The sequence below is a fragment of the Phascolarctos cinereus genome, unplaced genomic scaffold (genome assembly GCF_003287225.1).
Source record: "Phascolarctos cinereus isolate Bilbo 61053 unplaced genomic scaffold, phaCin_HiC Scaffold_4;HRSCAF=312, whole genome shotgun sequence".
Classification (NCBI taxonomy): domain Eukaryota; kingdom Metazoa; phylum Chordata; class Mammalia; order Diprotodontia; family Phascolarctidae; genus Phascolarctos; species Phascolarctos cinereus.
The window spans coordinates 276,087,657-276,159,745 of NW_027555847.1; the positions used below are offsets into that span (position 1 = coordinate 276,087,657).

A 72,089-nucleotide genomic window follows, 5' to 3' on the forward strand; every position below is an offset into this window, starting at 1 on the left:
TAGCACTGTCATATTTTAATATTATTTATTAAATTTATTTTTTCATCATGCCTATATATTTTTCAAAGAACTCTTATTTTTCCATGTCAACCTTCAGGAGTGACCTATATTCAGTTTATTATTATATAAAGAGAACAGCATTGTGGTGTAGGGGATATGTAATTGGATATGGTTCAAGGTCTACCTTGGAAACAAAGTAGCTGGAAACATAATGGCCTTGGGCAAGATATGTAAGTTGATAGCATCCCCAGATAACTCTCTAAAATTCTAAATTCTGGAGGAATTGCATATCTTCATTGGTAAAGGAATTACCTCACTGAGAGCTCCCTATATGGATAAAGCCATGGGTATAGAGAAAAAATACAAAAATAATATTTTTAAGAGAAGGTTTCATAAGGCAAATTAATCCTTTGGTAAATTGGTTGTGGCCAAATTGATCATTAAGCAAACTGGTTTTAGACAAACTGATTTAGAATCTAGTGTACTTTTTGTGCTGTAAATACCAGTAATCCTCAGTCCTTCACAAAAGACACCCAGGAATTTTAAATTTCTGATCCCCTCAGCATCCCTATATGTTCTGGTGCATTCTCTGAAATATTCCTTGGAGCTACTATGGTAATGAATTGAATGGTCACCCTAGTATCCTAAAAGAGTCCTTTTAGACTTCTGGTTAAGTTGATGATGTGAAAAGTTGAGAAGGAGCCTGGCCCTTCACATAACCATAGCAGAAATCTAAAATGGTTACCAAATAGAATAATGATCATGAAATAAAAAAGAGAAACAATAATAAGTATCTTAATTCAAACCATAACAGCAACTACATTAACAACAATAAGAATAAGAATAAAGAATAAGTGTTAGCATTAATATAATGCTTTAAGGTTTGTGAAGTGCTTTAAAATATTATTTCTTTTGATATTCACAAGAACACTGAAAGGTAGGTGTTGTTACCACTACTTTAAAGATAAGTACAGTGAAGCTGATAGAGGTTAAGTGATTTATCCATGGATAACAGTTAGTGTTTGAGACTTAATCTGAATTCAGATCTTCCTAATTCCAGGTCCAGCACTTTATCCACTGTACCACTTAGCTACACACACACACACACACACACACGATACACACAGAGAGAGAGAGAGAGAGAGAGAGAGAGAGAGAGAGAGAGAGAGAGAGAGAGAGAGAGAGAGAGAGAGAGAGAGAGAAAGAGACTTTGTGACTACAGATGTGTCCCACCAATGAAACTGGTGTGAGTTTACTTCTGACTACAACCTCCTTCAATTGCCCTCCCTTCTATGAGTCATCCTTCCTTTTCTTTCTTCTCCTTCTACCTCCCTATGAAGTAAGATAGATTTCTATAACCAACTGAATGTGTATGTCATTCCTTCTTTAATCCACATCCATTGAGAGTAAGGTCAAAATAATGCTTGCCTCCCTCCCTTCTTTCAATCTACTGTTATGGGTCTTTGTGCTTCTTCATGTGCTGTAATTTAACCTTTTCTGCCTCCTCCTGTCCTCTTCTCCCAGTAAAATCTTTTTTCACACCTTAATTATTTTTTTGTCATCACATCAAAGTCAACTTATACCCATGTGCTATGTCTATATCCCTTCTAAATGTCATAATAAAGATACAGTTCTCAAGAGTTACAGGAATCATCTTCCTGTGTTGGGATGTAAATAGTTTAACCATATTGAATAACATGCTTGTTTGGTTTTGCTTTACTATTCACCTTTTTATGCTTGTCTTGAGTCTTGCATTTGAAAATCATTTTTTTTTTGTTGAGCTCTAGTCTTTTCATTGGAAATGATCAAAAGTCCCCTATTTCATTGAATGCCCATCTTTTTCCCTAAAAAATTATCCTCAATTTTGCTGGGTTGTTATTCATGGTTATAATCAAAGTTATTTTGCCTTCTAGAATATCATATTCCAAGCCTTCTGATCCTTTAATGCAGAAGCTGCTAAGTCCTGCATAATCCTGACTGTGGTTCCACAATATTTAAATCATTTCTTTCTGGCTGCTTGCAGTATTTTCTCCTTGACCTAATCATTCTGGAATTTTGTTATAATATTCCTTGGAGTTTTCATTTTGGTATCTCATTCAGGAGATGATTGATGGATTTTCTCCATGTCTATTTTTCCCTCTGGTTCTAGGATATCAGGATTGTTTTTTCTATACAATTTTTTGAAAGATACTGTCCAGGCTCTTTTTTTTTTTTATCTCATCTTTCAAGTAGAAGACCAATAACTCTTCTTAATTCATCTCTCTTGGAGCTATTTTCCATATCAGATTTTTTTTTCCAATGAGATATTTTTTCATTTTCTTCTATTTTTTTCATTCTTTTGATTTTGTTTGACTGATTCTTAATGTGTCATACAGCCATTAGCTTCCACTTGCCTAATTCTAATTTTTTTAGCTTTCCTTTTAAATTTTATTTATTTTACTTTTGATCAATGAAATAAAATAAACATTTAAATAACATAGTAGAATAATAAAAAGATGATTGCACATGAAACTGCAAGACTATTTTGTACAACTTGTTATTCCTTTTAAATATACATTAAATTTATCATGTAAATTTCTTTTTTTTCTTCCCTGCCCCCTCTACAGATGGCTACTATTAGACACAAATATGTATATATGTTTGGATAGATAGATAGATAGATAGATAGATAGATAGATAGACATGTGTATGTGTGTATACACACACACGCACACACACATATACTTCTATAGGTAAAATCATTCTATACATAGTTGTATTTATTAATTCTTTCTCTGGATGTAGATGGTGTCTTCATTCACATGTACTTCAAATCAGCAATACCACTACTATGTATATTTCTTTTAAAATATTTATATTTAGTTTTCAACATTCACTTCCATAAGATTTTGAGTTCCAAATTTTCTCCACATTTCATAACCCACCCAAGCTGGCATGTATTCTGAATACCCTTTCCCCCAATTTGCCCTCCCTTCTATCCACCCCACCTTCTGTTATCCACTTCTCCTTCTATTTTCATGTAGGACAGGATAGATTTCAATACCCCATTATTTCCCAGTTGCATGTGAAAACAATTTTTGGCATTTGTTTTTAAAACTTTGGGTTCCAAATTTTCTCCCTTCTTCCCTCCTTACCCACCCTCATTGAGAAGGCAAGCAACTCGATACAGGTTATACATGTGTAGTCATGCAAAACACTTCCATAGTAGTCATGATGTGAAAAACTAACTATATTTCTTTCATCTTATCCCTTTCCCTGTTTACTCTATTCTCTCTTTTGACCCTGTCCCTCATCTGAAGTGTTTGTTTCTGATTACCCCCTCCCACCATCTGCCCTCTATTGTCCTCCCGCTGTCTTATGCCCTTCCCCCCTATTTTCCTGTAGAGTAGATAGATACATTTACACACCCAATTTAGTGTGTATGTTAGTTCCTCCTTAAGTCACATCTGATGAGAATAAGATTCACTCATTCCCTATTACCTTCTCCTGCTTCCCCTCCATTGCTAAAGCTTTGTCTGCTCTGTTTTATGTGAGATAATTTACCCCTTCTACCTCTCCCTTTCTCCTTCTCCTAGTATAATCCTCTCTCACCCATTAATTTTATTCTCCAGATATTCCCCCTTTATCTTCAGTCACCTTGTGTCATTGATCTATCTAATTTTTTTTTGTTCCAACTACCTTAATATTGACAAAGGTCTCATGAGTTATAAATATCATCTTCTGATGTAGAAATGTAAACAGTTCAACCTTAATAAGTCCCTTATGATTTCTCTTTCCTCTTTACCTCTTCATGCTTCTCTTGAGTCTTGTATTTGACAGTCAAATTTCTATTCGGCTTTGGTTTTTTCACCAAGGATGCTTGAAAGTCCTCTATTTCACTAATGTCATTTTTCCCCCTTAAAGATTACACTCATCTTTGCTGGGTAGGTGATTCTTGGCTGTAATACTACTTCCTTTTAACTCTGGAATATCATATTCAAAACCCTCTGGCCCCTTAATGTAGAAGCTGCTAAATCTTGTGTTATCCTGATTGTGTTTCCACAATACTTGAATTCTTTCTTTCTGGCTGTTTGCAATATTTTCTCCTTGACTTGGAAACTGTGGAATTTGGCTACAATATTCCTAGGAGCTTTCCTTTGGGGATCTCTTTTAGCAGGTGGTTGGTGGATTCTTTCAATTTCTATTTTACTTTCAGTTTCTAGAATATGAGGGCAGTTATCCTTGATAATTTCTTGAAAGATGATGTCTAAGCGCTTTTTTGATCATGACTTTCAGGTAGTCCAATAATTTTTAAATTCTCTCCCCTGAATCTATTTTCCAGGTCAGTTGTTTTTCCAATGAGATATTTCACATTGTCTTCTTTTTTTTATTCTTTTGGTTTTCTTTTACAATGCCATGATTTCTCATAAAGTCACTAGCTTTCATTTGTTCCATTTTAATTTTTAACAACTTATTTTCTTCAATGAGCCTTTGGACTTCTTTTTACATTTGGCCAATTCTGATTTTTAAGGCATTCTTCTCCTCACTGGATTTTTAGACTTCTTTTGTCATTTGAGTTAGGCTATTTTTAAGGTGTTATTTTCATCAGTATTTTTTGGGGGGTCTCCTTTAGCAAAGTATTGATTTGTTTTTCATGATTTTCTTGTATCACTCTCATTTCTTTTCCCAGTTTTTCCTCTACTTCTCTTACTTGCCTCTCAAAATCCTTTTTGAGCTCTTCCATGGCTGAATAGAAAATTTGACTTTCAGATACAAGACTCAAGTGAAACATGAAGAGATAAACAGGAAAGAGACATCATAAGAGACTTATTAAGGTTGAACTGTTTACGTTCTGCAAGGAAAGATGATATTTGTAAGTCATTAGTCCTTGGTTAATATTAGAGTAGTTGGAGGGAAAAATTATATGTATGTATGTATGTATATACATATCCATATATGTGTATATGTATACATATGTGTGTGTATTTTTATACATATACATATACACATAGATAGTAGATAGAGGGATAGAGAGATAGATAGATAGATAGATAGATAGATAGATAGATAGATAGATAGGAGTGGAAGGGAAATGGGAGAGATGAGAGGCAATGAGTGAGTCTTATCCTCATTGGATTTGGCTTAAGGAATACCATACACACTCAATTAAGTATGGAAATCTATTTTACCCTACAGGAAAATAGGGGGAGAAGGGGATAAGAGGGCAGAAGGATGATACAGGGGAGGGCATATTAGTGGAGGGGATAATCTGAAGCAAACACTTCTAAGAGGGACAGGATAATAAGACACAATAGAACAAATGTGGCACAGGATAGGATTAAGTGAAATATACTTAGCTTTTCACAACATGACCACTATGGAAGTGTTTTGCATGACTACAAATGTATAACCTGTGTCAAATTGCTTGCCTTTTCAATAAGGGTTGATGGGGAGGGAGGAAGAGAGAAAATTTGCAACCCCAAGTTTTAAAAACAAATGTTGAAAAATTTGTTTTCACATGCATCTGGGAAATAAGATATACAGGAAAAGGGATACAGAAGTCTATCCTGCCCTACATGAAAATTGAAGGAGAAGGGGATAAGAGAAGTGGGGAGAGAGATAGAAGGGAAGGCAGATTAGGGGAAGGGATATTCATGATGCATGCCATCTTGGGGTGGGGGAGAAAAGAGAAGTGAAGAAAATTTGGAACTTAAAATCTTGTGGAAGTGAATGTTGAAAACTAAAAATAAATTAATTAATTACAAAAATTAAAAAAAATAAAATTTGAGCTCTTCTGCTGGATCACACAAGGCAGTTTCACTAGCTTTTCTTGCTAGAGGTCAGGTGTTTAGTCACTGGCTTTGAATGCTGGGACCTCATGTACTGGCAGCTGGAGGCTCTAAGGGTTTGGAAGCTTACTTAATTCTAATGTAAGTTCCTATGGGTGATGTCTGGTGTGCACGGAGGCTAGGTTGGGATTTTCTGTGCTTCTCTGGGGATATACTGAAGCATGTGGAGGTCTCGCCCCTAGAGGATGCCTGTTTGTCCTGGGCTGCACTGAACCACATGGAGGTCTAGCTACTGAAAGATGCCTGTCCACCCTACGCTGAAATACATGGTGGTTCTCCAACCTGGAGCACTCCAGTTCCCCTGCCTATGCAAAGGCACGTGGGAGGTCTTGTTTTTGGTGTTTGCCTGCTCCACCACATTGGGGCTCAGTATCTCCCACTGGTTTGCTGAAGTGCTTGTTCCTGGCTTGCTGGAACACTTCCTATCCTAGAATATGCTCTCCTTTTACCAGAGTGAGACTGACCTTTCTTGCCAATCCTTCAAGATTCCCAGGCTAAAATTCTACTTCACTGTATCTTTTCACTGGCTCTGCTATTCCAGGATTTGTTCTAGGGTACTGTATTATGGTTGTTCAGAGGTAAATATAGGAGAGAGATAGTGACTTACTGCTTATTCCATTTTGGCTCTGGAAGATTTGGCATGAGTTTAGGGAAATAAGAATAAAGTTTAAGCAGAGATAATTCAAATGAGGAAAGTCAGAATTAAGGACCATGTGCAAAATCAGGCTTTCCACACCAAATTCATCAATCAATCCATAAGCATTTATTAACAACTACTACACCCCAGGCTCTGGGCCAGGGACTCAGTATTTAAAGCCAAAAGGCAAAGAGTGATTGCCATCAGGAGCATATATTCAAAGGGTACACAACACACACAAACACACCAACACACACACACATGCATAAACATACCCATACACAGCAGCAATACAAATTAGATACAAAATATCTTAAGTGGAAGGCATTAGAGCTAAAGGGAGTAGGAAATGGAAATCCTTCCTGGGAAGGTAGCATTTCTTGTAAGAAATACACAGAGATTCCAACATGTGGAGAAGAGGAAAGTGAGCTTTCCAAGCATGGCAGACAGTCAATTAAAAGGCATAAAGATGGGAGATGAAGTAAAATGAGTAAGGAAAAAGAGGTAGACTGATTTGGATGAGTCATAAAGTCCAGGCAGAAGAGCATTTATAAGATTAGGAAAGAAGGCAGAGGCTAGGTTGCAAAGAGCTTTAAATGACAAGCATAGGCATTTATATTGGATGCTAGAGGTAACAAAAGGCTATTAGTGTTTATTAAGTAAGGAACATATGGCACAGATACACTTGAACTTTCCCAAGTCATGATGAGAAGGACATTCTACATTGTAATATCTTAAGTTTACAAGATTGGAAAAATACAGGAAAAAATATGATTAATAGCATTAATTTGAATTGTGTACTAGAATAACAATTAACAAATTTATCAGTTATAAATTGCTAGTTTTAAAAGTTTTAATGGTCACTACTTAAATCACTTTGGGGTTTTTTTTGTAACATAATGGGAAAATGTAGATAGATGGTAAGGAAAAGGGATGGCAGAAGGGAGGCAGCATGTATTATAATGATGGTGAAAGATATCTCAGTTTTAACTAATCTAAAAGTTATAATTCTTATCTTAAGAAAGAGATAATTGTGTGGGTTACTTATGACTGAAGTGTATGCTGCTGATAAAAAGTTATCACTTTTAGACTTATCAGATCAACGTAGTCCAACTAGGAAGAACATTTCAAATAGAATCAAATTTGGGGACTATGCAGTAACATTTACATATAGGGACTTACTTTCTAATTTAATGAAAAAACTTTACATTATTAAAATTTGAAAACATAATATTGTGGAATAATTAATCCTCACATGATGAGATTTTCATATAAATATTGTTTCTCTCCTCCTTACAGCCATAAACAAAATGATAGAAGCTTGGATAAAACTTGTTTCAGGAATTTATCAGGTAATTAAAACTATTGGCTGGAAAATATTTATTATTGATATTCAAAATATTATATGTATATGTATGTATATACTCTTTACCAAATCAAGATAACATTTATTACATTTGCTATTCCAGAAAGTTAAATGATAGCTCTCCTGAAATAAAGAACATAGGGTAATTTATGTGAATTGAAAACTTGAAAATGTGAGACAATTTAATTTCCCTTAATTAAGAATAAGTCTGTTAAAAGCATCAGGTCTAATTTTCTAGTTAGGCTGGATAAGTGAATGGTCTCTTTGGAAAAGATCATTTGCTCAAATAAAGGAACATTTTACCTGCAAGGAGCAATACATTCTGCTCACATGTTCCACTGGAGGATTGAGGCCACTGTGATTTATGGGGGATTTTTATTATTTAAATTATTATTCATACTCCCTCAGTTTATGTTACCTTAAAGATCAGACAGTGATGGTTTATATTTGTATTAGTGATAGCCTTTTAAAATTAATTAGTCATTTTGGATTCTAGTACTACAGCTAGTTTTTTTTTCCCCCTTGACTACAGAATTAGCGTATTTATTAATATTGATCCACTTAGCTTAACCAAGGATATTTTGTATTGCTATTTATTAGAGTCACAGATCAAATCTGAAATTCCTAAGATTTGAAGATGTGTAAAGGTTTCATCAAGACACATATCTGATGTTATTTTTTTTGTTTTGCTTAAAATATCTAAATAAATAAAATGGCATAACAACTCCTTTACTGAGAAAAAGTTATGAGGTTTTTTCAACAGCAGCATTAATCTTGTACTGTGTCAGGTTCATGTAAAAATTTCTTTGTGTAGTTTTAGAAAAATATTAGAGTCACCGATAAGTTAAGTAAGTATAAATGCACATAAAGTACATTCTCATGTACTTTTCTAAAGCCATCTTTCTAAAAAGCTATTTTTCTGAAGCTATTTTTACACAGAACCATGTACTCAAATACTTTGGCTAAAAACATTTTTTTAAAATATTTTTAATCAGGAGTGGATCTTGCCATATTGGAGGTATATTTTGTGCTTCCGAAACTCTAGTTAGGTATCTGGGAGTACTGAAGCTTTAGCAACATATTACGTAGCCAGAAACCTCCTAAATGAAAGGACCATCTATTAGCCTTGTAATTAGTCCTATCTTCTATGGGCTGAATCAAAAATTAGAGGCCATCAGATTGTGAAGTGAGTGGAAGGAAGAGGTAGATAGGAAGTCAAAAGGCAAACTTATTTGACTATGACAATATGACTGAATCTTCTTTTTCTTGAGAAAAATTTTTTGGCATTTTTCCTCCACCTCTATAAACCTTACTCCTTTTCAATATGCATAGAATCTTGATTAAAAACAATTCAGAAAAGTGACATCTCAGAAAGTACTCTAACCTGGTTACTTTCTGATTCCTTCTTCTTCTGCAGTTTCAAGAAGTGAGGGAAGACCTCTCCAGAGATTTGATACAGCTGACACAAATATGCAGAGGCATGAATATGAGAGAAGTCTGAAAGAATAGCTAAGAGTTAGATTTTGTAGAACTTTGAGTGTTAGGTTAAGGGGTTGGTATTGGGGACTAGAGGCAATGGACAAACTAATATTTGTTTTGGTTTTTGACTTTTTGTTCATTTGTTTTAGTTAGTGTGATGTTATCAGATGTTTCCAGTAACAAATTAACTTTTGTAACAGTGTAAAGGATTAGATAGTGGGAAAAACCAAAAGAAAGCAGTCTAATTTAAGACTATTACCATAGTCCGGGTGAGAAAAAATGAGGATCTGGGCTTAAATAATAAGAGTATGAGTAAGAAGAGTGAAGGAATATCACAAATTTTGTATATGAAGAACTTGGTGATCGATTGGGCATAGAAAATAAGGGTCAGTGTTGAGTTTAAGAATGTTTTAAGGTTTCAAGCAAGGGTGACATATAGGAAAGTGGTGCTAAACTCACTTAACCCCAATTGCCTAAAGAACAAAAAAATAAGATCCAAAGAGAGAGCCTTGGAAAAAGTGAGAGGAACCAGCTAAGGACATTGAGAAATAACATTGAAAATGAAGAGAAGAAAAGGAAGAGACCAAAATCATGAAAATCAAGAAGTTAGGAATTCTAAGAAAGAAAGGTGAGAACAACAATTTCAGACCCTGACAAATGTTAAAGAAAATGAAAACTAAGAAAGGAATTTGGATTTTGCAGCTTCGAGACCATTGATGACATGACCCTGGAAAGAGTAGTTAGCAATTGGGAGTTTTGAACTCTGGAGAATTTTGCATCACAACGGGTGGGGATTTCTAAGTTGATGTGGTCACAATTCCATTCATTATTGTATTAGGGAATAAAAAGGATACACACACAATCTCACAGTTTGAAGGAAAACCTAGATAAGTGAAATAGCATACATACATATATACGAAGCATTATTGTGTGAGCATATATGTACAACACAATAAAAAAATAAACATTTGACTTAGTAGAATAAAATGACACTTGAAAATATCTCCTTCAACAAGCACATACATATGTGGCAGATGAAATATTAAATTACTAAGGAAATACAGGTATGAGCTTCTGAGCACTATCTATTTTTTAAGCAATGCATACCCATTCACAACAAATTGGGACCAGGACCCCTTAGCTTTGGCACTAGACACCAAATACAGGGAGAGACAAATTTTTATACATTAAAGGCAATCAAAGACCAATTAATTAACATAACAACCAAGATACAAAATTATGTAATCAAACTTCTATTTGGAGGAAAGTTTAGGGACTTTACAAGTTGAGAGGGGAAGAATAAACAGGTGCAACTTCATGAAATTAGAAAAAAAAACTTTCTCACAACCCCCAGCTGCCTGTATTCAATCCAAGTATCATGGAAACAATAACTCCTTGATCAGTATGGGGCCAGTTTTCAAATAAGACATGTGGATTGCTTGAGATGTATAACTATCAGGGAACTCCTTGCATAAATCTTCAGATATCACTGGGTTTCTGGTCAGCATAATCTGACTTTAGATAAGGTTTTCTAAGCAGCAGGTAGAAGTTGTTCAGCTTCCCATATAAAGGCTAGGTTCAAACAATGCAAAAAAGTTTTCTCACAATTCCCACAATTGAATAAAGTTTTCTCACAAGATAGAAGTTGAACTAGGCCTATAATTGAATAGAAAGGGAACAGAGCTGGCTCTAGATTTAAGTCACAATATGGAGTCAGTGTGGTCACTCAATTTCCACTAACACTTGATGTTTTAATTCTCTCCTATATGCATGTAGTATATGTATGTATATAAAGGTATGTATATGTATATAACATTATGTATTTGTATATATACTTAAATGCAGTTGTGTTCACTCATAAAACATATGCACATGTATGTATATGTATGCATATACATGTATACATACACACATATACATATATGTGTATATATACATACATATATATATATATACTTCTTGCTAGAAGAGATCTTTTTAAAATAGCATTTTTCATGTTCTGTTTCATTTATAAGAACAACTGGTTACTTCCTCAGGTGCTCTTAACATTATGAGGATACCAATGGAGTCCATGTACTCACCATTGGTTATCCCTTTCTAATTATAAAACCAGCTACCTTCCTTGTTGACATGCTTTTTGCTGATTGTCTTTTATAAGTCACTTTAAAAAACTGCCAATCACCAAAACATAGTTGGCTCTTTTATTTCTTATACCTTTTTGTCATTTGTGTAATGAAAAAGACGTGATATACTTTCGAATATAGTTTACAGAATCCTTCCTTTTCTCATCACTTTATTGAGGACACACTATATAATACATACTTTTAAATTATTCTAATAAAAATTTTCCAGGTATGTGAAATTGAGGAATATGGCTCAGTAGTTAATGATATTCTCTTGTGACTCTCTTTGAGGGATAAACAGTAAGCTACAAATTTGTTTACATACCTTTAGTATTTTCTTCTTCAACTCACTTTAGAACTGATTCCTCAAAGCCTTCAAAATTGAGTCAATGCCAGCAGGGACCTCTTTTATATGTACTTATTTACATCTATATTCTTTTCCTATCTTGATTTTCCTTAATGTCATTTCTATTCCCCCAAGAAGCAAGTCTGGACTGTGAGTAAGTCTAACAGTTGAAATTTGTTTGTCTTTGAGGGTGAAAACGGGTTGTTAAAACAATCTTAACTGAATATTTTCCATAGTCTATGTTTCTCCTCTCATTTCATTTTCACACTCAAGTAACCATGAGGTCTGTCCCTTTTTTACTTCTTTGACTCTCTTTTTCTCTCTCTCTCTCTCTTTCTCTCTTCAATTGTATTTACAATGCTTTTTTCTACCAATAATTGTTGCTTCCTGAGTTTTCCTGCTTATGATTTTCCATTATTCTGCTCAGTAAGGCATACCAAGGCAGTTTACATTTTACACTAGTGTTGACCTTCATTGTGCTTTCAATAAAGATAAAAATGAAAACTTCAAAACACAAGCTTATGTTAAAATTTTAAAATATGAGTAGCCAAAACTTTTTTTTCCCACTTCACATTTTAAAATTTTGCTCATCCATGGCAACCTAATGAAAAATTATATTTAATTTTTCTTCATACTTCCATGTTCATTTGTTAATTTCTGAATATTTGCCTGAACATTTGATGAATCAGCACAAATTCAATATGCATAGCATAGCTGTACAGCCAGAGTTTTATTCCATGGTGGATTTTCTGTGGCTTCCAGGAAGACATTTTTTTTTTTAGTTTGCACCAACACAGCATATTATTTTAATTATTTTTTCTAGACAGCTAATAATCAATAGAAAAATGATGAAAATTCCCTCAGCTTTCCTGTTTTAACTTGTGATAGGATTTCCAAAGTAAAATCCACATCCAATACTGTAACACATAATATATTTTAAAGAAATCTTTGACACTTTTTCAACTGAAAGAACTATTTAATTTAACTACAAAGATACCTGTTTAAATTCACTCTTATTGACCCCAAATATTTCCAGTTAATGAAGTAGGCCTACCTCTATATTTAAAAGGCAAAAGAAACACACACACACACACACACACACACACACACACACTCCCCTTTTGAACCATACCAGATGAAGTTAGATAAGAGTGTTTAAAAAAGAAAGTCTTATTTTTAACCCTGCTCTTCCTGGTCTAATCTACTGAGCCAAGACATGCAATTTATTGTGGCTCATGAAACACAGCTGATGAATCTGGTGAGTTGAGAAGTAGGAGTGGTGCTTGCAGATAAAGGAGATACATGCATACATACATATGTGTGTGTGTGTGTATATATATATATATATATGTGGGTGTGTGCATATACACACATATACACACACTCACATATGTGTGTATGTATATATGTGGATTAAAGTAAATCTACATAACATGAACTTTATAAAACTGCTGACAGAGAGGGAGTAGGAATTTGACATGGTCTTACAAATGTCTTGCAAAATATTCATACTTCTAGTTTCAGACCCTACACATAGAGTGATAGATGTATAACTGGAAGAATATTTAAAAATCACAGGACTGTAGACCTAGAACTGGAAGTGACCTCAGATAACATAATATAATTCTATCATTTAATGATGAAAAAAACAAGACCCAGAGAATGTGATTTGCCCAAAATCACATATGTACTAAATTCCAGAGCTATTATTTGAAACTGAGTTCTCTGATTACAAACCCATTTCACTACATTATGCTGTGTGGTGCTTCCATATATCTAAAGGAATTCTGTGAGACTTTTTTCTTTTCTTAATTTTGAAGCTATTTTTAAAAATTCTTCACCAATAGAAATATACCTTCATAGAAATACAAATATCTAAAACTGTGCACCTGAAACAACTGTTTAACAAGGATACTTTCTTATTTTCATGTTACTATCAGTTCAGGATATTATTTACCCAATCCACATTTGTGAATGATATCCATGCCTATCGACAGGCAATGTATAAAATGTATTTCTCCAGTAGATACCATTTCTCACTGAAAATATAATTTTAAATCATAGAAAAGGCAAGTAATGCCTATCTGAATTTATTTTTAATGGAGATCAGATTTTTCAAGTTCTTGTAAGTTAAGTGACATGAAGGTAGAAAATCATGGTAGAAAGAGCATAAGGACGAGTATCTAGAGCCAAAAGAAATATTAGACACCACCTAGTCCAACCTATTCATTTTACCAGTGACAAAATTGAGGACAAGAAGTGCTGAGTTACTTGCCCCAATTCCCATAGATGGTAAACATCAGATGTAGGATTGAAATCTTTGTCTTCCAGCTCTTCAACCAGTGCTATTCCCACTGTACTACATTGCACAAAGCTAGGAGACTTGGGTTTTGCTGCATTTCCAGCTTAAATAAACTGTGTGACTTTATTCAAGCCACTTAACACCTTTAGGCTTAATTTCTCAATGTACAAAGTGACAGGGATGAACTAAGTCAATTTTTCTTAAACTAAACTATTCTTTGAACCAACTGAGTAGATGAATTGTTACCTTGGATAGCTCCAGATACTGTATCCTTGAACTCACCATTATCTGGGACTGAAAGATTAGGACAGGGGTGGGGAAACCGCAATCTCTAGGCCACATGTGGCCTTCGAGATACTTGGATGTTGTCTTTTGACTGAGTCCAAGTATTACAGAGCAAATCCTTTCATTAAGGGAATTTATTCTGTGAAGTTTGGATTCAGTCAAAGGGCCATACTTGAGACCTAGAAGGCCACACGTGGCCTTGAGACTGCAGGTTTCTCCATCCCTGGATTAGAAACTTCTATCTGCTAAGGAGACTGATGAGAATTAGAAGAAGAAAATGTATTAGAAAAGATGAAGACTCAGTCAAACTTTTTTTTATAACTTTGGTAGTAAACATTTCTTTGAGCTGTAAAAACTTGCATCAGATCACTTGTTGGAAAACACTAGACTTGATCTCTAAGGATATATTAGCCTTGAAAATTATTTGAATTATATTTATAGGTTAAACTGAAAATGATCTAGTTAGACTTTCCAGTTCTAGAAAATTTGTGTGAAGGCAACACATTGTTACTAATTATTGTTAATCTACATTTCTGTTGACTTAAATTGTCTAAATGTTACACACACATATACATGTATGCATGTATATGTATGTGTATGTGTGTATACATATATGCATACATACATACATACACATACTATTCTTTAGCACTATGGTGATGCTAGATATAAAATGCAACAACATAAGCCATAATAATATGAGGGAGGCATTGCCCTAAAAATGAGATTCAGAATTGTGAGGTGGCCTGTTGAGGGAACATGGTTCTTTCTCATTGAGTTTTCACCTAATGACACTGCCTCTTTAAACATCAACATGGCATTAATCACAGTGTGGAATACAGATTCTGGTAAAAGTCTGCCAGTTCCTCTCCTGTGAATTCGCATAAAGGATGTTCCTCTCAACCAAGCAATTCCAAAGGTGACAAATATTACAGATGCTGAATTTATGGGAGTACTTGCTCCGTGTTTATTAACTCATCCATCTTGTGAGAAATAAAAGGACCAAACAGGGAGACAAGTGGGCTTTTCTTATCCTGTCAGCTCAATGATGTCTTAAAGTAATCAATATCTATAATTACTAAATCTTTCCAGGGCAATTTAACCCTTCACTGACTTATTTGTGGGTATTCACTTCTAAATAGGGCATCAGGAGTAAATCTAATGTTAATTAGAAAGAATGAAGCTTTAATTAAGACTTTACTTCATTGCATCACCTTATTTTTAAACTTTATTATAAATCACTTCATTTACATTGACAGAAGAGAAGGGTATCTGAGATGGAAAATATTTGAGAAACCAATTATGTAGGGAGGAAATGGAGATGGAGGATGTTCCTAATAAAACTTCCTATATAGTAAAAAGCATTCTGGAAAAAAAAATCTTGACAGCCTTTTAATTTTACTCTGACCATACTGTAATTCAGATTTTTCACAGCTGCCTTTGAATCTATATACACAGGATCACCTCATTTTATTCATTTACAACATCTTATTAAGGATATTTTCTTAATTACTAAGTTACATGAATATAAATGCAAACTTATTCTCAGAGCAAAATAGGAAAAAAATTACAAATAAAACTTCTCTTAAGCAATTATGTATAGCACTCATGTATTTGTTATGGAGGAAATCATTTCCGGAACTGCATTGGAATAAGTAATTATAAAAAGCAGCTCTACAACTCAGTATCCAACTCAAAAAAAATTCAACACACATTTATTAAATGCCTACTGCATTCAAACACTTTACAGGGAATTTGAAGGACTGTGGCATATGTTTGTGAAATATTTAATATCTGAGCATTAAGATTTAAGAAGTGTACATACCCAATTCTATTTCATACAAATTTTGACTAGGTGAGGAATTCTTTAAAAGTATAAATCACGATCATCTGCTGTCATCTAACACAAAATATCTGTTTGATTTACCTTACAGTATCTAATGAATTTTTATTTCTGTGGAGTAGGTTTAATCTTGCTCAGCCTATGTATGTAACTTAATTTGAAGATTAGAATGCAATAAGACACTTGTAGTATGTCTATAAGTTAATAGAAGGGAATTTACTTAATCTTGGCAGGAAAGTGACATTCAGGAACCAGGAGGATATTCATCAAGTATGTAGAATTGATTCAGTTGACTATCTCTTCCCATTGTTGGTCCTACTGCCAATCTGAAGCCTTAGGCCACAGTTTCTGACTTAGGCATCCAAGAGACTATATCAGTGAATGGTGTGAAACTTTCCCTTCATGACCAGTCTAGTTTCAAGGAAAGTTTATATGCCTTTCAATGAAGAAGAAAACAAAACAAAACAAAACACCTAGCCTAAGTTTCCTGTGATAGAACTTTAGGAAAAGTGAGTCTAGCCTAGGCTCCAGAAAATATTGTTACTATAATATTACGGATCCCTATAAAATTTCTACCCCCCCCTAGCTCATCTTAATTGTATTTGTACTTTGTATATTGTACTTTAATCACATGCCATCTCAGCATATCCTTAAAATAGCCAAGGAAAGTAGATAAGTAAACTGTCCTGACTTACCATCTGCTTCAAAAGGTAGGCAAACCCTTACAGATGACATTTAATATATTCTTATTTGATTCTCAAAAAAAAAAAACCTCACAAAACATTTATCATATAAGTACTGAAGGTACCATTATCCCCATTTTACAGACAATGAAACATATTACGTTTTTTAACTTAGTTCTCTCCCAACCCCATGTCTATCACTCTGTCCTGTATAGCATCTCCAGATGACCTTTTCACAAAATTAAGTTACTAAGTTAAAGATTTTTTCAGCAGTATCTAGTTTATTTTATGCCTGCGAAAGGTAGATGTCACAGCATGCACCACTCATGAGCACAGTGCCTGCCATTTGTCCAAGGGTCCCCATCTGGGGATGTACTTAACCCCACAGCCATCAGGAATGAGATGCTTCTCAGCTATCATATCCTCAAACTCATCAGTATTGAACTTGGTGAAACCCCATTTCTTGGAGATGTGGCTCTTCTGTCAACCAGGAAACTTGAACTTGGCTCTACACGAAGCTTCAATCACATGTTCTTTATTCTGGACATTGGTTTGAATTGACATGATAACTTGGCCAATGTGTACACAGGCCGTAGTGCCATGGGGCTTCTCAAAGGCTCCCTGCATGGCAGTCTGGACCCTATCAGCCTCAGCACATAACAACATCTTATTCATGTGGATGACATGAAAAGGATGTAGCCACACACAAATATGAAAGCCATCCTTGCCACAACTCTTCACCATGTATTTGTTGGCACAGATACGAGGTGATTCTAAGGCTTCTGATGACAATTGTTCATATTCACCTGACACCATATGGACATACAATGGAAATTCATCCACTTTTGCTTTCTTTCTACCAAGATCGAAGATTCTTATCTTGGCATCAGGAACTCCCCTTCAGAAATGGGACAATGGTCCATGGCATCAGTGCCAGCAGGGATTGTGTCTGAAAGGAGAGAAAGAAAACAAGGGCGTCTGTCGGGGCTGAGGCCGGAGCATGGGGCTGGGCCGAGGCAGAGACACTGATAGACTGACAGCAGAACTGACATACTCACCTCACCACAGGGAAAGGACAGTTTAAGATTTTTGTAGAAAAGCATACTAAATTCTTAAGTAATATGCTTTACATGCAACATTACCCATTTACTTTCCCACTTGCTAGGTATGGATTGAAAATAATGAGGGAGGTTGGGAGAAAGTCAGTACTCAACTGTGCTTCTATGTGTCTCATCTGTCAATTTCATCTGTTTTGAAAATCATGCAAGATGGAGAGAGAGAGAGAGAGAGAGAGAGAGAGAGAGAAAGAGAGAGACAGAGACAGAGACAGAGACAGAGACAGAGACAGAGAGACAGAAAGACAGAGACAGGCAGAGAGAGTTTAGCTTGAAAAGAGCATCTATAATGACATCTGGGAGTGATTCTATACTAAAGATTGTGCTTTGCTTATACTTATCTGAAATGGGGGCGGGTAATGAGACATGCAATTTATTTTCACAAATTACCACTCAGGTAGGATTCTCTAAGCTGTTACTGAAACCCTTATTCAAAAAATTTTGTAGTATGGTGTAGAGTTGTAGAGGCCCTTTCTATTGCTATTTGTTCAACTTAAATAATATCCCAGTAATAAATTATATAATTCAATATACTTTGCTATGGCACTAATTAAGATGCAATAGAACACTAGGTGGGAGAAAATACAGTGGCCAAGAGAGAGCAGCTGCCAACAAGTAGGAAGTAACTGCTGAGAACCAAAATTGGCCTACAAACAGAGACTTAAACTCAGATCAACATCTGGAAGGCCTTAGATGGAAGCAAGGGAGTGCTCTACTAGAATGAGACTGAATGAAGACTTCAATGTATATGTAGTGGTGATGAGGAGGAAAATATCATAACAAGATATTTGAGTTTTTATTATATTCTTTTTGTTTTTATTTGTTGTGATAAAAAAAACTATCTTTTTCATAAGGATATTGCAGAATCATCTGATGGATTCCCAGTAGTAATGGGATTTAGAAAATATTTAGCCACTAATTTTAGAGATGAGGTAACTGAGGTCTAGAACATTGAAGTGACTTGTACAAGGACTCAAAACCCACAATGCCATGGTATACATGGTTCTACAGAAGAAGGGAAAAGTCTACAGAAGGAAACTAAGAAAAGGATAGAAAGGAGATTTGAGACATTCTCTCCAAATAATTTGCTCTTCCTTGAGTTAGTAAGGGGATATTTGCATTACTCATAATGCAAAAATAATCCTTTTATTGTTTGCAAAATCTATAATATATATACACAAATATGTGTATATATACACATACACATATATATGAATGAGATGAAATAAATAAAATTGGCAAACTTTCTTATATTTTCAAAAGATTTACTAAATTACAATTGTGTGCACATCACTACTGAGATATGTGTAACTGTAGTGCGTGTATGTGTTTATATGTGTTTGCTGATGAAAAAAAAAACATGCTGACTTCAGAAAAACCTGGAAAGACTTCTTTGGTTTGATGCTGAGTGAAATGAGTAGAACCAGGAGAACATTGTACACAGTAACAGCCACATTGTGTGGTAACTAATTTTGGTAGACTTAATCCTTCTCAGAATACAAGGATCTAAGACATCTTCAAAGGTCTCATGATGGAAAACATATCCACATGCAAAGTAAGAACTATGGAGTTTGAATGCAGATTGAAGCATACTATCCGCTCTTTTTTTCTTCTGTTGTGTTTTGTTTCCTCTTTCGGGTGGTTCCTCCTATTGGTTCTAATTCTTACCTACAGTATGAAATATGTTTAATATTAATATGAAAATATGCTTAAAAGGAATATATATTTATAGCCTATATCAGATAGAGTGCCATCTTAGGGAGGGAGGTGAGAAGGGAGAGAGAGAAAATTTTAAAACTCAAAAGCTTATGGAAGCGATTGTTGATAATTCACAATAAATTAAATAAAAATTAAAAAAAGAAATATGGCAGACAAGCTTCAACATGAAAAAGTATGAAGTATTAAGGAAAAAGAAAACAAGCCATAGTTGTAGAATTGTACCAAGAGTAGCAATCCAAGAAATGGATTATGGAATCAGGGAAGACGTAAGCCCAGTATTTTGCCACTAGAAAGGCCAACAAAATGTTGCAGATCATCAGAAAGAAAACTTGGAAATTAAATATAGCATTGTCTTTTCCTTATAACCTTTATTCATTCAATAAACATTTATTATGCACCTGCTACATGAAAAGTGCTATGACGGGAAATAGGGGAAGCAAAGATAAATGAGAAACAATTCCTTCCTCAATAGGTTGATAGTTTAGTTGGGGAGAGAAGACAAGGCAACAGATAACTAGAATACAAATTACAATAAAATAAGTGCATAAAATGGGTACAAGAATGGAGGCAACTGAGTAAATCAATCAATCCCATTTAAAGTAAGTGATAAGAGGCTATAACCTGATAATTTTGTCAGGGGAGAACTCATCCTGATTTTTCACAAAGTATGCCTAGGAACAACAGAAAGTCTGTTCCCAATGACTGAAGGACTTTCCATACCCTCTTCAGCCTGGAGAAAACCATCAAGCTAGCTGGCATTAGAGATTTGGGCGCCTAGCAGGGGAGAGGAGAAAACATATCAGCTAAACCTCTCAGAAGCTACCAACTGGAGTTGGGGGAGAATAAAGATCCTCCCTTCCCCTGCCCTTTGGCTGAAGAAGTTGCTTGAGCACTCAAGTGTCTAGAGAATTTGAACATTTTCTTCAGCATCCTCAGAATGGCTGCTAGCACTGTCTGCAGTGGGAGCCAAGAACAAATAGGCCATACAGCACACCTTGGGAGGAACATCTTGAAGATTTCATTAGTTATGCCTTTGGTACACATGATCTCTAAGCTTAATTCTAATTTCCTCTAGACTCTGTATGTACTCATGGAAGGGTATGGCATAAGTACCAATTATACCACGTTAGTAAATACTCCTTTTGGGGGAAAAAAAAAACCTAAGACTTTTTTTTCATAATCTCCGGTTTGGATAACCTGAAAGAGATCACTAGTTTAGGTTTGTCACCTGAAAGGTCAAAGACAGTAGGTCTTTATTAAGCAGCAGAGAAATATATTCAGACCCTATGATCAAGGTTACAGCAACATCCCAAGATGTCACTCATAAAGCCTGCCAACCATAACATTGTTTTATTGAACGTGTCAAACTGGCCCACTGAGACAGGAAATTTATTGGAATTTCTTGTTCAGATAGATTTGTGTTGCGAGCTGAATTACTCATTTTATATTGAGTCATCATTTCAACAATGAGTCTGGACACGGTTGAAAGTTATTATTAAGTTATATCTTATGTTTCTTTATCTTCTGAGCATAATCTTAGAACTCATCAAAGCACATGAATAATAGAATAATGATTGTTTAGCTTATATATCAGGTGCCTTCTTCAAGTAGACAGATCTTTGACTTTCATGTAGCCTAATTTAAGTATTTCAAAAGCTATTAGTTTTGCTAATACATGTTTAAATAAGGTTTTTTCCAGTTTCCAAATCTGATAGCATTTGTTAAAAATAATTAATGTTTGTGTTTATTAGTGATGGTTGGATTTCAAAATTTCAGAGTATTATTTTCCCTGTTATTTATTTATTTAAAGTCTGAAAATTTTCGGAGTCTAAAAAGCATATCAAGAAATTTTACACTCACTATGAGTCTCACGAGTGATTTTGGTAAACCCCCATTTGTCACTAGTTCCCTGAAAGGTTTCACAAATGTGATAGATGAAGTGGATAAAAAATAAAGCCCTTTGGTTCCTTAAGGGAGAACCAACTCAGTGGATGAGCAATGGTCCAAATCATCCCAATGGTCCTTCCAGAGAGTTAGGTATGGAATCGCTATAACTTAACTTCATTAGAAGCAGGACAGTTACTAAATAAGTACTTGATCTACTTGGGGTCAACTTTGTAATTGATGTGCATTTAGTTGTGTCAAATCATTGTGAACTATATATGGAAATGCATGCACATATATCCCAAATTCATATGTATGTATGTAGGTACACACACATATACACACATATGCATATACATACATATGTATATATACACATACATACATATACATAAACTACATATTATATGCATATATTTGAATAGGGATGTACACACAATTGTAATTTAGTAAATCTTTTGAAAATATAGGAAAGTTTATCATTTTTAATTTAATTCATTTCATTCCTTTACAATATATTTAATTACTCTTATCTGTTATTAGAAACAAATATATCTGAATTATATTTGTATCCTTGCATCTAGAATAAATAATAGGAATGTTACTGTAAAATCATGAGTCTTCAAATGAAATTATGCCTTTGATTAGTAGTGGAAGTACGAAAATAAGTTTTTTTTTTCTGACTCCAAAGATGACATCAACATTGGGTACAAGTAAGTAATGAAACAATTCAACAGAGAAGAAGGATCTTAGGGTCAGTTATTAGGAAGGATACACTTTTATTTTCATACATTCTTACTGTTTTCTCTTTGTATATAAAAAATCCTTTCTTGGTTATCCCTTAGAAATTCTACTTTAACAACATTCTGTAACCCATTGAATCTGAAATCAATTATTTTTTTCAGCCAGTGAATTGTAGCATTCAGCTCCTATCTTTTCTCTGTAATCATTGTATAATAGTCATTGCAACTTTTGCATTTAGAAAATTTATAGAATTTTTAACTTAAGAAGATTCTTCATGATTATTATTGTCATAAAATCATAGTGAGCAAGAGAGATTATTATTGTAAAATAATTAGGTAATCATTGGAAATGATTTTTGGCTTCATGAATTCTAAGAACCTGATACAACCCTGCATTATTTTATTATATGTCCCTTGGAAGATAATTTTCCTGAGGAGCCAGTCTGTTTTAAGTGCAAATGGAGAATAATCTATATTTGATAACTAAATGTAAAAAATAGGTACATATGATTATAATTATTTTAAAATGTTTAATGTTATCAATCACCTGCGGTCTTAAAAAATAATTCTTAACTTGAACATTACCTTTTATTTAATTTTTTAAAATCCTTATTTGAGTTCTTATGCAGAAAAGATTCAATATGGAGTGAATAGTTAAAAACATTCAAAGAGAGTTAAACAAAAGTTTGTTTTTTCAATTCAAAATGTAGCTCCTATTTTTAAAGCATTGTGCTCAAATGTGAGAAATTTCATAGTTACTCACATATTATTTTTTTATGCAAACTTATTTTAGAGATATTCATTTCCTTTACATCTATACAAAAATTACTCTAAAACATATGTTTCTTACCTAACTAAATCTAGCTTACACCCCATTTGCTTCACTAATCTTAAAAACACACCTTACAAAGTAATAATTCATTAGAGATCTGTGATTGCTTTTGATATTGAAGACATCTGGGATTTGGTGTGCTTTACATCTGGGACTCATCACATCAAGAGTCCAAAGAAAATGCTGATGAACTCCTAAGTGTTCAAAGATTGCTGGACTTATACTTATGAGTCATCGCAAGGATGTTTTTTGGTGGTTAATAAAAGAGAAAAAAAATAGAAGATAGAGGAAATAAGAGGCTGGAAAATGAAATAAATCTTGAAAATTATCAGTGTATGCTCTTGAAGATTCTTGGCTCTTTCTAAACTCTCACAGTTTTGGTTAGATCATACTATTTACGCACATTCAGCTGATTCAAAGAGGAATTATTCTTAAAGATAGACTGCCTGAGCTCTCTACTGCTATGGTAAAATAGTCCTCCATGAGATTAATATCACATCAGAGTATCCATTAAACTTGTCACAGACTTCCCTGAACCCTGACATTAAATGATTATTGTCTTGGACTATTGACTTCACTGACATTCCATTGCTTAAAATGATTGACTCATCCCAGCAGCAAATGGACAATTGATAGAAGAAAGAACTCTGTCCATCAACTGAATCTTTTGCTTTATATTCCCAAACTTGGTCAGATTTGAAAGGATGTGAGATTTCACAAACTGATACTAATAATGGCTACGTGTTCTGAACCTATTGCCTCAGGCATTGTGTCCCTGAATAAAGCTGTAGAATGAAATGTTTTAGGTAATAATAGACACAAAATGAATTTACCAATGCCTGTGTTCATATAGGATGAAGCAGCTACACCATCATTGCTGTGTGATATTATTCTTAGTAGAAAATGACACGTGGAAAGTTTGATAGTAAGAAAAATGGGACGTTCAAGGGAGGAAAAAAAAGAAAACATATATGTAAGCAATATAAAAGCAACAAAATTGCATCCATTTGTGTAAATGGACAGAACAAGGTATCTTTTCTAACCTGTTATCTTTTCTCTTTCCTGATCCCATAGAGATGTCAAAAATACCACAAAGGAGAGAAAAAAAAAGCCCTGGATTCTTTCTTTCTCCTTCTTGACATCACTAATCCCAACAAAACACCCAAACACATACACATGTACACAAATGTGCACACACACACACACACACTCAACTTATTCAAAACCTAACCTAGTTTTGAATAGGCCACATGGGCAGGTGAAGTATATATTTAAGACATAAATTAATCCCAAAGAAACATACACACACATATACACATATGAATATGCACACACACACACACACACACACACACACATAGATACACACACAAACACACACACCATACTCAAAACCTAACCACAGCTAGGCAGCCTAGAGAATTAGTAACAAAAATAGCTTTAGAGTCATGAAGAAGTGAATTCAGGAACTGAACTGTTTCTGATACATATAGCTTGTAAGATCACTTGGGCTCCCAGTGCATCAGCTAATTGTCTAAGACTATTAATTTATAGATGTTGTTGATCTGCATCAATGAAAAGCATTGCTATACTGAAAATCCCCTATACTAATGAAGTCACATACCTGAATTTTTTAAGAAGCAGTATTTATTTTAAGTAAAATTAATTGTGCTTCAGTAAAAATAATTGTGGCTCAAGTTTTGACACATAAGTGGACTTTCATACAACTTTATTTGAAATGTGATTTTGTTTATGATGAAATAGCTTAATTTTTTTCAGGGATCATTTCCATTTCCTGTTTGATTATGTAAGCCACTCAGTATAAACCTGGGCTTTCCATACATGCATACAGACCTTTGAGCTTTTCCATCTGTCCATATCAATGTTTGTAGGAACTGTAGTCTAAGTAAAACAGACAGATCCTGCCATAAATGCCTCTGTGAGACAGTGAACCCATTTGTAAGTACCTTGGCAAGTATTTCTTTGTGTGGAACTCAGAAGTCTGGCCTTTGTCTTATGCCATTCCAAGTCTAGAGAATGTCCAGAAGGCTGGGGTCCAGAAGGCTGGGAGAAGTCTAGAGCTTTACATAGTAGTTTGCATTAATCTTATGGCCAACCTGAGGTAGTTTTGGACTGAACCAAATAGTGAAACCCACCCGAGAACAGATAAAAGGTATGTCCATCCCAAATTCAATCTTTCTTAGTTTTAATCTAGAATTCTGGTTCTGTGTTAGATTTTGATCAGTCTTATGAATTGAAGAGGTAGGTTAATATTAGCTAGATATTTACCAATTTAAAGTTGCCATCTAATAGGCAGCTAGGTGGCACAGTATTTAGATGACTAAGCCTGGAATCAGGAAGGCTCATCTTCCTGAATTCAAATCTGGTCTCAGACACTTGTTAGCACTGTAAACCTGAGCAGGTAACTTAACCTTTTTGCTTCAGTTTTCTCATCTGTGAAATGAGCTGGAGAAGAAAATGGCAAACCACTCTATTACCTTTGCCTAGCAAACCATAAATGTGTTCAGTAAGAGATAGACATGACTGAAAAATGACTCAACAATAACCTCAAAGATTATAGCCCTATATCCTTACTCTTTAGTGAAAAAAGTACCAGTAGCTTTTTGTGCATAAAATGAGTTTTGAAAGAATCCTCTTTTTTGTATCGGATCTAAACATGGAGGTGGCAGAATGAGTGCACAAAAAACATAAAGTTGACTAAAATGAAAATTGTCTAGGAGCATAATGCAATATAATGCACATTTATTGTATTATTGGCTCACTATCTTTCCTCCCCATTTCCTGCCTATTATCTTTTACACTTGATTCGTATTATATCAGTAGAGTATATGTTTAATAAAAGCTTTTTGGCTTTATACTGAGGTGGGAGGAGGTTTGCAATAGCCACATTCATGATTCCATAGAAATTCTTTACTCAATTCCTCATTGTTCTTAAATCACATCTTTTTTCTACCTTAGCCACACCTAGCAGTGATAATATTCTTTATTCCACCATTAACTGTGTTCCACTTCCTTAACTAGAAATTCTGACATTCCTCTTTGACTATAACCTCCTCATCTCCCTATGCTTCATCCTAACTAAACCTAGTCTTCACTCCTAAAAATATCTCCAGTCCTTTCACCCTTCAGTGCTTTATTTTGTCTTCACTTTCCTCCCTTTCTAATTTAGGCCCCATTGTTAACCATTTCACCTCTCTAACTTCCTCTGCTCTTGAATCTTAGAAACTTATTCCAAATTTTCCATTTCCTTTTCAAGCCTCTCACAACTCCTCGTATTGAGGACCTTGCCTCTTACTTCACTGAGAAAACTGGTTATTTTTTTTTTTTGCTTTTTGATGGGGCAATCGGGGTTAAGTGACTTGTGCAAGGTCACACAACTACTAAGGGTCATGTTTCTGAGGCTGGATTTGAACTCAAGTCCTCCTTACTCCAGGGCCAGTGCTGTATCCACTGCACCACCTAGCTGCACCTACTGAAGCTATTCTACATGAACTCTCTCTTCTCTCATTATCTTTACCTCAAAACTTTTTTTTTGCATAATCTGTGACACCTGTGCTTCACTTTTTTCTTCCAACATATTCATTCTTTTGACATATCTTGCTGTTTCTACAACCACCCCACATATCAAATATGACCCCTCCTCTCTATTTAAACAGCTACCATATTAGTTCAGGCCCTCATGAGCTCTCATCTAGGTTATTGCAATAGCTTTATAATTTGTTATTCTACCTCATTTCTCATTACTCCAGTGCACACTACATGAGGCTTCCAAAGTAATTTTCCTTTAGAACAAATCTTATCATTTTCCTTCCTACTCAATAAAGTCCAGTGGCTCCCTATTGCCTCTGGATGAAATAGAAAAACCTCCATTCAGCTTTTAAAGTCCTCTGTAATCTGACTCTAATATATCTTTATTTTCCTAATCTATATTACTCTCTATCTGTACTCTAAAATCCATCCAAATTAACCTTTTCTCTATTTTTCACACAGGAAACTAATAAAAGGTACATGTTCCATCTCTCATCTGTTCATCTGTGTGCCTTTGCACAGCCTGTCCTCCATGTCCTCCTCATATCAACCCCAGCTTAATTATTTCTTTTACATGAAGCCTTTTCTACTTTCCCTGGCAGCTTCCCTTTCAAACTTCCTTATATTAACTGTTTAGATTTATTGACTTTATACTCATTCTGTATCTGCTTTTACAGGTATTTCTTGATGTTCTCCATTTGAATGTTAGTTCCTTCTGAGTAGATATTATTTCATTCTTTATATCTCTACATTTTTATCCCCAGTGCCATTTGAATAAAATGGAAATTGCATGTGCTCAGTCAAAGCTTTTGTTTTGTTTTGTTTTTTTGATGAGAAGAAGATGGTGGTCAAGATAGGTAATTTCTTTGATATGGAGAACCTCAGGTGAGGAGACCATCTCTAAGATGAAGAATGGCAGTTGGTCTACAATTTATAACTTTAGAGAGTTGTCTTGGGTACTGAGAGATTCAGTGACATGTCTAAAACTAATGTGAATCACAATCAGGATTTGAACCAGGGTCTTTCTGATTCTGAAGTCACCTATTTCTCTATTACCTTAGGCTGCCTCTTCATTGAAGAGTTTAAATGCCAAAAAGATGAGTGATAGTGACCTGATGTGTTACTTATTCAAAAGAGGATTTTGATTAAATGCAGTCTGAATACAAATTGTATTCATCAAAATGTTATTTTACTAGAATGCATTTTCAAAATTATGAATAATTGATACAATACATGTAGTTGAAGTCATTTCAAAGTATGATTTTTTTTCTCCTGAATTCAAAAGATGTATGGGCAAAGATTGGATTTGCCTAAACACACAGAAATTAGTTCTTTATGAAATTGTAGAGGTATTGAGAATACCTATTCCTGTTTTGCAAGAAGTATGTCACTCAAACCTCATATATCTTTAGTATATTTTCACATAGCTAACCAAGTGTGCATCTCAGCCTCTTCTGGCTACTTAGATAGAAGTAAAGCTCCTGCATCCATTATAATTCTATGTAACACTTTCAGAGGATTTAAGAGAAATCCTGGATCTAGTGGTCAGCCAAGTATAGGGGAGGAAAAACAAATCCTCCTTTTCAACAGAGAGTAAGTGTAGATATCAGAGAAAATGTGACAGTGTTATTGTTGAATACACTCATGCCTACTCTATACTCAGCGATGCTGTGGTGAGGCTTTGTATTCCTTATATAATTTAAAATAGCATGAGCATGCAATTTATAATATTCATTGATAAGGATAAAGTGTAGAATATATTCTGTTGCACCAAATCTATCATGGTTCACACAGGATTAAAGCCATTATTATTATAACCTGATCTCATCACCCAGGGTATTACCTTGTTGTGACACTCTTCCTCTTCTTCTGACCAGATATGCTTGGTGTAGTGAAAAAGAATATTTGCTTAGCTTAGAGTAAGAAGAACTGAGGTTAACACTTATAAATTTCATGAAAATGAGCAAATGAATTCATATTTTTCATCTTCATTTTCCTAATCTACCCCCTTAAAAGGGTTGCTGGGAAGAAAGAGCCATGTAAGTTTCAAAGTCTTACATAAATGTGAATAATTATTAATGATAACATTACCTGTGAACCTCATGAAAATATTTAAAATTTTGGGAGCCTTGTCTAATTGGTCTATATATGAGAATTTAGATATTTTCTTTTGGTTAACTGATATTTTCTATGCATTCTGTCTATAACTTACCCTCTTCATTTATCCCTGAACCCACTGTTTTTGTCATGACTCATACAAATTTCTCTCAGCATAAGCTACTCCTATGTATTCTTTCAAATACATCCTGTACTTCTAAGACAGAATTTCCTTCCACCATATCTTCTGAAAAGTCCTTGTGGGGTGTTTTAGTACTGTGGGCACGCTCCATTATATCTGGAATTACTTTTCTTTTCTTTCCTACATCATCTTATCTTTGTAGAAACCTGACTTTCACAGTATCTTGCTCTCCTTTCTTATAGATATTTTTTATTATAGATAATTTTATTGCAGTCCTCCATTTCTATGAAAAGAAAGAATAGATTACTCTTCAATCTCCAGTGCTCACAGATACCCCAACTTTCCCCCTATGTTTTTCCCTATTTGAAATTCATGCTGTCTGCTTCTTTCCTACAGTCTTAACTCATTAAACCTATTCTCATAATGATACCATATTAATGTTCCAAATAAATTTTTTCATAAAGTCATTTTCACTCTTCTGTAGCAGTTCCTATTATCTGTCTCATCAAGGCTAAACTGCCTAGTTTGTGAGGTCTTTCATAACTCACTCACACCTTGTTATTTAGCCTTATCCAGTATGTGTTCTACTGGGAAACTTCCATCCCACATAGGGCAATCAGTTGTAATCTACCACATAGATGCACATATTTTCATTCCTTTCTTTTTTTTCCTTTTTTTCATTGCTGCCATCCATGTAATTCCTTTTACATTTCTCTTTGCTCTTCATTTGACACCCACTTCAAAGTCAAGAGGCCTATAATCATTGCTTAGTGACGTCAACCTATATTAATCTTTCTCATAACTTCCTTTTCATTTACAGTTTGCCTTATATTTTCTGTAGTTCCATTTTTGGACTTTATTGCTTAATTACATAGGAATATAATGCCATCATATATAGTATTTTCAGTTCACTAATTATTTCAGAATGTTGGTTTTGGAGTAAGGAAACAGGTTGAATATGACCTGTAAGGTCCCTTCTAGGCCTAAATTATCTATATATGTCTTCTTCTTTTTAATTAGATTGTAAGCTTCTGATGAATAGTCACACTGTTTTATATTTCCTCCATACTCATCTTGGTACACTATTACACACCTACTATAGGAGTATAGCACCTGGAAACATACTCCTGGCAGAATCAAAATTCTAGGTTAAAGGTACTGAGTGGTTCTGAATTCACTAAGACCATAGCTCATGAGCCTCCATCCATATGTTTACTAAATTAGTTGGATGACACAATTAGTTTGAATCAAAAACATTAAATGCAATAAAAATTTCCTCTCCCATCTTTTTGAAGGACTAGAGAATGAAATATCAAACTCCTTCCAAAAGTGGGACTTTTTTGGCCACCCTCCTCTGAATGTGCTGCTCTGTCCTGTCACAAGTCTATAAAAAAATGCCTCCATGTTGTGTAATCTCTGGATTTGCTCCTTCCTTTTTCCTGTCCCTTTTCGTGTATTGTCAACCCCTTCATTAGACTTAAGCTCCTCTGAGATCAAGGACTATCTTTTTTTTTTTATTAATTTTAACCACAGTGCTTAGCAGTGTCTGGCACAACTTACTAAATGTTTATTGGATTGGATTGGATTGAAATCACTTATGAAAATACCTATATTAGTGGAAATATTAAGTATATATAGGGAACGTGCATAGATAAGCATAAACATATAACCAGAGCATATGTGTAGAACAGCAACTCATGCTTCAAATGTTGCAGGGCTACTAAAGTCATTCTGTTACCCCAACAGGTCTAGTCTCCAATTGCCTCTACCAAATACTGCTCAGGTATGGTCTCTGCCAGAACTGTTTCCACCTGCTGCTTCTCTGCTGAACATATACTCATTCCCTGGATTCTTGATTCACTATAGTTTTTTCATATTTTTCTGTGCCGTACACTGATAAGTTAGACTTATAGTTTCCACTCAACAGTGCTTTACTGAATACATAGTTCCTATCTACCTTTGACTCAGGTGCAATTATTGACTATACCTTTTCAATAAAAGACTGGGAAATGTCATAACTCTTTGGCTTCAATAAAGGTTATAGGCCTTTTCCAATTCTTTTAGAAAAAAAGCAGAAATTTTCCCTTCCAGGACCAGTAAAAAAAAAATCTGCCTTGGTTTTTTAGTTTCCTAGCAAATAAGATATCTCATCTCCTTAGCATTAGATTCTCAGTCTCAGGTGCCAAAATCTTTAAAGGAAATAGCACACTTCAAACTGACATCAACCATTAGTAGTTTCTGTTTATTCTTCTTCACTGTCTAAGGACATGGGTCCTTTTCTCTGAGATAACACCCTAATTTAATTTGGTAAATTTATATGTTCCTAATTTTCAATTTCTGAAAGCATAATTTAAACCAATTAACAGTTAATTGGCTAATATCATCAAGAAAATCTGGGGTTTGTTGTTTCCTAGTTTCAAAATGTGTCTGTACAATTATCCCACATGCAACAATGGGTCAGGGGCCAGTTAGGTGGCACAGTGGATAGAGCACCAGCCCTGGAGTCAAGAGGACCTGAGTTCAAATCCAGCCTCAGACACCTGACACTTAATAGCTGTGTGACCCTGGGCAAGTCATTTGACCCCATTTCCTAGAAAAGGAAAAAAAACGGGTCAGGATACAGAAAGAAAGACAACCTAACTACTAGAATACAAGGTCACTGTCTCTTTTAACTGCCTCACAATATTCTGGGCCTTTTTATCCAGATAAAGCTATTCAGAATTTTTAAAAAAGGACTTTTCAATACCTCTTACAGCAAATTAAAATTAAATATTGATATTTTTTATTAATAAACAGATTCAGGAGAAGACACACAAAGAAAAGAAAATTGAGTATTCATCTCATTATTTCTCAACAAAAATGGATAAAATGAATCATTTTTAATTCTCAAAAACCTTCAACAGTCAAAGCTGACAGGATCTGGTTAACAGGAGTCTACTTCACATCTTCGTCGACATTCAATAATTCTATGTGAACAGATTTGTAGATGACTGAATTAAGTTTCATGGAGCAAACTTAGTTGAGATTTTAATTCAACAAAAAGAAGAAATGAGACCATTCAAACAAACTCATTAAGAAAGTATGATATGAATGTATTTCTTAAGTAGCCTAAGGGATACCCAAGATACAGGCTTTGTGACCTTTAGCATGACTTTGTAGAAGAATTTTTACATTTACTAGCCCCATGGCAATGATAAGGACAGTTCCTTAACTTCACTATGGCCTCAGCTTCCTCAACTGTCTTGTAACGATGTCCTCTTAGAATTTTTGTGAGGGAAGTATTTTATGAAGTTTTTTGAGAGCCAAAAACCTGTGATCTATGAGTATTGTTCTATCATTTATTGACCATTTTCTTGAAATCAATTTTACTTTCTTGAAATATTATCAACTTTAAGAAGTCAGAATTTGAGCTCTTTTCTTTAATCTTTGTACCTAATCCCATAAATTATATAATGCCTACAGTGGGCTTTTAGTAAGTGTTTGATAATGAAGACTTCTGTGAGGAAATATGTTCATTAATCTTCAGTTCAGAGATGACTTTTTTTATCTAAAAGATGACTAACATATATCCCTAAACTAGAACTCTGCATATCATGAATCACTACATATTTGAATAACTGATGCCTAAAACTCTCATTTGTCTCTTTTCTCATAATACCTAAAACATTAACAATGAATTTAATAAATATCTATTAAGCACAAACTACAAAATGTTCCAGGCAGTATGGTAGGAGGTGAGGAATACAAATGGAAAAATAAAATCATTTCTCCTATCAATGGTCTTATAACCTATGATGGGTGGGACGTGTAGTTTATATTAATTAAAATATACAAAATAACATCTGTGGGGAGAATAGTAACAACTAGGTGGTGGGTAGAATCAATATAACCATCCTGTCCTATCCATTTCTAATCTTATAGAAGTTGATATTGAAGTAAGCTTTTAAGAAAATTCATTATTACATATTCATTATGTATGTATGTATGTGTGTATGTGTATATGTGTGTGAGTGCATGTATATGCATGCATGCATGTGTGTACATATATGTGCATGCACGCGTCTATATGTGGGTGCACGCATGCATATGCATATGTGTATACACATGTGTGTGCATGTATGTCTGCATATGTGTCTGCATATGTGTATGTGTGCATGTAATGTGTATATGCATGTGTGTGAATGTGTATTGTGTGTGCGCATGTGCGTGCATGTGTGTGCCTGCATATTTATGTGCATGCATATGTGTGTATATATATGTACATGTATAGGTATAGATACATATACACATACGCATGTATGTGTGTATGTGTATATATGTATATGTGCATGTATATATACACATGTATACATGTATACACATATATGTAGCCACTAAAGTTTATTTAATGAGGAAGTGATTAAATCTGACCTGTGCTTTTGTAATATTTGTTTGAAAGCATTGTAGAGGCTTAATTAGAAAGAGGAAAGATTCAAGCCTAACTGATCAATTAGGAGACTATTATAAGTCCACAACAAATATGATGAGTATCATGTAAGTGGAGAAAAGGGAACAGATGTGAGGTACATCAGGGAGTTAGAATTGACAAAACTGTAGTTATGTCCAGTCTGAAAAGATCAAGGGATAATTCCCATGGCAGTGGATAATGAACCCTTTCTGATTAAGAACCAGCATGTAGACCAGAAGAGCAGTGACCATATCTCTCTTCAGATGACACCACCTTGGAAGTACCTAAATTTTCCAAACTCACATAACTAACTCTGAATATAGCAGTTGAGGAATACATTAAACTTGTGACAACCCTCCATTTTAGCCCCCTATTTAGGGAAGAGAGCTGAACTTTACCGTAAAGTGCAAAATCAAGAAACAGTGTGGCAAAATAAGCAAATGACAAAGAAAGAAACAACAATGAAAAAACCTGTACATAAAAAGCTACTATGGTAAAAGGGAAGATCCAGCTACAAACTCCAAAGACAATGAAGTCAAAATAGCTGCAAGCAAAGCCACAAAGAGGGAATAATGTGAATTGGACAACAACAATGTGAATTGGAAAGCTAAAATGATTTTTGAAATTAAATAAGAAATTAAAAAATTATGTAAATAAATGAAAGAAAAGAAGAAAATTATAAAAAGACAAGAGCTTGGTAAAAGAAGCACAGGAAAATATTTCAGAAAATTCCAACTTAAAAACAAAATTTGCCAAACAGAAAAAGAAGCACAAAAATTTGTTGATGAAAACAGCTCTTTAAAAATCAGAATTGGCTAAATGGAATGAAGAGGCACAAAAGTTCACTGAATAAAATGATTCCTTAAAAATTAGAATTAGGAAACAGAAATCTAGTGATTTCATGAGATATCAGGAGACAATACAAACAAAATTAAAAAAGAAAACATCTCATTAAAAAAAAAGGGAACAGACAACTGACAAGGAAAATAAATTCTGGAGAGATAATTTAAGAATTATCAGACTACCTGAACAGCATGATCCAAAAAAAGAATTGACTGACCACTTTTTCAAAGAGATCTCAAAATGAAAACTCACAGGAATAGTGTAACCAAATTCCAGAACTTCCAGGTCAAAGAGAAAATACTATAAGCAGTTAGGGAGAAACAATCAACATAATGAAGCCACAGTCAGAATTATGCAATATTTAACAGCTTCGCCCTTAAAGGATCAGAGAGCATGGACTCTGATATTCTGGAAGGCAAAGGAGCTAGGATTACAACCAGGAATCACCTTTGCAACAAAACTGAATATAATTCTTCAAGGGATAAAAAAGTATATTCAATGAAGTAGAAGACTTTCAAGGTTTCCTATGAAAACAGCAGAACTGAGGAGAAAATTTGAATTTCAAATATAAGACTAAAGAGAAGCTTAAAAAGGAAAACAGGAGAGTAAAAGCACATAGTATCCAATAAGGTTAACTTTTACACTCCAACACAGGATGATAATACTCGCAACTCTTATTTTTTTTATTTTTTTAAAATTTACTTTATTAATTTACTATAATTTATCAACAATCACTTCCATATGTTTTTGAGTTCAAAATTTTTCTCTGCCTTCCCCTCCACCACCCTCCCCAAGATGGTGCACAGTCTGATATAGGCTATACATTTATATTCCTATTAAAAATATTTTCACATTAGTGAAGTTGTAAATAAAAATTAAAACCAATAGGAGGAACCATCAGAAAGAGGAAACAAAACTCAACAGAAGAGAGAAATAAAAGATAGTGATTCAACTTCCATGGTTCTTTCTTTGGATTAGGATAGCATTTTCCATCACTAAGCCTCTGGAGGCGTATTAGATTCAAGAGTGGGTTCTTATCTCAGAAGCTTCAGTCTTTGGGTTTAACAAACAATAGATAACAACATATTGTAGTAATATGCTTTTTAATCCGTTCTGCTGCTTCCATTTTATGGGAGAGTTAATCCCATTCACATTCACAGTTATAATTAATATCTGTGTCTTTTTCTCCATCCTTTTTTCCCCCTGTTTATGCTTTTCTTTCTCCTTTCCCCCCCACTAGTGTTTTGCTTTTGACCACCAACTCCTTCAGTCTCTCCTCCCTTTTATTATCCCTTTCCCTTTTCTTCCCCTATGCCCTTACTTACTTCTTCTTCCCTCCCTTCTCTTTCCGCTTTTCCCTCCTACAGGGCAAGTTAGATTTCTATACCTAACTGATTATGTTATTCCCTTCTTCAGCCAAATCTGATGAGAGTAAGGTTCAAACAATGCTCGCCCCCTTCCCTTCTTTCCCTGTGCTGTAATGGGATTTTCTGTCTTTTCTTGTAATGTAATTTACCATTGTCTGCCTCCTCCTTTCTCAGTACATTTTCTTTTTCTTTTCTTTTTTTTTTAAGCAATTTGGGTTAAGTGATTTGCCCAGGGTCACACAGCTAATAAATGTCAAGTGTCTTGGTCTGAGACCAGATTTGAACTCAGGTCCTCCTGACTTCAGGGCCAGTCCTCTATCCACTGTGCCACCTAGCTGCCCCAGTACATTTTCTAAGATCAGAATATTCCACTTACTTAGATCCATTTAACCCACTTGATTAGATTTTTTTTTATCATTACATTAAACTCAACTAATATCCACCCCATTTATGTATACTTCTTTAACATGGTGTAATAACAATACAATTCTTAAGAGTTACAAGTGTCATATTCCCTACTGGGATGTAAAGAGTCTGCCCTTATTAACAACATTTTGTATCTTTCTGTCCCATTTACCTTTTTATGTCTTTCTTGAATCTTGTACTTGAAGATCAAATTTTTTGTTGAGCTCTGGTCTTTTTATCAGGAAGGTTTGGAAGTCCCCTATGTTGTTGAATATCTATCTCCTCCCTTGAAAAATCACACTCATTTTTGCAGGTAGTTGATCCTTGGCTGCAATCCAAGCTCCTTCGCTTTATGAAATATCATGTTCCACGCCCTGCAGTCTTTTAATGTAGAAGCTGCAAGGTCCTGTGCAATGTTGACTGTGGTTCCATGATATTTAAATTGTTTCTTTCTGACTGCTTTCTGCACCTTCTCTTTCATTTGGTAATTTTGGAATTTTGTTTTTATATTCCTTGGTGTTATCAATTTGGGATCTCTTTTAGGTGGCAAGTGGTGTATTCTTTCTATGGATATTTTACCTTCCGGTTCTAGGACTTCAGGGCAGTTTTCCTTTATGATTTCCTGAAAGATACTGCCCAGGCTCATTTTTTCATCATGATTTTCAGGTAGTCCAATGATTTTTAAATGGTCTCTCTTGGATTGATTTTCCAGGTCATTTGTTTCACCAATGAGGTATTTTATGTTTTAATCTATTTTTTCATTTTTTTGTTTCTGTTTGACTGATTCTTGCTTTCTCAAAGAGTCATTAGTTTCTGTTTGTCCAATTCTAGTTTTTAACTGATTGTTTTCTTCTGTTAGTTTTTCTACTTCCTTCTCCAATTGGCCAATTGTATTTTTAAGGGATTTGTTTTCTCCAGTGTGCTTTTTTTCCTGTTTCCCAATTGTGTTTTTTAGGGACCTGTTTTCTTCAGTATACTTTTTTTCCAGTTGGCCAATTGTATTTTTTTAAGGACTCTTCTACCTCTCTCATTAGACTTTTAAAATCCTTCTTGAGCTCTTCTAAGAAGACTTTTTGGGCTTCAGACCAGTTCATATTCCCTTTTGAGGTTGCAGATGTGGGTTTGTTGACAATGTTGCTCTCTTCAGAATTTCTGTCTTGATCTTCACTCTTCTCATAATATGAATCTATGGTACATTTCTTTTTACTCATGGTTTCTTTATTCCCTGGCCTTTAAATCTGTCCTGCTGAGGAACAGAGGGCACTGACCCAAGCTTCTTGTGTTGGGATCCTAGGTCTTGGTCACTGGCTTTGTGTCCTGGGGCCTCTTATGTTGGCAGTTGGAGGCTGTAGGGTTCTGGCAGCTTAGCCCATATTGGGCTGGAATCAGCAAGGCTAGAACTTTCAGGCAATTCTAGGCTGCCTGCTTTTCCTCCTTTCCTTTCTTTTAGCTTTCTTCAGCTCCTTTTAAATGGCTTCTGCAGGGTGTTTATCTGCCTGGGGCCCTGCTTCCCTCATTTCTGGTAATGCACTGGGAGATTCCTTTGTGGTATTGTGCTGAGGCACCTGGAGGTTTTCTGAGCTAATTCCCACCAGTTTCCTCCACCCTCACTGAGGCACTTGGAGGTCCAGGTGCTGGTGTTTTCTGCTGTATCACCTGGGCTTCAGGATCTCCTCCTGCTTGACAGTTGGAGGCTCTAGGTTTCTGACAGCTTACCTGGTATTGCGTTGGAATCAGCAAGGCTGGGGCTTTAGGAAGACTCTAGATTGCTTTCTTCAGCTCTTTTCAGATGAATGCTGCAGGGTGCTTATCCACCTGGGGCCCTTTGTAGTGCTGCTCCCCTTATTTTTTCTGAGGCACTGGAAGACTCTTTTGCTGGGTTGCTGCACTTTTGTTCCCCGTCTTCCTTCTTGTTCAGTTATTCCAGGGCTTTTTTTCCTGGGTTGTCAGAGTTTGATATAGAAGGGTGAGAGAGACTACTTTTTTACTCTGCCATCTTGGCTCCAGGAAGCAGAAGTCTCTACTTGTAACTCTTTAGAACTGTATAACTATTAGGGCAGTTAGAAGGAGTATACGTAGACAAAGGGTGCAACTAAAACTTTAATTTTATGGGATGGTAATGAAAAAAAGACTATTTAAGGGGTGATAAAGAGGATTGCATCGGAAGAAAAGAGAAGGGAGAGATAAAACAGGCTAAATTATTTCATATGAGTAAGCACAGAAGACCTATTACAGTGGAGGGAAAATGGGAGATGGGTATCACTTAAACCTTGCTCTTGTTGCAATTGGCTCAAAGATGTAGTAACATAGACACCCAGATGAGTTTAGAAATCTTTCTTACCCTATGAAGAAGAAAGAAGGGAGGGGAACAAGAAAAAGTAAAGGTTGATGGAAGGGTGGGCAGATTGAAGAAGGTGGTGGACAGAAGCAATAAACTAGAAAGGAGGGGAAGGGTGAAATACAAAAGAGAGAGAAAGAGAGAGAAGAATAAACATGAGGAAAATAAAATGGAGGGAAATTAGTAATCATACCTATGAATGTCAATGGGATGAACTCACCCATAAAATAGAAGTGGATAGCAAAGTGGATTAATAACCAGAATTCTAGAATGTTTACCAAAAAAAAAAACATTGGAAGCACAGAGACACATAAACAGTAAAGGTAAAAGGCTGGAGCAGAATCTATTATGCTTCAGCTAAAGTGAAAAAATAAAACAGGTATAACAATCAAGATCTCAGAAAAAGCAAAAGCAAAAATAGATCTATTTAAAAGAGATAAAGAAGGAAACCATATCTTGCTAAAAGTTACCATAGATAGTGAAGTAATATCAATATTAAACATATGTACACCAACTAGTATAGCATCCACATTCCTAGAGGAGAAGTTAAGGGAATTACTGGAAGAAATAGCAAATCTATACTAATATGGGACCTCAAACACTGCTCTCTGAACTAGATAAATCTAAATTCCAAGTGAACAACAACAAAAAAAAAAGTTGAGGAGGTGAATAGAATTTTAGAAAAGTCATGTATAAAAAACCTCTGAGAACAACTGAACAGGGATAGAAAGGGATATGCCTTTATCTCAGTGGTACATGGCACATACACAAGAATTGAGCATATATTAGGGCATAAAAACCTCACAATCAAATGCAGAAAGGCAGAAACATAAAATGCACCCTTTCCTCATCATGATACCATAAATATTACTTGTGATAAACAGCCATGGAAAGACATTAAAACATAACTGGAAACTAAATAATGTAATCCTAAAGAGAGACTTGGAAAAATCATAACAAAATTTATCTGGATGAGCACAATGTCAAGAATATCAAGGGAAATAATGAAAAAAAAATGCAAAGGAAGGTTGCCTAGCCATACCAGATCTCAAACTGTATTAAAAAGAGGCAGTAAGAAAAATTATCTGGTACTGGCTAAGGAAAAGAGTGGTGGATTAGTAGAATAGATTAGGTAAATAAGACACAGTAGTAAATGGCTATTGTAATCTAGTGGTTGATAAACTCAAAGACCCCAGCTTCTAGGATAAGACATCAATATTTGACAAAAACTGCTGGGAACATTGGAAAATACTATGGGAGAAACTAGGCACAGACAAACATCTCACGCTGTATACCAAAATAAGGTTAAAATGGGTACATGATTTAGATATAAAGGATCATGGCAGAAGGAAATTAGGAGAGGAAGGGATAATTTACCTGTCAGATCTATGGAGAAGGGAAGAATTTATGATCCAACAAGAGATAGAGAACATTATGAAATGTAAAATGAACAAATTTGATTATTTTAAATTAAAATGTTTTGTACAAAAAAAAACCAATGGAAGCAAGATTAGAAGAAAAGCAAAAAAGTGGGAAACAATTTTTATAGCAAATGTCTCTTATGAAGGCTTCATTTCTAAAATATATAGAGAACTGAATCTAATTTATAAGAATGTAAGTAACTGTCCAATTGATAACTGGTCAAATGCTCTAAACAGACATTTTTCAAGAAGAAGAAATCAATGACATCTGAGATTAGAGAGTGTCTTGCCTTTCTATTTGAATTCCCAGAGTTTAGCATAGTCTTTTACACTTAACAAGTACTTAATGCTCTCTTATTCATTGATTTGTTCATTCATTGGCACTGCTTCACCCTGTGAAGTCAAAGAAAATCTATTAAAATCCCTTTTGCACGTAATAGAACTTCAGATATTTGAAGATATTTATCATGCTTCTATTGTATGTCTTTTATTTTTTTTAGCTAAATAATCCTAATTCTTTCAACTAAGCTTTGTAGAGCATAATTTTAAGTTCCTTTACCTTTCTCTCCACCATTCTCTTGATACATTTCAGTGTTTGATGTCTTTCCTAACATTTCAAGCTCAGAACTGAATATAGCACTTTATATTTGAGCTACTTAGGACAGGGAATAGTAGAATTATTACCTCTCAGATGTTATATACTGAGAATACAGTATTTTAGAGGACTACTTACGGTTCATTAAAATTTCAACCAAAGTCATTTCCCCCCAATTTTAATGGTTCATTTCATATGATTCAGGCCACTTAAAGCAGGGATAGTTACATATCACATCCCCTGCCCCCCCCACACACACTTTAGGGAAAGAAGAGTTCTAATCCCAGGCATCAGTCTAAAGATAAGGGAGAAAAATCACGTCTAATCATACTTTCTCCATGCTTAATTTTTGCAGGTCATTTTGAAAATACAAGCATAGGAATTTACCAGATTTTTTCAGTATTTTTCTCTCGTGAGATTTGGTACATTTCTTTCTAGCTGGTCAAAATAATTTCAAATCCCACTTTTTCACCTATTATCTGTCTCCCTCATTTTCATGTATGCAACAAATTTTCTAAACATTCCACAAATACCTCTCCCCCAACAGAATGTGGAAGTGAACAAGGTTAAGGATAGAACCCTGTACCACTCAGTGACAATTCTCACTAGTTGAATGTCTTTGAATGTCCTTTGTGCCCATTCCTACAATTCCTAACTCAATTACTGATATGCTCTATACATAATATCATAGGTAGCCTAATGATTTAGGCCACATCTTTTCACCTTGTCCAGAACAATATGATAATATTCAAATAAGTTGCTATCATCCAAGTATACTCTGCCTATTACATTCCTTTGATACACAAGGCTAACGATTCTTCAAAAAAAAACAAACAAAAAAGGAAACAAGTTTATCCTGCATGATACGTTCTTGAAAATATATTCTTATTTCTCTTGAGAGAGGCATAGTCTAAGTCTTCTCTACTACCCTTTCAAAGGCTCAACAAACCATAAATTTGCCAGGAATTGTCATTAATCCTCCAAGGCAATAGTTTCTTTACTTTTGAAAATTAGAACATTTCCCATTTCCACTTCTCCAATTTTTTTGGTTTCCACAACTTTTCTTGGTAACCAACAGCAGCTTCTCATTCATATCTGAAAATACTTTCCATATCCTGAGAAGCATTTTATGCAATCCTGGTGATATGGCCTCATTATCAGTGGCTAACTTCTTACAATTTCCTCACTATTAACTTTGACATTTTGGCTGTTAAGATAAAGATACATTTCTTAAAATGTTTTTAAAATAGTCATTACAGAAAATAAAATGGTACTGAAAAACATGCCATATAAAATGATGTTAGTTTACCTCTACGTGGTGTTCACTCATCTTATGTACTTCATAATTAAGGAATGTGATTCAGGCAATTAACTACCAAACTGTTTTTTTAAAAATTATTATTATTTTTTTAATTTTTCCTTTTAGGTCCTAAGAAGTTCCATTTCAATTGTTTGCTAATAGCCTATGTCAGTCCTTCAGAGATCTATGATCTTTGTGAAATACAGAACACAAACATGTAAAAGAAAAGAAAATGAAAAATGTGAATAACAAACTACTTCAGTTACATTTATACTTCAAACTTGGAGGGCATCTTAAAGACCTGAAAAATAATTCTGAAATGAAAGCGAACCCAAATTTTGAAGAAATAAAATGTGTGTAAAAGTTTTTTTTTAATCAGTCTAAGAAATAGCAGCTGGTTTTGTGTATCACATATGTATATTAACTCCTTAATTTTGATTTTAGGAAGATAGGGGATTTTCATTGTTATTAAATTTGTGAATAAAATCTGTACACAATGTGTCTAGAGCATCTGCTCAGTTTTTCAAAGGTGCTAATAAAATTATATCTTAGCTCTTTTCTTTCTGGCATCAAAGATACAGTATTTTCTAGTTTGAAGACATAACAATGTATTTTGTGTTTTCTAATGTATATTTTTTCCTCTCATTACACCATACTCTTATCTAGTTTTCTATGATTGTCTTTCTATTTCCCCTTTCCCATTCCTCACAAAAAAATGCTTTTGGCCTTTGCTGGCAAGCAGTATTTTATTCTATTCCATTTAATTCAAGCCTTTATTGATTATTTACAATATGCTCAACATTTTTCTAGACACTATGGTAGATGATATGATTACTTCATTGAAGAGATGACAATCTCTATGGAGAAACAAATCCTGCATGTATTATTACTGTACTAATTTGTATAATGGAAAGAAGATGGAATTTAGAGTAAGAAGACTTGGATTTAAATGTGTAAACTGATCTTTCATAATTACTATCTTCACCATATAACCAAATGAGCCAGGCTACCAGTTTCCAATTCAATATTTCAAGGGAATATTATCAGTTAGCACATCTTAGAATCAGGTTAGACCACTACAAGAAGGAGAGGGATTTTATAGCAAAGCAGAAGTAAATAGATGGTCAGCCTTAGATGTGGAATGAACAGGGTTCAAGTCCCACCTCTGACACATGCTAGCCATGGTCAGGTCCTTTAATCTCTCATGGCCTATCTAAAGAAACTATCTAAGACTATGAATTGAAGAAAAGTTGCTGCAGGACTGTAATCTGCATCAGCAGAAGGAGTTTTTACCCTAGTAGCTCCTTACACTGAATAAATCACAGGTCTAGACAAAATTATTGTGAATTCACTCTATCAACCTTACAGTGTTATGAGGAAATTGTTTTATATACCTGAAGTTTTAAACAATGCTAGGTAAGATTATTATTTAAATTTTTAAAAAGAATCTGCAACTTGATATTTTCTATCAATGTAGATTATAGGCCATCTGCAATTTAGGAACTCAATTCAATTCTTCAAATGTTTATTATAGAGAGTCTGTAAGTATCCCATTGGCAACATGGAAATGAACCTATTAAAATTTGGCTAGGCTGGTCCTAGAACAAAAGGCATTTAATACACTACTGGACTCACATTTCACAACTTCGTAGCTTAATATTACCTTTCAGAGTTTATGGATTGTTAACATAGTCAAAGAGAACGTTTGACACCCCATACTATCATTAAGATGGTGGGTACTTTGATCCTTAAGATGGGATAACATTTATTAAGCACCTACATCATTTGCCAGTCACATATCTCTAGGATGATATGATTTACATTACTTTTTAATTACATTTTCTTATTTAAATATGATAGAGTACTTACCCTCCCATCACCTCTTGATTGTCTTTTGAGTTATGCTACATTTCACTTCTTCCAATACCGTTGTATTCCAGAATTCATAGTAATACAAAATCATTATAGAATGTTAATCTATAAAGAAGGGTATATGTTTCATGCAGAAAATCAAGGTCATTAAAAGCTCTATGCAATATCTCAAAAGATCGCCTACTGTTCATTTTTTTCTTGACCTGGTTTGTTGTACATATTAAACTTATAGAAAATGATGGACCAGTTGGCATTCTTCATCTACGTTTATTCCTTCCACATGGATTATTAATCCAAACTCTTGAATAATTATAGATCTTACTTAGAAGGCTCTACAATGCTCCAGGACTTGATTAAACCAGGGTGATAGCATCTACATATTGAGCATCTGGAGAATCTCACTATCTACAGGATGTTGCTATAGATTCTGAACTGGACATTATTTATGATAGGGACAAAGACCTTTGAAAAGCTAAATCCATTCTGTATTTGACTTGGTATTAATCCTCAGAGGATCATTGAACAAAGTAATCTCTGTTGTTCCTTTCAATGGATCATTTATGTTCTGATTTGTGAATGAGAGATGCTCTTGGAGGGGAATCTGTAAGGTAGCATTTAGTTCAAATGTACAGTGGATTTTTATATTTCCTACACATTTTAGTCATTTGCATGACTATTAAAATGTGTTAGCTAAAGAATAAAACTTGATAAAGATTTCCTGTGCCTTATAAGGCTTTCATCAAAGATGTCCTTAATGTACATGATAACTATTTTCATAAAGATTTTGTAAATATAGAGAACTAGGTATTTTGGAGAGTGTAATTAATAATATTTTCTTGGTAAAAAAAACCCCAAAAAACAAAAAACATCTCTGTTTGTCTACTCCCAAAACTTTTGGTATGCTCCTCTTAATCAGATACCATTAGAATTAATGCCTTAATTACTTTATGATTTTGTCACCTCCAATGGGAATTTTTCAGTGTATTGATCCAATATAGTATTATTTTTGTTCTTTTTGTTGCCATTTCCATTCCTTTGTGCAGCATAATAAGTGTATGATACTAAAATATAATGTCAAAAATGAAAAATAATAAAAATTTTTACAGTTATTTTCTATTTTTTTAACTTTTCGTTATCTCTTTCCCTTCTTGGGATGATTTGACTTATTTGTTTCTTTTACCCTGCTTTCTGTAAACTTAATTTTCCTTCCATTATTTCCTGCTACTTAATGACATAATATTAACTATTATTTTTCACCACCCTCCTCCATAAGAATTTAAAAAAAACATTTTCATAGTCAAAACTGCCTAGATGTCATATCTCTTTACTTGATGAAAAGGTCAAACATTTCCTGACTGAAGCAGTTTATAGGCTCTTTGGATCACTTCATTGTAGTAACTGATGTGAGTCCAATTGCCTTAAGAAATAAATGATGGTAATCTGTATCAGTATATATTATTTTATCTATTTGCATTTTTCTAATTTCAATTGTTTGCTTAAAAGATACACTGAAATTGTTCCAATTCTTATCATATCTCCTCAATTTTAATGCTATCTTTTTATTTGGTATTGATTTTGACTTTTGTTCCCATAGGTATATGTTCCAACTGTAAATAAACATTTATTTCATAAGTGATTCTCAAATCAGTAATCAGGTATTTCCTCTCTCTTAAAATAAGATTCATTTCATTTTTGTGATGTTACTTGGCATTCATCATTTTGAATATGTGCCGATTCTCTTCTTGAATAAATTATTCATGATATGTAATTATGAGGCTTCTATGTACTCTATCAACCTTTTTCATTTATTTTTTTCCCTGAAGCAGATATTCCAAAATATGTTTCTGTCCTCTTATTTTTACTTTTAAACTATCACATATTAAATAAAAATAATTTAGGTAATTTAATCTAATAAATTAGATAATAATTTATGAATACAAAATTATTCATAAATTTTCTCTGCCACTTGATCCACAGCAATGGATGTTGGCCTATTAGCTGGTCCACAATCTTTGTGGTGGTCTTTCTACAAATGTTAGTATAGTCCAATAGTGCAGGACAGGGTAAGCAAATGTCCCATTTAATTATGTTTCTTGTTGCCTATGGACACATAATAAAGCAAATGCTATTAAATCCTTTGTTTGCCATTCCAATGAGAACCTGTGAGTCACAAAATAACACAGGAGGATAAGACACTATAACACAAATAACCATGGTACAAAACAGCTCAAGTTGAATGCATTGGCAAAGGGAAATGAAATTCTATGTGAGATATGAGGAGGAAGTTTATAACAAAAAGATGATTTTTCAAAATGAAAGAAAAAGTCTTGAGTTAGACTTTAAATGATGGGCAGGATTTCAACATACAAAGTGGGAGAAAAGGGTAATAAAGCTCATGGGGACAACAATATATGACATTTGCATAGTACATTGGCACATGTGATCCTTACAAACTTTCAAAGTAAGTAGGAAGGAAAAAGTATTAATAGGAAAAAAAATTACCTCTACATGCAGCTGGAACTTTCAATTCCTAGGGACACATGTCTTTTAAAGTAAGGGTGAAATGGAAACTTTTTCTGTCTGCTGCTAGTGAAACCTATAAAGTCATTAAGTCAAGGTGTTCCAATTCCAATAGAGCTTTAAGATAGAGAAGTCTTCTGGATCAAAATTTATAATATGTGTCTGGAGGTGAGCAAGTCACATTTTTCATATGGTTAGTGTATGGATTAAGTGATGGAGGAGTACAAAGGGAGATGAAGTTTCCTTGGTACACTTGCAGTCCTTTGCCTGACAGGCCAGAACCCATCAATACCAACTCAACTTGAAACTTTAAAGCTGTTTGTTCAGTAATATCTGGTCATTTTTTTTCTTTTATCCCTTAGCTCAAGTTTATTCTAGCAGATCTATGAGCATAACATAGGAGAAAGGGCTGGTGAAATTTGCTTATAAAACTTGTTTTTGCTGTATTTGAGCATAAACAATCAGGTCTATACCAAAAGTGAACGGTTTGATAGCACATAGAAGTACGTAAGGATGGAAACAAGTTATTACTAATAGAGGGGTCCTGAAGGCCCAGATGTTAACAGGAGATTCTAGAATCTCCTATGAATGAGGTGGATTTCCTTCAATATGGCTTTTGGTCCATTTCCCTATAATGATGTTTTTAGAAAATTTTAGAAAAAAATAATAGAGGATATAGGCACAAAATCACACACACACACACACACACAAACAATCAAACAAATTAACAATACAATATTTCCCATCTATTAGTGATGCCACACGTACGCAAAGTATGGATGGCAAACAAAGTGTACTACAGGAACATATGTACAGGAGAAAATATGTCATCATAGGGTATCACTGTGATTTCAGATAATGGGATTCTTGATGGGAATATGGCTCCAGAAGGGCATGCCTTGAAGCTCATTCTTTTAGTGTTCCATTTCTCTTCTTCAGTAGCCCTTGCCAACATATTCAATGACCCTTCATGACATAAATGCAATGCAGTGATCATTACTGATATTTTCTTGAATTTTATGAGTTTAAAATATCTGTAAATTTAAGGAATAGTAGGTTTTCATTCATGTGATGTTTAAGAACAAGCAAAAACTTTACATACATTGTCTCATTTTTATTCATCATAACATTATGAGATAAATAGTACAATTATTAATATACATATTTTGAAAGAATAGATTAAGTCCCAGGCAGTTTTGTGAAGTAACAAAATAGTATGAAGTTCATACAACTAGTAATTTCCAACAGCACCAAGTCTTTCTTGATTCCATTCTCAACATTTTTTCCTCAATGTTTTCTCAGGTTATAATCACAAAATCTCTGGTGAAATGAAGTTAGTCTTTTTTTTTTTAATTGACTCCACTTTTATTAGATGAAATGAGAGACATGGAACAACTATTTTGCCAAAGCTTCAAACTACAAAACTATTCTAAATAGTTTAACCCAGTTGTAGGGAGTGCAGAATGTAAGAGCCTCTATCAAATAGTTGTCTCTCTTGTGAATTTGATATATAATAATTCAACTATGATGCTATTATTCTGTTATAATCTGTTTCCATAGATTAATAAGAAGCTGTAACAATCTGTTTCTGTTTACATGACATCTAATCTAAGGGGATGCTTGAATGTACTGCAAGCTAATTAGATTAACTTTAATTATCTTTGTGAGAAAGAAAGTTGTTATTGAGTGGCTTGTGAGAAGGTATATTTCATGAGAGTTGTTTTATGGCTTGTTAAGTATAAACTAGAAAAGACTTTAGATAATTCTTCTGTTTGAACTAAATCCCATCTTCATTGAGACATTAATAATAATATATTCTTTGCTTTGCTGTAGCAAGTTGGTGATAATGTTTACTGAAAATATATATTTTCATGGAACTGTGAGATGATTTCCAGTCAATAAGGGCAGGGAACAAACATTTATATAATGCCTAATATGTGTCAGGAATTGTTCTGGCCACTCCACAAATATCTCATTTGATCCACACAACAATCTTGTAAGAAGTTGTTATTACCTTCACTTTTACAATTGAAAAAACTGAGTCAAATAGAGGTTATGGCACTTGATCAGGTTCATGTAACTAGTAAGTGAATGGGTTTCATGCCCAGGGCCAAAACTTTATCTGCTCTGTCACCTAGCTACCTCAAAGCAAATCAATAAAACTAATTTCTTGGTTTAGCCAAATCATGAAGATGAATACTATTTTGAATAGATTGTCCATGTAGAAAACAAAACTAGATGAAAAACTCAGTATTCTGCTCTATGGTTATCACAATCAATAGGTAATATGTAATATTAATTATATAAAATGAAATATTAAATAAAATGAAAGGTTAGACTTTAGTACCTAAAACTGCACTGAGATATTGGGGATGTCTTACATTATAATGTAAGTGTTTATATACATTAAGTAATAGAAATCATTCACATGTTCTTGTCATTACTGCAACATTTCCAGGTAAAAGATAACATATAAGGGGAAAGTAGGAAAGACAAATGAATTGTCTTGGAAGGGATTAATAAGATAAGAAAATAAAAAGAGTCCAAGGACAATAATCCATGTTGGTCTACCATATCTCTGCACAGGGCAAGAATTGCATGTTTGGTGTTATGGAAGTAAAGATTAAATAATCGTAATTTCTCAATGAAGGTAATATATTTATGATGAGAGACTGCATGACAAAGCAGAGAAGCCGAATAAAGAGCCCTGAATTTGGAGTCCTTTGAATCATTTTCCACTCTGTTATTTAGTGGCAATGCAACCTCAGGCAAGTGATAGGATCTTCATTTCCTTATCTGGAAAATGAAGGGGTTGGATTAGATGATTTTAAAGTCTTTTACCACTTTAAGCCCTACGATTGTATTTAAGAAAGCTCTCTGCTATCCATTTGTAAGCACCAGCTCAAAGGCAAATTCTCTAAAACACAAACAAACAAAAAAAACAACAAAAGCCCTTTTTTCATCATTCTCAAATCCAGAAATCTAAAAAGACATTTGTTCCTGAGATAAAGGTGTGGAAGTTCTCATCCTGATGTTCACAAAAGAATCTTAATGCACAACATCTCTAAGACTTTTTATTCATTGTAAGATTAGACAACTTTTAATCACAACTTTATTCAGCATGTTCCATTAAGAAACAATCTAGAATATTTAATCTCTTCATAATCATTTCAGTAGTTTGGCTTATTAAAATTAAGCAAACTCATTTAAGGAACATTATCTTATCAAGTACATATTGCAGTCATCCTTTATTTAAAAATCACGTATGTGTTCATGCTATAATACAGGAAACAAAGATGACAAAATTCACATCTCAGTGAATAGCATTACGTAGGGCTTGCTACATATTACAAATATCATTCAGTGATGAATTGGTCATCTAAATTTTTAAACTGCATTTTAATTCTCACCAAAAATACTAACTATGTCTAAGACAAAGAGGAAACTTTCAAATATTTATTTCTAGCACAATGAAATCAAAATCAAAACTTCTATTGTGAGAAAAAGGATGTCAATTCATTTCTATATGCCTTCACTCACTGTCCCAGTGACTTCCCACACCAAAACATTTCTCCCAGATCACCACTTTTTTATGTGAGATGACTTTCTATTTTAGAAAGTAAAATCCTGCTTTTTGAAGACAAGGGATGGCTTGCTTTTTGTATCTTTGTTCCCAACATTTAGTGCAATGATTGGCACATTGTAATTATTTAATAAATAATTGTCATTCATTTATCACATATACACACACCACTATCATTCTCATCATTGTAACAAGTACATTTTACATTTTAGTTTTGTAGATAATGCTCTCAGAATTATTTGGATTACTAAAAATGCAATCAACAAAAATTGATTCCAGCTAATTTTTTTTTTCATTTGTACACTAATTAAATATTAGCCTCTTATTATCATGATTAGAATCTCTATATGGAATTCATTGAAACTTTCAAGAATTGGAGGGAATTCTGCTTCCATAAGCCAAGGTGACAGAGTAAGAAGTAACTTGCTCTCACCCTCCCATATTGACTTCTGAAAGCCCAGAAAATAAAGGCCCAGGAAAAACCCTGGAACAGCTGCACCAGCAGAAAGACAGGTGCAACAGTGTTGTACCACAGGAAGCTTGGGGGATTAACAGGAAAGGCCCCTCTCCCTCTGCAGAAGGAGTAACAATACAGAATGGGAAGTGTCCTAGCAAACTAGTGGAAAGGCCATGTCAGCATACCAGTGGGAGATCCTGAATCCCACGGTGGTGAGGCAGGCAAGCACCAACACAGGGGCAGGGGAACCATTGAACCCTGAGTTAGAAAACCACCACATGCCACTGCAATCTCCAGCAGCCAAGTCTTCTTGTGCCTCAGCAAAACTCTGGGAAGCACAACTACAAGAGGTAAAGCTCCAAGCTGAGAGATATCTTTCAGCAGCAAAACGTCCTTGTGCAAGGCTTGGGTAAGCAGGAGCCAAAGCAAGGAGTGTAAGGATCAGGTGAGCAGGCATCCTTTAGGGGACTCCCTGTCCCTACCCCTAGAGTTCCAGTGTTGCTGATTCCAGCCCAATACCAGGTGAGCTACTGGAACCCTATAACCTCCAATTGCTAGCTCCTGAGGGCCCAGCACACAAAGCCAGTGACCAGGCCCAGGGCTCCCATGATAAGAAGCTTGGGTCAGTGCCCACTACTCTCCAGCAGGAGAGCTAATTATTTTTTTTTAAGTCAAGAAATAAACAAATGCCGTGGGCAAAAAGGAACATGCAATGACCATAGATTTCTTATTATGGGGACAGGGAATAACAAAGCAGAAATTCAGAAGATGATAATATTGTCAATAAACCCACATTGAAAAGCTCAAAAAAAGAATATGAACTGGTCTCAATCCCAAAAAGCCTTCTTAGAAGAACTCAAGAAGGATTTTAAAAGTCAAATAAGAAAAGTAGAAGAAAAATTGGGAAAAAAGAAATGAAAGGTATACAAGAGAGAGTCAATAGCTTGGAAAAGGAAGAACAACAATTAATTGTAGAAAATAAGTCCTTAAATAATACAATTAGCTGGGGCAGCTAGATGGCCCAGTGGTAGAATAGTGGCCCAGAAGTCAGGAGGATCTGAGTTGAAATCCAGCCTCAGACACATAACACTTACTAGCTGTGTGACACTGGGCAAGTCACATAACCCCAGTTGCCTCACCAAAAAAAAATAAAATTTGCCAACTGGAAAAACATGCCCTGGGGGGAAAAACAAAAACAAAAACAACAAAAAAACAACAAAAAACCAACGCCTTAAAAAGCAAAATTGGTCAAATGGAAAAGGAGGCACAAAAACTCAGTGAGGAGACGAACCCCTTAAAAAGTAAAATGGACCAAATGGAAAATGAGGTACAAAATCTAAAAGAAGAAAACAATTCATTAAAAATTAGAACTGGGCAAATGGAAGCTAATGACTATAAGAGAGCAAGAATCAGTCAAACAGAAAAAAAAGAATGAAAAAATAGAAGAATATAGTAGCCAAATTCGAAAATTACCAGGTCAAAGAAAAAATACTGCCAGCATCCAGAAAGAAACAATTTAAACATCATGTAACCACAGTCAAAATTACACAGGACCTTGAAGCTTCTACATGAATCTTGCATTATCCTGATGGTGTTTCCACAATAACTGAATTGTTTCTTTCCGGTTGCTTGCAATATTTTCTCTTTAACATGGGAACTCTGCAATTTAGCATAATATACCTAAGAGTTTTCCTTTGGGGATCTCTTTCAGGAGGTGATTGCTGCATTCTTTCAATTTCTATTTTACCTTCCATTTCTAGAATATCAGGGTAGTGTTCCTTGATAATTTCCTGAAAGATGATGTCTTGGCTCTTTTTTTGATCATGACTTTCAGGTAGTCCAATAACTTTTTAATTATCTCTCCTGGATCTATTTTCTAGATCAGTCATTTTTTTTTGTGAGTTCTGCTGCTCTAAAATTTGCTTACAGCCATTTTTACAAGTATCTGGAATGTTTTGAGGGAAACCTCAAGCAAGTCACTGCTTTTACCGTGCCATCTTGGCTCCACCTCAACTTCCTCACTTTAGAAACAGGAAATAAAATTCAAAGAGATTCAGTGATTTTCCCAACGTCACAAAGATAGCAAAAATGAGAGGAGTCCTTTTTTGAGATAAGCCATTATAGCAACTTACATATTGCTCTTATTTCACTAGATATCTCTTGTAACAAAGTAAAACAGTTGAGTAAACTATCAATATAGTGACTTCCTCTGACAGCACCTACAACATTGCAATATATATATATATATATATGTATATGTAGCACTCCCCCAGTATGTCATTTATTAAACCCTAACGTTAATCCCCAGTATGCTAGTCATTAATTATGAAAAAAGTAATTAACACAAATACATTTTCTCTCCCTTCTACAACCTACTCAATTGGGGGAAAATATTTTAACAAATATTCTCAGTAAAGTAAAATATATTCCCTGTGTTCAAAAAACATTTCTTATGGTGTATCTCAAATCTATCACTCTTCTGGAATCAGAGATAATCCTTGCATTGATCATAATTTCATTGGGTAATCAATCCTATGTCCTATAACTCTTGGTTCATGATTCTCCAACCACACTATTCTGCCTCTAATAACAAGAACTAGCATTGCATTTAAATATTTGAAAGTGACAACTTCTAGACTGTCATCACACTATTCCTTATAGTCTCTGGTGATAATTCATGCTAAAAATGAAGTTACAGGGGAGGGGGACCATTGTTTGAACCTTACTTTCTTCAGATTAGGCTCAAGAAGGGCATAATATAATCAGTTAGGTATAGAAATCTAACTTGCCCTATAGGCAGTAGGAGGGAAAAGGGGAAAGAAAAGGAGGGGGAAAGAAAAGGGAGGGGGGAAAGAAGGGAGGGAAGAAGCAGTAAGACTAAAGGGGAAGAAAAGGGAAAGGGATAATAAAAGGGGGAGGGACTGAAGGAGGTGGTCAAAAGCAAAACACTAGTGAAGGGGAAAGGAAAAAGGAGAAAGAAAAGCATAAATGGGGGAAAAGGATGGAGAAAAAGACACAGATAGTAATCATAACTGTGAATGTGAATGGGATGAACTCTCCCATAAAACGGAAACGGATTGCAGAATGGATTAAAAACCATAATCCTACAATATGTTGTTTACAGGAAACACATTTGAAAAAGAGTGACACATACAGGGTAAAGGTAAAAGGCTGGAGCAGAATATATTATGCTCAGCTGAAGTAAAAAAAGCAGGGGTAGCAATCCTGATCTCAGACAAAGCAAAAGCAAAAATAGATCTAATCAAAAGAGATGAGGAAGGAAACTACATCCTGCTAAAAGGCACCATAGACAATGAAGTAATATCATTACTAAACATATATGCACCAAATGGTATAGCATCCAAATTCTTACAGGAGAAGTTCAGGGAGTTACAGGAAGAAATAGACAGCAAAACTATACTAGTGGGGACCTGAACCTCCCCTCTCGCACTAGATAAGTCTAACCACAAAATAAACAAGAAAGAAGTTAAGGAGGTGAATAGAACATTAGAAAAGTTAGGTATGATAGACCTCTGGAGAAAACTGAATGGGGATAGAAAGGAATATACTTTTTTCTCTCAGTACATGGCACATACACAAAAATTGACCATGTACTAGGGCATAAAAACCTCACAATCCAATGCAGAAAGGCAGAAATATTAAATGCATTCTGTTCAGATCATGATGCAATAAAAATTATATGTAATAAAGGGCCATGGAAAGATAGACTAAAAAATAATTGGAAACTAAATAATCTAATCCTAAAAAATGATTGGGTCAAACAACAAATCATAGAAACAATCAATAATTTCATTCAAGAGAATGACAATAATGAGACAACATACCAAAACCTAGGGATGCAGTGAAAGCAGTTCTTAGGGGAAGTTTTATATCTCTAAATGCTTACATAAATAAAATAGAAAAAGAGGAGATTAATGAATTGGGCATACAACTAAAAAAACTAGAAAAAGAACAAATTAAAAATCCTCAACTAAACACCAAATTAGAAATATTGAAAACCAAAGGAAAAATTAATAAAATTGAAATTAAGAAAAATTGAACTAATAAATAAAACTAAGAGCTGGTTTTATGAAAAAACAATAAAATAGATAAGCCTTTGGTTAATTTAATTAAAAAAAAGAAAGAAGAAAACCAAATTACTAGTATCAAGAATGAAAAGGGTGAAGCTACCACCAAGGAAGAGGAAATTAAAACAATAATTAGGAATTATTTTGCCCAACTATATGCCAACAAATTTGACAATCTTAGTGAAATGGATACATATTTACAAAAATATAAATTGCCCAGATTAACGAAGAGGAAGTAAAATACTTAAATAACCCCATCTCAGAAAAAGAAATTGAACAAGCCATTGATGAACTCCCTAGGAAAAAGTCTCCAGGGCCAGATGGATTTACATGTGAATTCTATCAAATATTTAAAGAACAATTAATTCCAATACTATATAGATTATTTGTGAAAATAGGTGAAGAAGGAGTCTTACCAAATTCTTTTTATGATACAAATATGGTGTTGATACCTAAACCAGGAAGAGTCAAAATAGAGAAAGAAAATTATAGACCAATTTCTCTAATGAATATAGATGCAAAAATTTTAAACAAAATACTAGCAAGTAGATTGCAGCAACTTATCACAAGAATAATATACTATGACCAGGTAGGATTTATACCAGGAATGCAGGGTTGGTTCAATATTAGGAAAACTATCAGCATCATTGAGCATATCAACAACAAAACCAACAGAAACCACATGATCATCTCAATAGATGCAGAAAAAGCTTTTGATAAAATACAACACCCATTCCTATTAAAAACACTAGAAAGCATAGGTATAAATGGAGTCTTCCTTAAAATAATAAATAGCATCTATCTAAAACCTTCAGCAAGCATTATATGTAATGGGGACAGGCTAGAAGCATTTCCAATAAGATCGGGGGAAACAAGGATGTCCATTATCACCACTGTTATTCAATATTGTACTGGAAACCTTAGCTTTAGCAATAAGAGAAGAAAAAGAAATTGAAGGCATTAGAATAGGCAAAGAAGAAACAAAGCTATCACTCTTTGCAGATGACATGATGATATACTTAGAGAATCCTAGAGAATCAAGTAAAAAACTACTTGAAATAATAAACAACTTTAGCAAAGTTGCAGGCTATAAAATAAACCCACATAAATCATCAGCATTTCTATATATTACCAACAAAGCCCAACAGCAAGAGATAGAAAGAGAAATCCCATTTAAACTTACTGTAGACATTATAAAATATTTAGGAGTCTACCTCCCGAAACAAACCCAGGAACTCTATGAACACAATTACAAAACACTTTTCACACAAATAAAATCAGATCTAAATAATTGGAAAAACATCAGTTGCTCATGGGTAGGCTGAGCTAATATAATAAAAATGACAATCCTACCTAAGCTAATTTACTTATTCAGTGCCATACCAATCAAACTACCAAAAAATTATTTTATAGAGTTAGAAAAAATAATAACAAGATTCATTTGGAAAAAAAAAGGTCCAGAATATCAAAGGAACTAATGAAAAGAAATGCAGGGGAAGGTGGCCTAGCAATTCCAGATCTTAAATTGTATTATAAAGCAGCAATCATCAAAACTGCTTGGTACTGGCTAAGAAATAGGGAGGTGGATCAGTGGAATAGGTTAAATATGCAAGACACAGTAGTCAATGACTATAGTAATCTATTATTTGATAAACCCAAAGACCCCAGCTTCTGGGATAAGAACCCACTCTTTGAAAAAAACTGCTGGGAAAACTGGAAAAGAGTATGGCAGAAACTAGGCATAGACCCAAATCTCACACCATATACCAAAATAAAGTCAAAATGGGTTCAGACTTAGATATAAAGGCTGATACCATAAGTAAACTGGGAGAACAAGGAATAGTTTACCTATCAGATCTATGGAGAACAGAAGAATTCATGACCAAACAGGAGATAGAGAACATTATGAAAAGCAAAATGGATAATTTTGATTACATTAAATTGAAAAGTTTTTGCACAAACAAAGCCAATGCAACTAAGATTAGAAGGAAGGTAGAAAATTGGGAAAGAATTTTTACAACCAGTCTCTCTGATAAAGGCCTCATTTCTAAAATATATAGAGAATTAAGACAAATTTATAAGAACACAAGCCATTCCCCAATTGATAAATGGTCAAAGGATATGAACAGACAGTTCTCAGATGAAGAAATTAAAGCCATCTATAGTCATATGAAAAAATGCTCTAAATCGTTATTGATTAGAGAAATGCAAATCAAAACAACTCTGAGGTACCACATCACACCTATCAGATTGGCCAACATGACAAAACAGGAAAATGATAAATGTTGGAGAAGATGTGGGAAAATTGGAACTAATACATTGTTGGTGGAGTTGTGAAATGATCCAACCATTTTGGAGAACAATTTGGAACTATGCCCAAAGGGCTACAAAAATGTGCATACCCTTTGATCCAGCAATAGCACTTCTAGGGCTATATCCCAAAGAGATCAAACAAATGGGAAAAGGACCCACATGTACAAAAATATTCATAGCAGCTCTTTTTGTGGTGGCAAAGAATTGGAAATTGAGAGGATGCCCATCAATTGGGGAATGGCTGAGCAAGTTGTGGTATATGAATGTAATGGAATACTATTGTGCTATAAGAAATGATGAACAGGCTGACTTCAGAAAAACCTGGAAAGACTTATATGGTCTGATGCTGAGTGAAGTGAGCAGAACCAAGAGGACTTTGTACACAATAACAGCCATTTATGCAATGACTAAGAATTGTTAAACTGAACCCTTCTCAGCATTACGAGGATCTAAGACATCTCCAGAGGCCTCGGATGGAAAATGCTGTCCACATCCAAAGAAAGAACTATGGAAGTCGAATCGCTATCACTTATTTTTACCTTCTGTTGAGTTTTGTTTCATCTTTCTGATGGTTCCTCCTATTGGTTTTAATTTTTACTTACAACTTCACTAATGTGAAAATATGTTTAACGGGTATGTAAATGTAAAGGCTATGTCAGATTGTGTGCCATCTTGGGGAGTTGGGGGGGAGAAAAAGGGAGAAAAAATTTTCAACTCAAAACAGAACAAAAATAAAAATGAAGTTACAACTTGGCAAGGGTTCATATCACATCTTCCCTAATATGTTTCATCAATTAACACTCATTCAAAAGAAGTCACATAGCTTTGTATTTTGGGTTGTGTTGAATTGTTCATCCTTTGTTCTGGAAGAAAACCACTGATATCACGAAGATAATGTCTTGATTGCTTTAGCAATTGGATTGAAATGATGCAGAGCTACTGTGCAAAGTACTCAGTCTCACTCCTCTAGAGCAATTCAAAACCAGTGGCAAGACGTAAGTCGAGATAACTAGAGATGACCTAGAATGTAGTGAGAGCGATGTTGGCCTTTCTAAATTAAAATCTTTCCCAGGCAACAGTTTGTCTCAGACAACTCTCTTTCAATAATTAAGGGCTAGGTAAGAATTGGGAGAAAAGATGAACTTATTTACAGTCACAAAAATATCAGTCTGGGAGAGGAAGACCCTTAGCGTTTCTGGAAAGAGCACAAAACAATTGCTATTTACACTTATTCTAAGGCATCAGACTTAAACAATGAGCCATAGAGGATGGGCTCAGGCTATTAGTGGATAGTCAAGTGCCTCCATTTGAAACACAGTGGGCTGGTCTAGAGAATCACTGGATTCCTTTTAGAAACCATTATTTTTTAGTAGCTTGTTTTTTTTTCAGAGATGTATTTCAATAAATCTAAATGAAAATTGCTCGACAAAAAGTATGTTGTTACACTTTTTAGAAAGAAATCTAGCCTCCAAACCCCACAATATAAGCAATCAGTAATTACATTCTTACAGACAATGCACTCACATATAAGAATATGGCACCCCAAGTGGAGAGTTGGACAACATGTGATGAGGTACTGTAGTCATGTATGGCTATAATGGAGGCAGACTGGACAATCCTTTATCTCCAACCTTTTGGAATGTGAGTAACAAAAGTAGTACTGGAATAAATAGCAGCAATTAAGAGAAAATAGAACAATATTGAGTTAAAGATGCAGATTTGTTGTAGTGATTTGTCAGAGGTTTTAAGGCAAATTAAATTTTATCTTACCTCAATTTATATTAATAATTAATTATTGAGTGCAAATATATTTGCAGAAGGTAAGGAAGATTTTTTTCAATACTTGATATATGTGGTTCCTGTAGCACAACATGACTAAGAAAATACAATATCTTTATGTAGACACAATATAAACAGAGCAAGTATGAGACAGAAATTTTCATGGTATGTAATAAGGGCGGTAAAAACATCAGCCAAGTTTTATGATGAGAGGAAATTGATGGAGAATAGTAGTAGTTAAGATTAGAATGGTGTAATCAGGTCAACTTGTGACATTTAGATATTAAGATGGACATGTTCTTTACCCTATTTTAAACTTGCTGTGTCAATCACCTTTTCTTCCCCTTAATATTACTCATTCACTTAAATTATTTTTTGAAAACCAAATGCTTCATTAAAATATTTTTTTCAATTTATTTGCTTTACATAACTATCATTGATTCTTATACTAATATAGGGTTATAAACCACTTGTCCACCTCAGGTTCTACATTAGTGTTGAGCAGTGGAATTTGAAAACGATTGGAACATGAAACAAGTAGTACTGTTGAGGTTTAGGGGTTCTGGGACCCCAAAATATCTAGAGCAAGCAACACAGGTCTTTCATGAAACAATTCAACCCAAGCCTTATTTCAGCCAAAGATAAGGTTTATTAGAACATCCGCTGTATTGACCAGACTCCTAAGGAATCGGAATATTTGTGAACTGTCGGCTAGATTCTTAATGAATCTGAGCATTTGGCTAGATTATAAGAATTTGAGCACCTTAATGGAGACAAGATGAAACTTATATACAGAAAGACTGTGGGAGAGATAAAGGAGTGCCTGAGTAGTCTGTGGGTACTGTGAGGTAATAGAATGCCAGGGACCTGGACCATGTGGCCAAGGGAGAATGGAGCCTAGCTAGGATTAAGGGTGGGAAGTGGCTGGGGGCCATCAGGAGGTAAGACAATGGACCATTAGGCTAGGTTAAGGGTAAAAGAGAATTGGGAGACTGGGCATAGCTACAGTGAAAGACCAGTTGATGGGATTATAGCCTCAGGGAAACACCAGAGATCTGGCCAAGAGGGAAAGTACAGGGTTTTTCCTTTCTGGGGGCCAGATCATTCATCCTCATCATTACCAAGCTTATACTAAGGAAGAATCTTCTTCAACATCCATAAGTGGAAAAAAAGAAAATCACCATAAACACATTATAGGCATAATTAAGGATCATGAAATTAGAAAACATTTTATCTACATTCATGTTCTTATGTTTTTTTTAAAGCACTGTATTTATTGAAAATATAAGAATAATTTTCCTTGGAGGTATAAATGTGAGTGACATATTGGTCACTTTACTAAATTAATTTGTTCTTCTCTGATTTGAATATTAAGCTTTATTGAGTGCTGAATTTTGACATATATTAAATATGTATCATAATAATTTTCTGCATATTCAATAGATGCACATTTTTTGAGTATCCAGTACACCTAAATTACGCATATAGTAAATACAAAGGATAATTATGGGACCTTCATTTACATTAGAATCAACAAACATTTATTAAGCACCTACTGATGTGATACTGTGCCAGGCTCTGGGGATTCAAAGAAACACTGTCCCAACCTTCAAAGAACTGATACTCTAATGAGTGAAGACAACACATAAAAAGAAGCTGAAAAGAAGAGATTAGACTGTAACCAATGTGGGGGCATGATGAAGTCCTGAGGGTGGAAAGGGAAATGATCTGAAGAACTATTAGTTCCAGATATGATTTTATCTTGCAGAATATTGAGATTCTAGAAATCAGGACACATAGGAAGCATCTAGGTAAGAAATGATGTGTTTCACTAGTGTACTCCTGCGGGTCTATACAAGTGTGTCATGTTTGGGCAGCTGGGAGGCATAGTGAATAGAGCACCAGCCTGAAGTGAGGAAGAACTGAGCTCAAATCTGGCCTCAGACCAAACACTTGACACTTACTAGCTGTGTGACCCTAGACGAAGTCACTAAACCCCAACTGCCTAAAAAAAAAAAAGTGTCACCACCTTATACCACAAACTTAAATGGCTCCCATCTGGTGTCAAATGAAAGTCTTGCATTTAAAACTTTTTACAATCTGTCCTCTTCTTGCTTTCTAGCCTCCTTACTCCTATTCTCCTTTGCTCTCTATAATCAAGATAGACAGGATTACTTTCTGATTCTCATGCAAAACCCTCAGTTTCTAGTTTTTCTGTTTTGCTCTGACTGTTTCTCATGGCTAGAATACTCTCCCTCATCAACTTGTCCTCTTAAATTGCTAGCTTTTTTCAAAATTCAGACAGAATATTACATTATAAGGAAACTATTCTTGGTCCACTTGTCAAGGCTAGTTCTTTCCCTTCTAATATTCATGTTTATCCATTTATTTTTTTTAACATGCTATCTCTCCCATTAGAATGCAAAACATAATCCACCTCATCTATACTTATCTTACAAAACTCTTATTTGTATCCTTACAGAAGTTTACCACAGGAGGAATCACTCAGCCTGCTGGAGTACTTCTATACATTTTCAGTGAACCTGGAGCAGGCTTCAGAGGACTGAATCAAGGGCAGCTGTAGCAGTTTCCAGACTTTTCAACCCATGAATGCCAAAAATAACTTCGAAAGTCAGGAGGAAAAGTCTGTTTCTACAGTGGTGAGAGGGAAGAATGGGGGTCCCAGCCCCAGTCCCTGAGGGTGGTCTTGGGGCAGTGGCTGCTTCCAGAGCATCTGGCCCACAGAGGGAAGGGAAATCCAGTGGCTGATCAGAGGGGGATAACAAGGATCTCTTTGCTGGTACAGGATTCTCTTGCTTTGCCTATGCTTGGATCTGGGTCACAGCTCTGGGTGGTAGTCCTGGGGCGAGGAGGACTACTGGGGGTGGTGGAGCTTGTAATGGTGGTTAGGAGGGAATCCTCTCCACAGTTCCAAAACAGAAAAGGTTGCTTGTGGTCACTCATAGACCAGAGCACAGGCCAGGAAAGAAGTAAACACCTCACCCTTGATCATAGCATCTTGGAATAACTGAAAATTTACAGGTCCCTAGAAGTACCTCTGAAAACAGCTGCACAAAACCCCTAAAGCTTGGGACAGCACATTCTCCACACTGGAAGCAGACTCCTATCTTAACAAAAAGTTTATAACTCAGGTAATTGCCTGGGATCATGAGCAAGCAGGACAAAAAGAGTCTGATCATAGAATCTTACTTCGGTGACAAAGAAGATCAAAACATACAACCAGAAGAAGACAACAAAGTCAAAGTTCCTACATCCAAAGCCTCCAAAAAAAGAAGAATTGATCCCATGCCATGGAAAAGCTCAAAAAGGATTTGGAGAAGCAAGAAAGAGCAGTAGAGGAAAAATTGAGAATGATGCAAGAAAATCATAAAAAAACCCCCAAATCATCAGCTTGCTAAAGGAGACCAAAAAAAAAAAAAAAGACAGAAGAAAATAACACTTAAAAAATAGCCTAGCCCAAATGACAAAAAAGGTCCAAAAAGTCAATGAGGAGAAGAAGGCCTTCAAAAGCAAAATTGGCAAAGAGAAAGGAAAAGGAAGTCCAAAATCTCACTGAAGAAAACCCTTCCTTAAAAATTAGAGCGGAGCAATTGGAAGCTAGTGACTTTATGAGAAATCAAGACACTGTAAAACAAATTCAAAGGGATGAAAAAATAGAAAACAATGTGAAATATCTCATTGGAAAAACAACTGACCTGGAAAATAGATCCAGGAGAGATCATTTAAAAATTATTGTAATATCTGAAAACCATGATAAAAAAAAGAGCCTAGACATCATTTTTCAAGACATTATCAAGGAAAACTGCCCTGACATTTTAGAATCAGAGGGTAAAATAGAAATGGAAGGAATCCACTGATCACTTCCTGAAAGAGATACCCAAAGGAAAACTCCTAGGAATATTGTAGCCAAATTTCAGAGTTCCCAGGTCAAGGAGAAAATATTGCAAGCAGCCAGAAAGAAATGATTCAAGTATTGTTGAAGCACTATCACAATAACACAACATTTAGTAGCTTCTACATTGCTAAACATGGGGATCAGAATATAATATTTTAGAGAGCAAAGAGATAGGATTACCACCAAGAATCACCTACCCAGCAAAACTGAATCCTTTGGGGGGAAAATGGACATCCAGTGAAATAGAGGACTTTAAAGCATTCTTGGTGAAAAGACCACAGCTGAACAGAAAATTTGATTTTCAGATACAAGAGTCAAGAGAAACATGGAGAGTAAACAGGAAAGAGGAATCATAAGAGAATTATTGAGCTTGAACTGTTCACATTCTGCATGGAAAGATGATATTTGTAACTCATGAGTCCTTTGTCAGTATTAGAGTGGTTGTAGGGAAAAAAACTTATGTATATATATGCATGTATGTATATGTGTGTGTGTGTGTGTGTGTATATATATATATACATATCAATCTATATATACATATGTGTATATATAGATATATATGTGTATGTATATATATATACATATACATATCAATCTATATATACATATGTGTATATATAGATATATATGTGTATGTGTATATATATATATATATATATATATATACATACACACACATATATATCAAGAGAGAGAGAGAGAAAGAGAGAGAGAGAGAAATGGAGGGCACAGGGTGAGTTGAAGATGAAGGGATAATATCTAGAGAATAGAACTAAGAGGTGAGAGAGGATTATACAAAGTGAAGGAGAAAGGGAGAGGTAGAATAGGGTAAATTATCTTATATCAAACAGATAAAAAAAAGGCTTTTACAGTGGAGGGGAAATGGGGGAAAGTGAGATGAAATGAGTGAATCTTATTTTCCTCAGATTTGGCTTAAGGAGAGAATAACATCAACACTCAATTGGGTACGGAAATCTATCTTACCCTATAGAAAAATGGGGGGGGGAAGCATAAGAGAGCAGGAGGATAATAGAGGGGAGAGCAGATTACGGGAGGAGGTAATCAGAAGCAAGCACTTCTAAGGAGGGACAGGGTCAAAAGAGAGAATAGAAAAAATGAGGGGCAGATGGGCAGCTAGGTGGTGCAGTGGATACAACACCAGCTCTCAAATCAGGAGGACCTGAGTTCAAATACGACCTCAGATCAAACACTTGACACTTACTAGCTGTGTGACCCTGGGCAAGTCACTTAACCCCAATTGCCTAAAAATTAAAAAAAAAAGAATTGGAACAGCTAGGCAGCACAGTGGATAGAGCACTGGCCCTGAAGTCAGGAGGACCTCAGTTCAAATCCAGCCTCAGACCAAGTACTTGACACTTACTAGCTGTGTGACCCTGAACAAGTCACTTAACCCCATTGCCTAGCCAAAAAAAAATGATAATTATGGTAGGATGAAGATAAATATACTTAGTTTTTCACACCATGACTACTATGGAAGTGTTTTGCATGACTACACATGTATAATCTCTACTGAGTTGCTTGCCTTCTCAATGCGGGTGGGTGGGGAGGGAGGAAGGGAGAAAATTTGGAACCCAAAGTTTTAAAACCATATGTTTAAAAAAAGTTTTTTGACATGCAACTTGAAAATAAGATATATAGGAAATGGGGTATAGAAATCTATCCTGCCCTACAGGAAAATTGAAGAGGAAGGGGATAACAGAAGGAGGGAAGAGATAGAAGGGAGGGCAAATTAGGAGTAGAGGTATTCAGAATGCATGCCATTTTGGGGTGGAGGAGGGCTGAGATGGGGATAAAATTTGGAACTCAAAATCTTGCGGAAGTGAATGTTGAAAACTAAAAATAATTTTTTTTTTAAAAAAGCAGCAGCCATTAAAACTACTTGGTGCTGGCTAAGAAATAGAGTGGTGGATCAGTGAAATAAGTTGGGTACATAAGACAGTAATCAATGACTATAGTAATATACTGTTTGATAAACCCAGACTCCAGCTTCTGGGATAAGAACTCACTAACTGAAAAAAAAACTTGCTGTTAAAATAGTATGGCAGAAATTAGGCATAAACCAAAATCTTACACCATATACCAAAATAAAGTCAAAATGGGTTCATGATTTAGACAAAAAGGGTGATAACATAAGCCAATTAGGAAAGCAATAGATAGTTTATATGTCAGATCTATGGAGAAGGGCAGAATTTATGACCAAACAAGAGACAGTGAACATTATGAAATGCAAAATGATAAATTTTGATTACTTTTCATTGAAAAGTGTTTTTTTTCCCCAAACAAAGCCGATGCAACAAAGTTTAGAACAGAAGTGCAAAGCTAGGAAAGTATTTTTATAGTTAGAGTCTCTGCTAAAGACCTCATTTGTAAACTATATAGAGAACTGAGTGAAATTTACAAGAATATACCTCATTCCCCAATTGATAAATGGTCAAAGGATAGTTTTCATATGAAGAAATTAAAGCTATCTATAGTCACATGATAAAATACTCTAAATCACTATTGATTAGAGAAATGAAAATGAAAACAACTCTGAGATACCAACTAACAACTATCAGATTGGCCAATATTACAGAAAAAAGAAAGTGATAAATGTTAGAGAAGATGTGGGAAAATTGGAACACTAATGTATCATTGGTGGAGTTGTGAAGTGATCCAAGCCATTCTGGAGATAAATTTGGACCTATAGTGAAAGGCCTATAGACCTGCGCATATCATTTGTTCCAACCATAGCACTACGAGGTATGTATTCCAAAGAGATCATTACAATAGGAAAAGGACCTACATACATAAAAAATATTCATGGCAGCTCTTTTTGTGGTGGCCAAGAATTGGAAATTGAGAGAATGCCCATCAATTGGGAAATGGCTGAATGATTTGTGGTATATGAATGTAATGTAATACTATTGTTTCATAAGAAATAATGAGTAGGTGAATTTTAGAAAAACCTAGAAAGACTTGCATGAACTAATGTTGAATGAATTGTGCAAAATCAGGAGAATATTGTATGTAGGAACAGCAACATTATGGGATGACCAACTTTGATAGACTTAGCTCTTTTCAGCAATGCAATGATCTAAGACAATTCCAAAAGACTCAAGACAGAAAATGTTATCCACATCCAAAGAAAGAACTATTGAGTCTGAATGCAAATTGAAGCATACTATTTTCTCTTTTTTCCCCCTTTCTTCTGATTTTTGTTCTGATTCTTCTTTCACAACATCACTAATGTGGAAAAAGGTTTAATGTGATCATGAATGCATAGCATATATCAGATTACATGCACTCTTGGTAAGGGAGGAGGGGAAGGAAGGAGAAAAATTTGGAACTAAAAATCTTATAAAAGTGAATGTTAAAAACTAAAAATAAATTGGTTAAAAAAGAAAGTATATGCCTTTTAAAACTAATTTTAAAAAATGATGAATGCAGTAATGGAGTTAATATTTTTAATGATTGTTAAAATTCACTTGTAAGTCACTTTGTGCCTACCTTTTCTTCTACCCTTGGAAGCATTCAAGGGTATGCTGGTAAATATTTAACAATTGGATCTCAGAAAACTGATGCCATGATTTTAAATTTAATTTCATTATTGACATTTTCCCCATCACTTTCTTAAGTTTACATGATGAACAAAATAATCCTGACTTGTAGCATTTTCCAAATTTCAAAGTATAAATTTTCACACTCAAAATTTAGCAATTGGTTTTATATATCTCATTTTACCTGGCTTCACCATACTCCATTTAACATATTGCATCTATAATAAAATATGAAGTTTTATTTGGCCTTTAATACTCTTTAATACTTGGCTCCAATCTATCTTTCCATCCTCCTCATATAATACTAATCTCATATTGCAGGGTCTAAGCTAAACTGCTTAAATGGTTTTCTCTATTCTTATTGCACATCACATAAACATATATAATAGATCAGAGACCATACTCTAAAATCATCACTCTCCTGATTGGTAACTATCTTTCCTGTAATATTATTTCTTTTTTTTTGTTCATTTATTTATTTATTTATTTTAAACATGTGTTTTTGAAACTTTGAGTTCCAAATTTTCTCCCTTCCTCCCTCCCCACCCACCCTCATTGAAAAGGCAAGCAACTCAATATAGGTTGTACACGTGCAGTTATGCAAAACACTTCCTTAGTAGACATGTTGTGAAAAACTAACTCTATTTCCCTTAATCCTATCCTGCCCTCTATTCTATTCTTTCTTTTGACCCTGTCCCTCCTCAGAAGTATTTACTTCTGATTACCCCTTTCCCAATCTGCCCTCCTCTCTATCACCCCCCTGCTCTCTTGTCCCCTTTTCCCCCTATTTTCCTGTAGGGTAAGATAGATTTCCATGCCCAATTGAGCGTGTATGTCATTCCTTCCTTAAGCCAAATCCTATGAGAATAAGATTCCCTCATTCCTCTCACCTTCCCCTGTTTCCTCTCCACTGTGAGAGACTTTGCTTTTCTGGGATTTTTTTTGTGAGATAATTTACCCCATTCTACCTCTCCCTTTCTTCTCCCAGTATCATCCTCTCTCTTCCCTTAATTTTATTCTCCAGATATGACCCCTTAATCTTCAACTCACCCTGTGCCCTCTATCTATCTATCTATACATACATAAATTTTTTCCTTCAACTACCCTAATACTGACAAAGTTCTCATGAGTTGCAAATATCATCTTTCCATGCAGGAATGTAAACAGTTCAATCTTAATAAGTCTCTTATGATTTCTCTTTCCTGTTTACCTCTTCATGTTCCACTGGAGTCCTGTATTTGAAAGTCAAATTTTCTGTTTAGCTCTGGTCTTTTCATCAGGAATGCTTGAAAGTCCTCTATTTCACTGAATGACCATTTTTCCCCTGAAGGATTATACTCAGTTTTGCTGGGTAGGTGATTCTTGGTTGTAATCCTATCTCCTTTGCCCTCCGGAATATTATATTCCATGCCCTGCGGTCCTTTAATGTAGAAGCTGCTAAATCTTGTGTTATCCTGATTGTGTTTCCACAGTACTTGAATTGTTTCCTTCTGGCAGCTTGTAATATTTTCTCCTTGACCTGGGAACTCTGGAATTTGGCTACAATATTCCTAGGAGTTTTCCTTTGGGGATCTCTTTCAGGAGGAGATCTGTGGATTCTTTCAATTTCTATTTTGCCCTCTGGTTCTAATATATCAGGGCAGTTTTCCTTGATAATTTCTTGAAAGATGATGTCTAGGCTCTTTTTTGATCATGGCTTTCAGATAGTCCAATAATTTTTAAATTCTCTCTCCTGGATCTATTTTCCAGGTCAGTTGTTTTTCCAATGAGATATTTCACATTGTTTTCTAATTTTTCATTCTTTTGGATTTGTTTTACAGTGTCTTGATTTCTCATAAAGTCACTATCTTCCAATTGCTCTATTCTAATTTTTAAGGAAGTATTTTCTTCAGTAATCTTTTGGACTTCCTTTTCCATTTGGCCAATTTTTCTTTTTAGGGCATTTTTCTCCTCATTGGCTTTTTGGACCTCTTTTGCCATTTGGGTTAGGCTGTTTTTTAAGGTGTTATTTTCTTCAGTATTTTTTTGGGTCTCCTTTAGCAAGCTGTTGACTTGTTTTTCATGATTTTCTTGCATCACTCTCATTTCTCTTCCCAGTTTTTCCTCTACTTCCCTTACTTGCTTCTCAAAATCCCTTTTGAGCTCTTCCAAGGCCTGGGACTGATTCATATTTTTCTTGGAGGCTTTGGATGTAGGAGCTTTGATTTTGTTGTCTTCTTCTGGTTGTATATTTTGATCTTCTTTTTCACCAAAGTAAGATAATATAGTCTGACTCTTTTTGTGCTGCTTGCTCATGATCCCAGCCAATTACTTGAGTTTTAAACTCTTTGTTAAGGTAAGAGTCTGCTTCCAATGTGGAGAGTGTACTGTCCCAAGCTTCAGGGGTTTGTGTAGCTGTTTTCAGAGATACTTGTAGGGACCTGTAAATTTTCAGTTCTTCCAAGGTGGTATGATAAGGGGCGAGGTGTTTACTCCTTTCCTGGCCTGTGAGCACAGGTATTCCTTTCTGTCCTGTAACTGTGAGGAGGGGTTTCTCTCCACAGCCACTACAAGCTCCACCATGCCAGCGCTCCTCCTCACCCCAGCACTGCCGCCCAGAACTGTGACCCAGATCCACACACGGGCAAAGCAAGAGATTCCTGCCTCAGCACTGGCAAACAGATCCCTGCAGTCCCTCTCTGATCAGCCACTGGATTCCCCCTCAGTCTGTGGGCTGAAAGCTTGGGAAGCAGCTGCCCACCCCCAGGGCCATTTTCTTGGGGAATAGAGCTGAAACCCCACCTTCCTCTCTGACCACCGACAGAAACAGACTTTTCCCACTGACCTTCTAAGTTGTCTTTGGCATTGGTGGATTGAGAAGTCTGGAAACCTCCACAGCTGCCTGCGATTCAGTCCTCTGAGGCCTGCTCCACGTTTGCTGCGGCCTGCGTGCCCACACTGTGCTGTGCTGTGCTCCCAGCCCGGCGTGATACACCTTTCTGATCAATCATCCAGGTTGTCTTGGGCTGGAAATTTGTTTCACTCTGCCTTTTTGTGGTTTCTGCTGCTTCAGAATTTGTTTAGAGCCATTTTTTATGAGTATTTGGAGGGGTTTGGGGGAGAGCTCAAGCAAGTCACTGCTTTCACTCTGCCATCTTGGCTCCGTCCCTCCTGTAATATTATTTCAAGAATACTCCAATCATGCTTCACTTCACTCCAGAACTACAAAAATTATGAGGAAAATGCTTTGCCCATAATAAACATATGAGAAGATACCTCCATTCTACTCCTTGAAAACTTATGTTTATGTGTCTAATAGAGAAAGGAGGATGCAAAGTGTTAAGATATCCTATATATTGACATTTTTTTCTTTAAGTTTTTTGATTTTTTTTCTTTATGTTATTCTTTTTTTTTTTCCTTAAAATATCCTCATTATAGAAATTGCTTTCTGGAAGCAGGAAGAAAAAAAAAAGGATACAGGGGTATATTTAGGTAATGTAAATAAAATATATTAATAAAAATTAATTTAAGAAAAGAGTGATAAGGAACTAATAAAACTTTATTGACCTCATTGGTGGTAGTACAGAAATATGTTGGACTCTCAAAGACAAGTATTGCAGTATATCTGTCATGTATGTAATTCTCCACAAATGTTTATTCTGATTGTACCCTCATAACCCCTCTGTACCACAGACATTACTCTAGCTCTCCTAAGTCCTCATAAATTAGGCTCTTTGATGGCCTTGATTTCTCATAATATATATAAAATAAAGAAGGAGAATTTCTTTTTAACAGAATTTTTATTTACTACATATATCATATAAAGTAAATTATATTATTTTATTTTAAAATATACATTCCTACATATATCTCCATTTTCTTTTATACAGCATGGCTCCTCTAAAGACACAGAATATCGATAAGTCTTTTCTTAATGGTATTGAGTTTGAAACTAGCAACCATCTATGAAACGTTCAAGAGCTGGATTATTGGCCAAGTGGTCAGGAAAAGCAAAATCTTCATAAAGCTTAAATCATATGAGGCAAAGAAAACAGGAACTTATAAGAAGTTAAACATTAGAATTTCAACAGACTCCAATAAGGTCCAGAGGTAAAGTACATGTCTTTATACTGTAGCAAAACATTTGACATCATTGAAAAAATATGATTTTAGGGTGAAGGCAGAGTAAGTGGTCCAAACCTGGGGCAAAATTTCAAGGGCTTTGTTATCTTTCATGGGGGTAAATTACATCTTTATTTTCACTGAGAACAGGTCTATAGGTTAAAAAGACATTAAAAGGATCCATTGTTCACACAAAACGTGTTGAGAACCCTTCATTCAAACAGTGCTTGTTAACAGTTTCTTACACTTGCTAAGATGTGATCACCTGAAGGAATGAAGGAGATGCATGGAAGTAATGCAGCCCACCTGCTCTCCCTGGGTGTTTTGTGTGGGAGCCTCTGGCTCTGAAATGACCTCCTTGGGAGGTAAAGTGGCTATTAATCCAAATGGAGCTCTTTTCTCCATCATAAGGATCGCTCTGGATCATGTGATTTGGAAACAGCAGGAATACAATGAGGGAAAAACCTGTATCAATGATGAATCATGGAACTAGAGTTCAGACTCACAAGTCTGTCTTATAACATCTTCTTTCTGTCAGTTACTGGGCGTTCTTTGAACCAATTCATGAATCCAAAGCTATAGCTTTGAGTGAATTTTCATTATTTATTTAGTTTGACTTGTTGGGAGTAAACCTATAATTTATAAATGAATTATTTTAGGCCACTAATGTGAAACTAATCCAGGAAAACAACTTGCTGAATAGTAGTCTAATGTTTAAATGTTTAAAAGTTAATGTAAAAGACATAAAAATTCAGGTCAATTTGAGCAGTTGTGAATTTGGAATGTGTGTGTGTGTGTGTGTGTGTGTGTGTGTGTGTGTAACATACCTCCCTCCTATTAGCATAAAGATTGTACTCTGTAGTTATGGGATGAGACACACATTGTCAAATATGATCAAATTGTCAGTTTGTTTTGCTTAGTTATTCTTTGTTATAAGGAGGCTTCTTTTGAGGAGTTATTAGAAAATGTCAGTGATGTGAAGAAACAACCAAATGAATCTCTAAAACATTTTAAAGTTGATGTGCTACAAATAGTCATCTGTTATAAAGAATTTTCTCTGTATTAGCCATTAGCTCTCAGATATATTTCTAGTTTGCATATATACAACTTCTCTTTGAGCACCTCAATAAGCATACTATTCTAAATTTGTCAAGATTCAAAGATTTCATACTTTCTACCTGTCAGCACATGCAGGGACATAAATCTTTCCTCTTCAATGCTCTCATCTTTGCTACATCACATCAAGATTATGGGTACCATATGGCAAAGTATTGAAGCAGAGGTACCTTCACATGCTCCCTCCCTCAAATATTATATTCATCCAAAATCTCAAACTGTGTATTTATACTCATTTAGTCATTTCAGCCAAATTGATCATTTACCATGCATCATTTCCTTATACCAGCAACTGAAAAATGTCAATTTTTTAAAATGAGGAAAATGGGAATTTTTTCCCGGATCTAATTTAACTGAAGAAATTACTTTCTACATAATATATGTGTGTACACATATACACAAACATGTTTATGTATATGCATATGTATGTATGTATGTATGTATGTGTATGTATGTATGTATTTAAAAATATCATCTAATAACAAAAGACTCACTTTTTTCTTCAAATGATGTAATAACTTTGTATTTTGGCTACAGAAGTTTGTGTTTGGGAATTTTTATGTGTGTATGTGTATGTATATATATATATATATGTATATATACATGTCCTCAGTATTAATCTATATGCAGCATAGTATAAGTGTTGCCCACATTTGTGTCATTAACAAACACTATAACTATATTTACTAAAGATAAAAATTATGTTATGAAGAAGAAGAAAAAGAAGAAGAAGAGGAAGAGGAAGAGGAAGAAGAAGGAAGAGGAGGAGAAGGAGGAGGAAGAAGAGGAGACCAAAAAGAAGAGCTTATAAGAGTCAGGCACTATGCTAAGCATTTTGCAAATATTATCCATATTAATTGCTTACACCTTCAAAAACAAGGCTTGAGGACTTAAAGCAGGGTTTGAATCAGTGTAATTGTTTTCAAGTTGAAAAGCTTTTTTAAAAAATATAATTAAAACTAATGAGAATGTTAATCATTTTCATATATGGAAAGAAATACAAACTAAGACAGAAAGGTAGAAGATGTCAAATCCAGAAATATGATCCAATATTTGAACTAGGAAATTTTTTGCTGACAGAGCCATCCGTATGAA

At 34.8% G+C, this 72,089-nt stretch overlaps 1 pseudogene; it reads right to left on the reverse strand.

The window, feature by feature from the left end:
* Positions 1–17,216: 17,216 nt before the first annotated feature.
* On the reverse strand, positions 17,217–50,578 carry LOC110195893 (large ribosomal subunit protein uL16-like; annotated as a pseudogene).
* Between the last annotated feature and the right edge of the window lie 21,511 nt (positions 50,579–72,089).